The sequence below is a fragment of the Diadema antillarum genome, unplaced genomic scaffold, assembly GCF_040938485.1.
Source record: "Diadema antillarum isolate AM-2024a unplaced genomic scaffold, OU_Dant_1.0 scf00000060, whole genome shotgun sequence".
NCBI lineage: Eukaryota > Metazoa > Echinodermata > Echinoidea > Diadematoida > Diadematidae > Diadema > Diadema antillarum.
The window spans coordinates 446,785-518,873 of NW_027270949.1; the positions used below are offsets into that span (position 1 = coordinate 446,785).

Consider the following 72,089-nt stretch of genomic DNA (forward strand, 5'->3'; position numbering starts at 1 on the left):
TTCGATGACTTAAGAGAGGATACAAATTTAATAATTTCAAATACAGAAGTTGGACTAAAAAACAAGGTTGAATTATCACTACTTGGCTTTAAGTAGGCCTATTCATAAAAAGACTGTGGGACTGAAGGAATCTATCTACTTTAAATGTTAGCGGGTAATCCTATGAAATACCTGTTAAAAGCTTCTGCCTTCTGTTTACTCGACACCAGAGATGATCCTTCATGAAACATCTCAGAAGGAATTGAGCACTTCTTACCTCGTCCCAACAGTCCATTGTTGTGTGACCACGTTTTTTTAAATATTACCTTTTACGCTTTGAAATAAATCGTTATAAATATTCGTCTTTGCTAAACGAAGAGTTTTAACCAAAATGTTTCTGAACTCTACATATTTCTTTTTATTCACATTAGTTGGTGTTTTGACGTAACTGCTATAAAGCTTATATGTTTACGATTTATTGACTTCAATAGGCCACAAGTAACCCAAGGTTTCTTACATTTTTTCTTACATGTCACTTGGGTGAGAGGAAAACACTAATCATATAAATCTGTAAAAACCCGAATAAAATATTCATATGAATCATTAGCATTATCCAATAAATACAGATCCTCCCAGTTGCTATTCAATGGCTGTTGCTTAAAAGATAAAATTCTTTCATCTGTTTTTAGGCGCTTAAACATGGTTTGATTGTTGGATTTAAAATTCGTAAAAATCACCCCTATTAACACAAAAGATAGGCATAATTATGATCTGAAATGTCAGAACACAGAGTACCAGCATTAAACTCGTTATGAATACAGTTTGTAAAAATATCATCTATGAGTGTAGCTGTATTTTGAGATATACGAGTATGCTTCTTTATGAGAGAAACTAAACCACTTGAGATTATTAAATCAACGAAACCTTTAACCTTATCCTCACAATTATAATTCATCAGATTGAGGTTAAAATCTCCCATAATATAAACATCTTTATTTTCCCTGTTCAATATTTCCAACTGGAATTCAGTGTTTTCTATAAAAGATGTAATATCACTATTAGGTGCCCTGTACATACAACCAACTATTACTTTCTTATTATTGTTACTACCTATTTCAACAAAAATCGATTCATAGCCCGGCTTTGCACCAGACAAATCATCCCGGATTTTACTTGCTAATTCTTCTAAACATACAAAGGAACTCCACCACCAGTCTTATCAGATCGACATACATGAGCAAAAGAGTAACCTGAGGGGTGTTTCATAAAGCTGTTCGTAAAGTTACGAACAACTTACGAGCGACTGGTGATCAGTTCTTGTGCTGAATTATGGAAATGCTGGTAAGTATAGCACATCAGAACTGATTACCAGTCGCTCGTAAGTTGTTCATAACTTTACGAACAGCTTTATGAAACAGGACCCTGGTATCTGGAATAAAGAAACATCAGAAGTGGGCTTTAACCAGGTTTCAGAAACACCAATTATTGAGAAGTTATGTTTGAGCTATAGGACAATAAGGAAACTATAGCTCATCATAATTTTTATTTAAACTTCTGGCATTTACATGCAAAATATCAAAATTATTACCTAACTCCCCTTGCAAAACTTCACAGTCAACATAATTGCAATCGTTTACTAAAATATTTATTTCTTCTTGCAAATCATTATCCATTAAACCAGTATAGTAGTAAATGCCACTACACAGCAGTAGTACAAATACTTCATATTATTTAGAGCCAACCGAAACAAACCGGACACATGCGGAGCATATAGGCAAACACACCAACTAGCACACAAGCACACACCAGCAGTAACATGTTTAAATAAACTATGCAAAACAGAGCACAGCAGCCAATTAACAAAAAGGACTGCAAAAAATGTGCCTATCAAAGAGAGAGAAAAAAAATCAAAAAGTGTATATAGATGTGTATATATTATGTAAAGAAAGTGTATACATGTAAAGAAAAAGATAAAAAATGCTCTATAAAAGAATACAAGAATGAACAAAATACAAGTTTATGAAACTTGCATGTACGAAAAAAATCACACTAAAAATATGAACGGGAATATCAAGGTTAAAGTGTTCAAAAAGTTTGGGTCACTTCAGAAATGGTCATGTAAAATGAACCAACCAATATTTATAGCTTTCTAAAATCCTCCATGCATGTAATCAGATGTTTGTTACTACCCTTGTCAGTGACAAGGATGCGTCCATCCCGCGACCAAGCTGCTTTGACTTTCTCTGAAACTCCTGCACTTTTCAGTAACTCATGGTTAGCCTTGGTAAGGTCTTCTTGGATCGCCTTTCCCTTGGCCTTTCAGCACCCTGCGCTTGGAGATAACTTCCTGGCGATCTCTACAGTGCGTATCAAAAAAAAGGTAATCCAACTTTGGAGGGCTACTATTTTATAATTATCAGCTACGGAGAGCACACTGTTAGTTGTGAGGAAAGAGGAATTCTTCCTCTTTCCATTGATACCTATTTATGTTGATAAATGACTGAGCACATGAACTTTAAAGACACCAATGACAAATTGCACTTTTTCCAAGTTTACGTGTTATTGTGAAGGAACAATGCAAGTCTCACTGCATGGATGAGATCTGTCAATGAAAGTGGCCAAAGAGGCCAGCCTGTATGAATGCAGATTTGTGTTTGGGGTTTGTGTTTAGGGTTTTTTTCCTAACCTTTTATGGCTCATAACCTTTAAGATGGTCACCTGTTGGTATAACTAAAGTCACTCCCACAGAGGTCAACCCACACAATCCATTTCTCTGTTCATATTCAACACATAGCTCGCAGCGACAAACCATGTCTTAAATGTGAAGAGAAAAAAATGGATAATGGTTTAGCATTTATTGGAAGGACCAAGTTTACAACAACGTGGCCATGTTGAAGGCTATGAACCATAAATGGTTAGAAGAAACCCTTAACACGAACCTGCAGTCATGCAGGCTGGCCTGATGATTCGACCACCTCCATTGACAGATCTCTTCCATGCCGTGAGATATGCATTGTTCCTTCACAGTAACATGCAAACTTGGAAAACGTGCAATTTGTCATTGTTGTCTTTAAAGTTCATGTGCTCAGTCATGCATGACATTTGTCAACATAAGTAGGTATCAATGGAAAGAGGAAGAGTTCCCCTTTCCTCTCAACTAACATTGCACTCTCCATAGCTGATAATTATAAGATGGTAGCCCTCCAAAGTTGGATTACCTTTTTTTTGATACGCACTGTATAAGACTTGAATTTTGCCATAATCGGCCTGGGGATTTTCTTTTGGCGGTGCTTTTCTTTTGAACCGTTGCGATGAGTGCGCTCCAGATCAGCCTTTGTCAGTGGTACTCCAAGGGTCTCATTTGAAGACCTGAATATAAGAACGACCCAAGTCCAATTTTTGGCCAAATTCAGTTTGACATGGGAAATTGTAGCTTATGCATGGACTCATATTGTGTATAAATGATAAATCCTAATTACCCCCGAAAGTGCCTGAAATGAATGAGTTAAATCTTATATCAATGTTAGAATGAAGGACTTGGGTCATTCTTACATTCATATTATAGCGCCCTGTATCATCCTTCTCTTATCTCTATAGCAGAACTGAATCAAAGAACGACCCAAGTCCATATGATTCAAAGAACGACCCAAGTCCATCACACAAAATGGCCTCTCCACAATTAATGTAAATGTTAATTGTAATAATAATGTATATTCTAATTTGTATACAATGTTGCCTTCCCATCACAGTTAAAAAGAACATTTTTGGAAAAATAAAAAAGATATGAAGTTTTTTTAAGTTTACTTGAAATGGTTTTCCATGGACTTGGGTCGTTCTTATATTCAGATACTCATTTGATAGACGCATGTCAGATGATCTCGTCGGTAGCTGTAAAACTAAATGACATGCTCTTGTCAATCATGCTGTTATTTTCAATGCATTAAAAAAAAACATGGAGCAAAATAATAATATGTAGTGGTATCAAATCATGGAGGTCTGCGCTTGTACATCAACAGAAATATTTTATAAGTAACTGTGTAAGTCTGATGCATAATTAGCTTGATCGTGGCAAAGGAATGCGGTTGCACCCGGTGTTTCTTTTATCCGATACTCCGAGAGCATGCAGTATGTCTATGCACCATAGTCTTTTTTTAATCATTTTTTTTTCAAGATACTTCGATCTAAACACAAAAAGAAACACACACAGAATGTTTTGATATCCGAAGCATCTGACATGCTACTACTCTCTCTTAAAAACAAAACAAAAAAACAAACAAACAAAACAGTGGCAACGTTCACTCACCTGCTCACGAAGGAGTGAATTTCAGAAAGAGTGAATTTTAGAGTGAAAATATGTTTGTTTGTTTTTCAACTTTCATTTGGGGTGACTATTAGCTCCTTGCGCCTGCCGTTTGTGGCTTGTTTCTGCTCCACGTACGTGACCACCCTCTTTGCTGCGAGCACATACATTTATTTTGGTAAACCATTATTTTAATGGCAGACCTCCAATCACATCGAACGGGAATTTAGGAAGGCGCACAAAATTGAAGACAGTTCCAGAAGACTAATTGAACTAGATCGCTACTGAATCCAGGAAGGTGTGAGAAAGAATATATCCCCTTAAAGACCTTTGTCATGCATGTGATGAAGTTAAAGATATTATCATCCATCGGATCATCCAGCCCAGAGCGGGTTGATGATATATCATGGACCTAAGGTCCATGGATATATCAACCCGCTCTGATCAAGCCTAGACAGCGCCCTCTTAAGTTGCGATGAAGAATGAACCATAATCATGATAATTACACAATATATGTACAGTACCATTTATAAAATGTACATGTATATCAGTTAACATGATAGTAAGTCGTTTATCTCCGGACTGACAAATTCTGGGATTTGAGTATCTTGGGAAAAGTTTGTTTGTTTGTTTGTTTGTTTGTTTGTTTGTTTTGTTTGTTTGTTTGTTTGTTGTTGTTGTTTTTTGTTTAGAATCATCCTCTTAAAGTGATGAGGGACATCTGGCACTAACGAATTTCGTATTTTAATCTTCCAGCATTCCCGGATGAGCCCTAAACTGTCTATGTATGATATAGACCTACATGATTGTTTTCTTCTATAGTGTGTGTATTATACCAATTCTTTACTTCATACATTGTTATAGATTTTATTCATACCTTATATCTGCATGAGTTCACATAATTCATGAGAACATCCACTTGATCGGCCGATTTCAAAACAACCCATCTCACTGCCAACAGTGCCAATATAATGTGCTGGTACTATAGTGATTTAAATCAGCAAATTGAACCAAATTTATGCATTTTTTATTTCACCATTAGTGCTAATTTTGTATAAATTCTAACTTTTAATACCTCGGTTCCATTATCTTTCAATCAAAACGCTGCTTAAATCGACGGCCTTCCCTTAATACGCATATATTCGTTCATTTATTTATCGTTGTACACATTACCCATTCTTATTACATAGGATGGAATTATACTGTATTATGTTTTACACAAAATTCTATCAAATTAGTGTGAAATGAAGTTTCCTGAGCATTCCTGAATATTTTATGATAACTATAACATCAAAGCATTGTTGGGAAAAGTGGAGAAAATCAGACCACCTTATTTTGTCTCATATTATGTCATTTGGGGGAAAACTGCTACTTTTTTTTTTTTCAAACAGGGTAATGCAGTCTAAGAATGCTTCGAAGACTTTAAGGAAAAATTACACTTGACGAAATCCGGTCCGAGAAATGTTGAAAGGATGTAACTGAAGTTTTTTTTTTCTTTCTTTTTACTATTACTGGTATAAAAAGAAAGGAAAGAAAGAAAGAAAAAGAGGCTATACTGTATTTTTTTCACTCATTCTCTTCGGACGCCTGAGAAATTTAGAAAGCGGGTTACAAAATAATCATACTGACATATTTTGAAAATTGTCATCAAAATTAATGTGAGGACTGGGTTTTAAATTTTGGTTTTGTTTCGGAGATCATATTTTGAATACCCACACACAAAATGTCTCCTATGGTAATATTTTGGCATTTTGCCTGTGGTGAGGTGGGATACCTGTCTAGAGATAGGGGCGTATTGAGCAATGTTCCGGTGAGGGGGAAGGGGGTTCTCCAAGGCAGGAAAAGCCTGTGAAAGCCCGTGAAAGAGGGTTCAGAAATTTTGGCAGCCCGGAGACCGGGGGGCTTTCTAAGAGGGGAGCGAGCCGTTGTTGTTGTTGTGGTGGTGGTGGTGGTGGTGGCGGTGGTGGAGGTTTGGTTTGGTTTCACGACGCTTTTTCAGTCAAACTTAGCACCGGACTTAGCAATAGTATAGTACAGCAGTGCTCAGTGACTGTAAAATTGGAGTCTGCTCAACATTAATACGCCATATTTGCTGGTTTAGTCAAGAAGTCAGTGTTCGGCGCGGTTCAAACAAGTTTGTCAGCTCTTGCCCCGACGTAGAGGGCTCAATAACATACAGGGACACTGGAACCATCTGGAGCCCTTTTATATAATTATAGGCTCTATCACTAGCTGGTGAAATATTAAACCTTCCCAATGCATTCTGTTATAGAAGGTAGTTATTTCTCTTCCTCTCTCCCTCCCCCCCCCCCCCCCCCTCTCTCTCTCTCTCTCTCCCTCTTTCTCTCACGGTGCCTTTATCAGTCAAAATGTTTGTCATTCCTTTTTTTTTTTTTTTTTTTTGCTTTGGTATTGTTCAAACGTGCTGATATGAAGGGCTACATAAAAAAAAACAGGAATTAAGTAAACATGAAAGTAAGGTTCTCTGTTGAACCAGAGAGGTTTAAGAGCGGGAGTTCCAACTGGCTTTAATCTTTTAAACAGCTGTCAGTTTTCTATTACTGTACAAAAATAATTCCACAGGTGCATTTGTGCCTTTGACGATCGGTGTCGAGGCCGCCGTCTTGCTGAGCAATCTGAAGATTCATCTGTTCATTTTGAACGTCAACATAATGTTGGCTTTATTTTGGTTGATCGTTTCATAAATGAAATGAAATCTCACTTACTCATGAAGCATATTATGAAACAAAAATCAATCACGTCAAGAAGTACATCTCGAGCTGTATCATGTGAAAGTGTTGAAAACTGTAGGGCCTATACCCTCCTGCATAGAAAGCCGGTTTTATCACTTTCCACATGATTCCAACACGTGATTATCACTGATACAGCAGAATTATAATTCTTTATCAGATATACCCGGGAGTGACCAGTCGAGTAATTTTCATTTTTATGTCATCGCTTCTTTTCTTCCTTTTTTTTTTTGGCAATAGGCCTATACACTCGCGCATGCCCGTGTTTTAAGCACAGAGCTACCAAGTCTCACGCACTCTGCGTGAGACCTACGCATTTAGGGTCCGTCTCATGATCTCACGCATGGCACCTACTTAGTATAATTATTTTCTCACGCATTGGGAGCATAGCTCAAAGGATTAACGTAATAGTTGCAATTTGAAGGTCATACCGGTATCCCTGTGGTCTTTCAAAATAAGTAAAAGATAGTCACTAACTTATAAGTATGCACCAGATCGCGCCATTAAGAGCTACTTGAAAAAGCTCCGTGCCGTGCTCCTCCAAACCCCCAACTCCAAACTTCAATAACTGCATTCTCAAGAGCAATTTCGTATATTTCCTTTGCTAATTATTCTACCTGATTTATCAAATTTATCAAAGTACGCAATGCTTATGATTGTAATTATCATCTCCCAATAACTTGTAACATGTTTGATTTTTCCTTTTCTTTTTTGTCTGTACTTACACAATGTATAGGCCTGCTCTGTGACTTTTTTTCCCATCTTCTCTGGCGTTCCTTTGTAATGATTACTTTGTGTTTTTTATGTGCATTCTCCTCATTGTATATGATTTCTATGTTTTGTTATTATTTCACGGCCTTGCTGAAAAACAGCTTATACCTGATAGCAGGCTTTTTACCGTGGTTAAATAAATAAATTCAATTCAATTCAATTCAATAAAAAACTGAATCATTTGTCTTCTGATTATCTGCGCGGCAGATCCAGTTTGGCACATGATTCAAATTAATATTTTATCGAGTTGCAGCATCGAACATGGGTTCAGAGGAAAAGTTAGGACAGTTGTGATGATGACTCCATTCTTCTGAACCTCCTTGGTTAATTGCTGAACCATCTTGCTGCGAATGAACACATCACGTTTACCACCTGCTAATACGGTGCATGGGCTAATAACTGACATTCTGCCTTCCATCTTTTTTATTGTTCAACAACTAACACAATCGTTGCTTCTAAAAAAAAGAAATAATGATAATGATAATACAGAGAAAGAAAGAAATAAAAAAAAATCATTTCCAATTTTAAGTTACACGAACTCATCTTCTACAGATTACAAATGACACTCAGAACTTTTAGAAAAAGGGGGGGGGGGGGGAAGAGAGAAGAAGACTGGGCTCCCATTCTCTCCGTGCCGACGCTTCTCAGCTCATGCATGCATGATCAAGCCGTTTTTGTGTTACCACTCTGCATTACCCGGCATTGTGCAATCCGTCGGGCTGCTATTCTGAGCAATTACCTCTTCCAAATCACCCCTATTTCACAATCAAGTAAATGTAAGTACAGAATATCGTGAATACTACATATACTGTACACCCCTGTCGATACGTTTAAGAGAGAAAGAGATGCCAAACTAGGAGTTTGCTAGGGTGTTTGTGTGATTAAATATCTTTCGCGACCTCGCAGCCAGGCATACACGTCGACAGTCGTAGGCCCTACTGTACCTGAACGGTAGGTTGAACTACGAGTCCCGACTGTTTTTGTATGTTGTAGCCAATATGTAGGGCCTACTTGTAGTTTACTTGTGGGTACGTCTGGATACCTTGATACCTTGGTGTAGTAATCCCTTGAAGCAGCTTGTACATGAAGCTATACTGGGATGAACTCTAACTGTGTGTCATGAGGGGGTGTCATTCAGTGTATGTACAGATGTGACAACTGTAAAGTTTTACAGTGTATATCACTGATATACAATTGTACTGCCATACTGTATGTACCGTAGGTCCTATTGTACATGTGTAAGATTTACACTGCAGTGGACGTGTTGACATGTTGAGCACAGTAAACTACATTTAACTATTTTAACGTTAGAGTTTCAAGCTAGGCCCTATGCCTACTCAACTCTGGTCTCTGTTAAGTGACTGTGTTTATAAAATACACTGTGGTTATAGTGACCGTGTTAACTTCGTGTTCGGGTCTCTTCTACCTGCGACCAGCTCCCACAGTATAATTTGTGTAGGGTTGGGGGTAACTGCGACAGCCGCCACACGCAGTGTGGCGGCTGCGCCGTGCTCCCATAAAAGATCTTCATGTTGAACAAACGGGTGCCTTTGCGGCGCTATATTTCCTTAATTTTTCAACAGAAACTACTAGGAATACTTACATGGGTCGATGAAACCTAAATGACTATCATCGGCGACTGTTTGATGCATTTCATTGCTTGTGACGCACAAAATGATGTCTTATAAGCAGCTCACCGATGTTCACAGAATTCACAATCACTTGCACAAGCGCACAGAATACTTATCGAACTAACATAAGCGAAACTGCGGGGAAGCCGCCAGGACCGCGCCTGGCGGCGCGGTCTCCGGGGCTAGGTTGGGGGTACCACGTATCGTCACCCTAAGGATCTGTAGCTGTTTATTCTAAAAATATAACACAAATCCGCCTAATTCTTCCCTCAAATATGCCATAAATACTGCAGTTCTGAATGTCGTGACCGTCTCGTTGATTATGAATCTCCGTTTTAAAATAGCGCAATTTTAGTGCGTGCGTTCCGTTTTCTTCGTGCAGCTAAAAAGGGAACCTTGCGATCGGCACCCCCTCCCCTCCATAGTAATACACGTGAATTTCACAGCATAGGTAATACACGTGAATTTCACAGGCCATAGGTAATACACGTGAATTTCACAGCCACGCGTCGTTACTGAGCGGATGTGTAATTTTTAGCTTGGTTTGTTTGAGTTTGATTTTCGTTTCTTGGTTTTTATTGTCTTTATAGCTAATGACACTTGATCCCGCGCATACCTTTTCGTTCTATACGCAAACAGCCATGATACGCAGGGTGCCGATGGGAAGGTGCCCTGCCGATAGGTGGTGCCCCGACCATACAACTTCAAGGAGCGCCCCGGCCCGGGCCGGCGTTAGCAATAGCATATGGTTACTTCTCTTCCAAAGCTTTTTTTTTCACGCAAAGTGGGTAGGTTATCATGGATACTTATGCCAACTTATGGGCGTTCCTGGCCCTGGAGTCGAAAGTGTGTGAGAGACTGCATGAGTGAAACTTCTCAGGCTCGGGTTCAGTTGGAACTAACCTGTTCATGTTACTGTTGAGTGTTAGTGTTAGAGACCGTGTAGAGCAGAGTAGGCCTACGTGTATAATAATACTCTTGATTGATAGCAATGTGCAGCTGTAAAGGCAAGCAACAAGACTAAGACCAGAGTACAAAATATAAATTTACATACAAGTAGCCCAACCAAGACGCCGTGTGGAGATGTCACTATTTATACAGCGACTGGGCTGTGTATAGTTAAATTTAACGTACAAAAAGCCAACAAATATCATGACATGAGAGTGGCATGAACAGACTGATTAAGTTGCGAGGGACTTCATAACATTTGGAGAGCCCACTGTATCATATTTCTCTTGGTTTAGTTGGTATCTCATTTCAGTCAGGCAATATATTCAGGCAATATTTGAATAGTCACATGATGTCATTTGCATAATTTTTAATGTCTTTCTGTGTGTGTTTCGTCCCAAGAATCCTCGCCAGGCACGACTCTACCTCATCACGCAAGTCGCCTACAATTCATATAACCGGAACACCAGCACTATTCCGGACAGTTCATTGAAGACACACACAGGGTCTGGAGAAAACCATATAGTCTCCAACATAGATTTATTTATTGACAATTATTCCAAGCTGCCGTGAATATCATAAGAGGAAGGACAATCATGAGTACTGGTGGAAAAGTAGCGTGGCCAGCGGCCAACCCGTGGGGGAAGGGCATTTCAGCCAACGTCTCGTCTCTGTCTAGCGTCATGGACGAGGAATACGCCAAACAGCTCCAAACGGAAGAGGAAGCAGTAATCACAGCAGATGCCACAGCAGACAGTGCCAGGTAACATCCAATACTTGTCTCTCGCACTCTCTCTTTCTCAGGTTCATATGTAGGAGGATTTAATTTGTTTTTTTGTTTTTCATTCTCAAACTCAAAGGAGGCTGCACAATTATCATTCATGTCAAAAATGTTTCAGAACAAAAATATACAAGCCTACAGTGCAGCCATCTCAGCTTTGTCTGATTCTGTGTAGGTTCATGGGACTGTGATGAGTTGACTGCCTTAGAACAGGTCCTAATGGCTATTTGGAGCCAACAAAGGCAAACATAAGAGGAAACAATGTACTGTGAAAAAAATATCATGGTAAGAAAGCAAATATGGCTTTTGCCTAGACAGTGAAATCTTTAAATGGGATATTAAGGACTTTTGTACCCAGGGCTGTATAAAATTTCTCTTCAAAAGCTCAATGAAATGCCCTGATCTGTCATGTTTGTGATTATTCTCCTCTGCTTCAGGATAGGAAGAGTATAGAACATACATTATTTAAGGTGCAGTGTGTCGACTTATTTTGGAAGGTTGGTTGCCAGTAATAAAGAGACTAATACTGAATAAAAACAGGGTTTGGGCGGGACATTGCACTATGCACCTGTTTGCTACGCCTTACCTGGTACCTTATGGCAGTACACAGCATCAAAGTGATAACATGGCTCTCCTGCACTTTTACGATGTGCGGGCAAATATGTTTGTCTGTATGTCTGTCTGTATTCTGTGCTTGTGTGAGTGATTAAATCTTGAAGTATATAATAATCTGTAACCCTTTGAAGACTAATCATGAGCTATATACATGTACAAGGGCTTCACACTAACCCAATTTTTCTACTAGTTGGACCCATCTGTCGGACCATTACATGTAGGTATCCATTTTTTCCATGTAGTTTTAATGGTCAATTTCTGGAAAAGTTACTGGTCCGGCAGTGATTTTTACTGGTCAGGGACCGTTGGACCAGGGCGAGTGTCGAGTATACTCAGGCAGGTGTCTATGGGAAATGTTGTTTATAGCAAAATGAGCTACTCTTCAACGGGGTACATCATATTGGGTATGAAAGAGAAGTTTTCTGTAGGTATACTGTTGACAGTGTATTGGAAGAAATAAACATCATCATTTTGTGCTCATGTTGTGGCAGTGCATATAAGTGTTTGCTTCCTGGTTTGATTTGCAGCCCCCTGCTAGAAATTCCAGCAGACCTTGCAGACGAAATGGGCCCCGAAACCAGCAGTGATCTCCTCCTGGCTCAGATGCTCCAGCTGCAGTTCGACAGGGAGTATGACGCTGAACTTGCCAGGGAGGAGCAGAAATACAATGGAAGCAGCAAAGGTGAGCAATGCAACTCATTTCACAGAGATGAGTGTCAGTTTAAAAGAAATATATGTTTGCCAGAAAGAGTATACATTGTAGTCCTCAAGTGTGGTTGAAAACTGATTGCTCCTCCCTCAACTATTGACATCAATTTTATCTGGTGTGCAAATAAGAAGAACAAGTACATTGTAGTTGCCCTCTTTGTAACCATTACTTTTCTATGCAACTTGATATTGTCGTCATGTTCACATGAAATGTCCAGAGGACCATGATAGCTGATTGCATTACATTAAGATTTCATTTTATAAATGATATTAGGATAGTAATTCTGGCTCTAATCTCAACTTCTTGTGGCAGCAGCCAGTCGGGAAGTGGGAATCTTGTCATGACCATGACACTTGCCATCGCAGCAAGATTTGCTATTGTAGCAACTTACATTGTACCATGAAGTGAGGCTCAGAAGCTTCACATTTTTTTTTTTTTTAATGGTTTGTGGTATTGATGTTTTGCAGGGTAAACAAAGTGCATAAGCCACATGAGAGCTTGCAATGTCGAAGTCTTTTGTGGTTTTTTCTTTTCTTTTTTGTGTGTTTGTGTAGCTTTGTATCTTCACCTTCCTTTTTGTAAACTCAACTTATTCTGGTTGAAAATATTGCTAAATACATTGTATAGTTGATGTTACTCATGGAAAATATTAAACATCAGTCTGCTCACCACTTTCCTTCCATTTTGTTTTGTTTTGTTTGTATTTTCCCCTCGGGAATGATATAACTCTCCATGCCATTTACAGTGGGAATATCATTCTCCAACTACCGCTCCGTCCACCCCGCCTACTATGACGACGTCGACGATGATGAAGAAGACTTCCAAGAAGACTGGATCCAGGGAGATGGAGGTAAAAACCAATTTTTGTCACAAAATGCAAAATGCTTTTTGTTAAGTCCAGTGGTTTAAAAAAATCAAATTTCAAGTTTATTTTCCACATTCCCTTTAAGAAAGCAGCAACCTAGAAATCCATGTAAAATTTCATAGTGAATTTCAGGAATCATGGTTGAATTTAACAGCAAGTATTATATAGTTTATAATACAGTTTATGAATGTTCCTCATATTGAGCCAACTTCAGCAAATGTATATCATGTTGCATGTTTTATCCATATTTCTTTCTTCAAATGTAGTTCAATTCTGAGTTGCCAGCATTTAGCTCTTTCTCTCTCCCCATTTATAAAATGTCAGATTGTTTTCTTAAGATTTTGATATTACACCACACAGAGAGTGCAGACTTCAGTGTTGGGAAGACATCTGATCAGGGCAAAAAGAAGAACATCGTCACAAAGCATGATGCCCAGGTCTGTGGCCGCAAGAATGCCAGCCGAGTCATGGACCAGGTAATATTCCCCTCAGATCCAATCTCTCAAAAACCACAAGGATGAGCTGCTGTGAGAGACTGATAAAAGTTTTTCGCTGAATTTTCAATATCCAGTTCATAATTAGCTGACCTGCCCATTGGTACAAGGGACCTTTTCTTTTTTTCTTGGTTGGTTAGGCACTTCACTTGTTTAAGAAGTGACAGTGCATAAGCTTGCCCGACGTAACAAGTTGTGGAGTTCATTTTCAAACAAAGAATGAACTTGTGTAGACTAGGTGACCACAATGGTCCGACAACTTAGGGTTGCATCCATTTCTTTGCTTTGCATTGCATGCATTAACAAACATTTTCCGTTAATCTTGCCAAAATACATTGTACCAGGCCTGCTGGTACATGTAGGTGGATGTACTGGCAAGCACCATTTACAAGGATATCATGAATTAACATTGCATTACAGAAGCTTATCTCTGTTGATTTAAAAAAACCACCATGCCTGTTGGTACAAAAGACCTTCTGCTGCTCATGTGCAAATTGGAAAGTCACTATGAACTCGCTTTAATATTCTCTTGACTTGCACAGTTTAGAGATGCAAATGGCCATTTGCAGGCATGAGGGCAAGAGGTTGTTCATACAGTATTTCTGTGGCCATTTGAGAGTTGATGCCTCACCGGAGTTATGATACGTCATTCAGAGCTGGCTTTATATACTGTAGCTGCATTCCCCCTCCCCCTCGTACACATAAGCATTAACTCTTTGTTCTCATAGTGTACAAGGGATATGTCGGTGAGATTGAGCCCTCGCTCGGTAATCAAAATTATTGCGCGACATCATTTTCTATAATGCTGTGCATGATTAGCAAGAGAATGGCTGCCTGAGATCATACAATGATATTTGATGTACATTGTAATTCAGTGTTCTTCATGTTGCATGTATCTCACATTCAACTTTAAGGACACTGCATTCCAAAGTATATTGTAGGCCAAGAAACTTTCAGTCAAAATGCATGAATCATGTATAAGTGCTTAACTGCATCACAAGAAAACAAAATGTTGTTATTATTTAAAGATTTTTAGCTCACCTGAGCCAAAGGCTCAAGTGAGCTATTGCGATCGCCCTTCGTCCGGCGTCCGTCGTGCGTCGTGCGTCGTGCGTCGTGCGTCGTGCGTCGTCCGTCGTCCGTCGTCCGTCGTGCGTCGTCCGTCGTGCGTCGTGCGTAAACTTTTTACATTTTCATCTTCTTCTTGAAAACCCCAAGACCGATTTTCATCAAACTTGGCAGGTAGCATCCCTAGGGGGTTAGGAACTCAATTTGTTAAAATGGGCACCATGCCCCACCCAGGGGGCCCCCAGGGGGGCCCAAACCCCCCAAAATTAAGGAATCTGTAAAAATCTTCTTCTCTAGAACCAGAAGTGATAGAGCTAAGTTAATAATATGAGTTAGTACATTGATGACTGTAGTTTCAAGTTTGTTCATGGCAGAATCAGGGGTGCCCCCCTTGGGACCCAGGGGAGGGGGGTGGGGAAGGGTTCTAATGGGGCCTAAATTGTACATTTTCATCTTCTTCTTGAGAACTCCATGACCCATTTTCACCAAACTTGGCAGGTAGCATCCCTAGGGGGTTAGGAACTCCATTTGTTAAAACGGGCACCATGACCCACCCAGGGGGCCCCCAGGGGGCCCAAACCCCCCAAAATTAAGGAATCCGCAAAAATCTTCTTCTCTAGAACCAGAAGTGATAGAGCTAGGTTAATACTATGAGTTAGCACATTGATGACTGTAGTTTCAAGTTTGTTCATGGCAGAATCAGGGGTGCCCCCCTTTGGACCCAGGGGGGGGGGGGGGGGGGGGGGGGTGGGGGTGAGGAGGGGTCCTAATGGGGCCTAAATTGTACATTTTTATCTTCTTCTTGAGAACCCCATGACCCATTTTCACCAAACTTGGCAGGTAGCATCCCTAGGGTGTTAGGATCTCAATTTGTTAAAGTGGGCACCATGCCCCACCCAGGGGGCCCCCAGGGGGCCCAAACCCCCCAAATGAAGGAATCTTTAAAAATCTTCTCTAGAATCAGAAGTTATAGAGCTGAGATAATACTATGAGTGAGTACAGTAATGACTGTAGTTTCAAGTTTGTTCATAGGAGATCCAGGGGTGCCCCTTCTTGGGGGTGGGGGGGGGGGTGGTTGGAAGGGTCCAAATGGAGGCCTGAATTGTACATTTTCATCTTCTTCCTGAAAACCTCATGATGGATTTTTGTCAAACTTGGCAGGTAGCATCCCTAGGTGGTCAGGATCTCAATTTATCAAACTGGGCACCATGCCCCACCCAGAGGGCCCCAGGGGGCCCCAATTCCCCCCAAATTAAGGAATCTTGAAAAAATTGGGCCCTTATTGTACATTTTCATCTTCCACTTGAGAATGCCTCGTCAAATTTTGGTAGAGCTGTGAATAATTTAGATTAGTGACTGCGTGAAAGGTGAACTTGCGATACTCAGGTGAGCGCTAGACCCGCGGGTCTCTTGTTATGCAATAGCACTGATTCTCTGACAACTGGCAAGTGTCATATATGCCCATCACTTAATGCTTCCCTGAAGAAAGTTGCATACTTTGAATTTCAAAGCACTTTCCTTGCATCATTTCAATGACTACATACTGTATACGCCGAATATTTCGCGAGGTTTTTATTTTCGTGAATTTCGCGAGTCAGGTCCTATCCGCGAAATTAAAGACACGCGAAAATATTGACTCTGATCCCGATGTGAATGTGACGTACGCATGTACCCTTCTCCATTCAGTACAGGACTCCATGATCGCGAGTTTAACCACTCGTGAAATTGTCGGGAATTCCCGATTCGCGAAAATTTAGACTCGCGAAATATATGGCGTATACAGTACATGTAGCTCAGTGGCTTCAGGATAAAAGGTGTGTAGGGTTTATGTAATAATTAATTGTGCTTCCTGTCTATCTCTTGTAGTACTCATGTAATGCCAGACAGTATATGGGAATAAAAATGTATCATTTCTTCTTTGTAAATCGCAAACTCCATCTCTGGATTCCTCTGTCTTCAGTTCCCCCCGGCTTTCCCAAGTGGCAACAGCATCGGCATGGACATGAAGCTTTCAAACAGCGTCTACAACGTACTCAAAATCCACTCGCAGAAGGAGGAGAGTAAAGCACAGAGGTTGCATGAGAAGAAGGAACACTCCACGGCTGTAAGCATGCACTTTGTCTTGTCCGTTTGTCTGTTTGTGCATCTGTCTGTTTGTGCATCTGTCTTTCTTTGTTCTGTCACAGCCTACTGTGGAATGGCTGTTCAGTTTGGAAGATGTGGGGATATTTTTGATGTGGCAGTTCCCCTGATAAACTGGTCATTCTGTTCTGTCACAGCCCAACATGAAATGGTGGTCCGTTTGGAAGTTGTGGGGGTATTTTTGACGTGACAGTTCCCCTAATGAACTTGTCATTCTTTTTCAGAGTCTCATTCAAATGATAGGCTAAGTAGGAATATACACCATGACTGACACCTAAGAGAAGACATGAGGCTTTGTTGAGAGAGGCAAATCACTTTATTTTCAATTGCGTTTCATAATTTTACTTCCTCAAATACAGTAACGGATATGAGAAAAGAAGACATTGTAATTGATTTTGATTTGATTTTAAGGTAGTAATGATTTTTTTATAAAGAAAATAAATAAAAGCATTTGAAAACTGATAGAGATGTTTGTATGATATTTATGATACCAGATTAAAAAATTAAAGAAAAAAGGTAGCATGTTGGTCAAGTCTAGGTATCGTTACATTTGAAGTCCAATCTATATGCTATACGAATTTATAAGTTTGAGGGAAACTTCTGTTGGTAATGCTTTCTGTGAGAAGATTCTTCTGACACTGTGTAACTCTATGACCCCTGACCTTGTATATCTGTTCCTTTCTTGGCTGATTGTAGGAAATGGCAGTGGACTCTAGGACTAGAATCATGCTATACAAGCTGGTCAACAATGGCCTTCTGGATTCAATCACGGGGAGCATCAGCACGGGCAAGGAGGCAGTCGTCATTCACGCCTACGGAGGACAGTGAGTGTAGTGTAGTGTAGTGTAGTGTAGTGTAGTGTAGCATAGTGTAGTGTAATGAGTGTAGTGTGTGTACTGTAAAAATGGAAATTTTCGCATATTTCACGTGAACAGAACCTAGCGTAAAAATTTAAGTAAAATTTTTGCTTGTTATTTGAACCCCCTCCCCCAGAATCAAAAAAAAAAAATGCAAGATTCATCTACATGTAACTTGGCAGAACGCAAAAACTTACTTGCTTACGAATATCCAGTTTTACAGTTGTGTATTTGCATGTAGTGTAGTGTTATTAGTAAAATGTAGCGAGTGTAGTATGTCTGTTGAATAGATCAACTAGCTTTTGGTTTTTTTTTACCTTCGATCCCCAGCAACGACATTGTTGTTTCATGCTGTCCTTTTTTTTAAAGAATTTCTATGACTCGTTTCTAAGCTTGTAGTCTTGCCAATCTGAGAATTACCTGGCAATGATTCATTTGTCCTTGTTTGCTCTATAAATGGAAATTGAAGCCACAAAGTGATGCCAAACACAATGCACTACTTTCTGTTTTCTGTGAAGTCTGTCACAACATTGAGTTCGGGGTCAAATCAAAACAGCTCATTATTCTATTCTTCTAATTTGAGAAAAGGTTAATGATGTAACTATTGCACCATCAAAGGATAACCATGGCAAGGCAGTTCTCTTAAAGTCGCCACACACTACAGTCGTATAGTCGTGAGTCATATAGTGTGCTGCGGGCTTAATTTAAAGGTGCATTTTGACTTCAAAGACTAGGAGTTAAGTATGAGGCATGATAATTTATGTATTCATTTATCAGACTGCATCCAAACCTGGCAAGAGTGAAGTTCCCTCTATGTCCTATAGATTTGTGGGGTGGATGATTCAAAGTTTGCATATTGTACACATTATACTACTCTGTGAAATGGAAGTTTGGGAAAATAGAATGTATTCAATTGATCAAAGACTAATAGTTTTAGGATCGGGTGATCTGGGGAGGCATTTCATGAAGCGATATTTTGTCTGACAAATTGTAAAAAGCTACTGAGATCCTTGCATCTGATTGACTGACAGCAAATTTGTCCAGCAAGTTTGTCAGACATAATGCTTCATGAAATGTCCCCCCCCCCCCCTTGATTGTAACCACCAACTTGTAAAGAATCTTGCTACACTTTCGAGTATGTTCACCACCTTTGCATGCGAGTGTAGTAAGAAAAGACAATCCCGACTCTCCCTCCAGGATGGACGACCAGATTATTCCAGCGGAGTGCGCCCTCAAAGTTTTCAAGACAACCCTGAACGAGTTCAAGACTCGCGACCAGTACATCAGGAACGACTACCGCTTTCGGGCCCGCTTCAAGAAGAAGAACCCGCGGCGCTTCATCCACATGTGGGCCGAGAAGGAGATGCACAATCTCACCAGGTGAGGGCGCTCTCTGATCATGAATGTGGATTCAAAGATTTATTTTCTACACAAACCGTCAGGGCATCCCAGAGATTTGAATCAATGATATCAGATTCGATGTACATTGTAAGATATGAATCAGAAGGAACTGTAAAAAGTAAGGAAAACTGTAAGTTTGGCTTTCCGAGTTTTGACTTAAGATACGTTTCCAGTGCTGTGTGTATGCATTATAAATGTTATGTAGGTGTGTTGCAGAGAAGTTGTCTTTTGTGTTTATGCAAGCACAAAAAAGGAGATAGCTTTTGTGATGCCGACATATTGCGAGGAGTTCCCCCCCCCCTCTTCTGTTCAGGTCATAACGGTGTTCAGAAAAGAGCACATAGATGGTAATTTGTGTATCTGAAGTAGCTTTTGTAGTCGCTGTCTTTACCCAAAATGTTTATGCTGATTAAAAGACAGTTACATCCTAATGTAAGGTTGTCCATATTACTTACTTGCACAATAATCCCATCAAGGTTAGAAGTTTGCTTTGTTTGTATGTAGTTGTATTGTATGCACATGTCTTGATCTTGTTCCATTTCCTTCCTAATCCCGTCAGAATACGCGGGTCCGGTATTCGTTGCCCCGAAGTCGTCCTTCTCAGGAAACACATTCTCGTCATGTCCTTCATCGGCAAGGAGCAGAAGGCTGCCCCCAAACTCAAACACGTCCGATTCTCCACCAGCGAGGCTCAGTGCGTCTACAAAGAATGCTTGAGGGTTAGTGTCGGTTACCATGGTACCTTGTGCCATGCTTTGTATACCAATTGACCCAGCAGCTTGCATGTTCTACTTGCCAAGCAAGTGGAGCAGATTAGAAATGGCAGGCCTGTCGGTGTACTGTGCACTCCCATTACAATGAACACTTCCCACAACTATCATCTCAGTATATATCTTTCTGTTTGATTATACCAAAGTTTCAATAAAACGAAAGAAAACCACATGTCCCCAGGACTTCATTATTACGGGATTACGCTGTATAGCTGTATCTTCACCCACACTCGATCATTTCAAACAAAACTTGAAGACTTATTTATTTTGATGTCCCTCTATGTGCACTGGACTTATACTGTCACTGCCTGGTATTTTGTATATATTTTATCTCCTATGGCGACGAGGGATGACATGTCATAGCGCTTTGCATCCAGTGGAAAAGGCACTCTATAAATGTCTACTATTATTATTATTATTATAGAGATACACTATCCTTCTGTCAAATGCAATTGTTTCACACAACATTAGTTTGAATTTGATGTCCAGTTTCTTGTATGTGGATAAGTCTACTTCAGGGGCAGTTAATCAAAAGTCTATCTAATCTCAGCATCTTATAGGCTTGAAGACTAGGTGGCAACTTGGTGGCAACTCAAGTCTTGCTGGTCGAGGAGTGGTCACGGAGATGTCTCCGCGACATTGTGACATCTGGAGACCATGCCTAGTTTGTGGGGAGTCGTGAGAGAACTGAACATATTCAATTTTTCAGAGACTTTTTCAAGTCTCCAGCTGGTCTCGGAGATGGTTCTAGGGCAATTACCCCCTGGTAAATTACCCCAGATCTTTTCCATGACCTTAACCCTAATCCTAATCCTGAACGTAATCCTAACCCTATCCCAAACTCCAACCCTAAACCTAAACCTAACCCTGATCTTTACTCTAACCTTTCACTAACCAGTGTTTAGCCAGGGGGTAATTGCTAATTGCCCCGATACGTTCGGAAATGTCTCCACGATGTCTCCATAGTCAAAGGGACTAATTATGTCTTTAGATGACTCTGTGACTGAGACACATAATGGACAAAACTGCATGAATGCAAAATATGAAATTTTTTTAGTGGGAATTATACTGAATTTCATGTTCCATGGAGTAAAAAATTAATATTCTCATCTGCATGATCATCAACCCGTCAAGTTCCCTGGCATTTGCAAAGCACAAACAATATAAAGTTGGTTGTCTGTACGATGTCAGTTTTTATAGCTGTGCATTTCTTCTTCTTTTTTTTTTTTTGTCAGATGGTGGAGAAACTTTACCAGGAGTGCAACCTGATTCATGCTGATCTCAGCGAGTACAACATGTTGTGGCATGAGGGTCACATCTGGCTCATTGACGTCAGCCAGTCGGTGGAACCCACCCACCCCCACGGCCTCGAGTTTCTTCTCAGAGACTGCACCAATGTCAGCAATGTGAGTTTTTCAGTTCTCTCCTGAGATCACTGCTTAGTAAAAAAAATAAATAAAATAATGATACTAAATTAGAAGAAAAATACTTTGTAACTGCCCAAATTGCAAGGGGCCACACTTGACTAGCATTCATGCTATTTTCTGGTTCCTATCATCCATGCTTTTTTTTTTTCCATCCAAGTGACTGCATATTTGTGAACATGTACATTTTTTTTTTCTTTTTTTTGCTTTGGATAATAAATTCAATTTCATTCATTCATTCATTCATTCATTCATTCATCCATCCATCCATCCATTCTATTGGGGGGGGGGGGGGGGGGGGGAGGATTTTGTTTTTCTTTCGTATTTTTTTTTTCATTTTTTTTATATTATTAATTTTTTTTTTCAGTAGAATGTTGTTCTCAGTTTGGGAGAGGGAGATGTGCGATGTACATAAAACTTTTTCTGCTATATACATAGATCTGGCAAAATGTGAAATATTAACAATAAAAAAAATGCATTTTTCGTAAGAATGAAGGTAAATGAAAGATTGCAATGACTGCTATGTCCCGATATCATCAGAGCTGCCAACTCCTAGATAGTATGTTATTTTTATCTATTTTAGTACATTTATGTACATAGGATAAGAAAATATGTTTTGGAAATGAGATTTTTTTTTCTGAAAGTCGATTTAGCATGCACAGAAGGTGCAGCTTTTCCAACTCTCTGACCTACATTTCACTGTGTATTCATATGGTTTGTGATCTGCAGAGGGTGACAGCCCTACAATACTTTAAATACATCGAGAGTTAAAGAGGGCAATACACAGTTATATATCAGAAACATTTTCTTTAGCTCAAAGGTTTACCTTTGAAGGCTTGCCTAAAGTGTTGTAGCATGTAAGATTTAAATGTGAACTTCTTCTGCTTGTCAGGATTTTTGCTTTGGCACTGGGCTGTTGCATTTGATTTTTGGAATTTTCACATTTTCTGCCAACAGTTCTTCACGAAGATGGGAGTCCATGGTGTTCTCAAACCCCACGTAATGTTCAAAAGAGTAACGGGACTGGATCTTGAATGTGGCAATGAGCAGCAGTTCCTTGCCCAGGTATTTTAACAGCGTGGCTACTTCGACAAAGAGTGTGGTGGTAGACATCACAGCTTCAATGAAAACCCTTCCAGTTACATCATCATTGGTCATCAAACGTGTTCAATGTGTATGTGACGGCCTGGCTCAAAACACACAAACAAAGTAGGCCAGAATGAATTTTTGCATGGTCATCAGAATAAATGTGTATTCATGAAATGACCAAGCAAAGCGTTACCTCTTTATGTCTGTTGAATCCCTGCTCAATTGTTCCCACTTTCGGAAACACCTTGTTGTGAACTTAGGGATCTTTACCTTAATAATCTACAGTCTTTGTAAATGTTTTGCTTTGAATGATTGTTTCATGAATTGATTGATTTATTGATAAATATATTTCAAGGTGATGCATAACTATTTTTTTTCTACCACTTGCCCAAACATAAATATTTCTTGCCCGAAAAAAAAGTCCGAAAACATAAGAAAATGTTATAGAAATTCACTTGTAAGTCAAGTGTTTCAGTAAATTCAATCATATGAATAAACAGCACATGTTGTTTCGTGTGCTTAAAAACACATTTCAGTGACAAACTTAGTTCGATCCAGTGTTGGTGGTGCATTGCATTGGCACCTCTTCACATAAGTGTTTGAAACTTGCTGAAATAAAATTAAAGTTGTGAAAAAACAAGTGGTAAAGTGCTTTGCATCACAAAACAGTCATAATCTTTAGGCTTCTGTATGGTTGACTTTGTGAGTTTGAAGGGGGTGGTGAAGTGAAAAGAAGGTAGCCTCAAAACTTTTCTTGTCCAATTTTGACAAGCATTTTGTCTCATCATTCCAAAACACTTTCAGAACTTCGATTTTCACTGGCCTGGGTTATCAGGCAAGTGCTTATCTATCACCTTGCATTGTAGGTCAAGCTATGTCACATATCTTGTGAAATGATTGCTTGATGACATTCGTTCCTCCTAGATTGACGCCCTTCAGCAGAGTGAGAAATTCAAGCCCTCGAGCCCCAAGGAGACAAACTTTGCCTTCGACTATTTCTTCGAGAAGGTGAAAAGCGGTGACCAGGATGAAGACGAAGAAGAAGATGATGATGCAGAGGAAGAGGAGGAGGAGGAGGAGGAAGCTGTCCAGAAGAAAAGGGAGAGTTCAGGAAGATCCAAGGGCAAGAAAAGGGGTAGTGTTAGTCCTCGAAAACAGTGAAGTAAGCAAGGCTTTAATGTACCAGCTTTCATCGACCTTGTGATGATAAGGTGTAGCATTGCCAAAGGGCTTCCTGGCATGGAACAGGGCAATTGGCTGAACCATTGTCAGAATTCCCTACCACCAGGATTTATATGAATGGTATTTGGGTCAAGAATATCTGACCCAAAATGAGGGAAATATCTGTTGCTGCATTGAGGTGATAGACGCGTGAAACTCAACATACTGGATGAGGTGTCGTACATTTGAAAAGTGATCAATTTGTACTCTGTCTCTCCCCTCCTTACCCCACTGAAAGGAAAATGTGGTAAGCCAATTAAACTGACGAATGAAATAACCCCTTTTCAAGACGGAAAGAATTTATAAATAAGAGTGGATCAATCCAAAATGTGACCACACTTCAGTTTTATACACATTTTTTTTCCCCTCACATGTGAGTAGTAGTGTTATAAACAGATTTCAGAACAGTCAGAAGTTCAAATGACGTATATAGTTATTGATATATTGAAACAGACTGTCATACATGATTTTCCTCCCTTTTTTCAGACAAGATGTAATTTTCTTCTATTTAGATATACAGTGTTTACATGTTTCCCTTCTCCAAACCTCGGGTATGTGGTTGAGCACGCCACAAGAAATCTGACCCTAGGCAAATTGTGCTCCTGTCATTAGGCAAAAAAAAAAAAAAAAAAAAATTGTTTGTTTGCCCTTAATTGTCAAAACCCAAGAGGGTCGGTAGGTCAGTTTTTTTTTTTTTAATACCCTTTTTACCCATGTAATTTTGTAACTTTGGCAGGGCATATTGTAATACACTCACCCTTCTGGCAATACTTTGAGTTCTAGTTCAACATTGTACAGGATGTGGCGCAAGTTTAATGCACTCAAAACTCCAAGGGATTCATTCAAATTTACGTCTTGCCAGGGCCTAGTAGGCGAGGCAGAAACACTCACTGACAAGCACTTATAACGTTCATCTTTGTTAAATTTTGCAAACAGCTCCAAAAAAGTACCTTCCAGTGAGATGCTGGCAACTGAACTCCAAACAGTTTTGGTGCCATGACAGCTGGTAACGGATGCTGCAAAAGTAGCCATCTTGGCAGTCGCGCTGCGCTGCGCCGCGGCCAGTACGGTAGCTAGCTAGCTAGCGCACTACCTATGCACGTGAGCCAAAAAGGTAGCAGCTAGCATGCATTGCATGCTATAAAACGTAGCCTGCAGCCCCGCGCAGCCAGCATGCAATGCATGCTATAAAACGTAGCCTGCGGACCCGCGCAGCCCGAACACGATTACGATGGTTCGATGAGATAAAAAAACATTTTTAGACTTTTTTTTCATTCTTTCTTTAGCTTAAAATGGATAATTTTGGGTTTAAAACCGTTCACAAATTTGCAGAAGATGAAATTTGTGGAAAAAAATAAACTTGAAAGAGCAAAAAAAGTAAATGAATAAAAAACCCGACCCAAAATTTCTGTGATTTTTGGTCGGTCGCGAAGGGCAAACAAACCATTTTTTTTTTTTGGCCTTAAGTCTTTACAGCCATACTACTATGGGGCATGTCTCAGATGGTATCTCCCGATCAATAAAGTCCAGTTTATTCCCCTCCCCCACCCAATGGAACCGGTTACCCATCAGTGACTTGATTAAGGCTCTGTAAACCTCAGTGGCTGAGCATCTCTTTTGGGCCACTAAACCTATATGTTTGTCTCGCGAATGAACAGTAATGGCAGTCAAATTTGTTTTCTGAGCTGAAGCATTGGAATCAAGTATTGTGTAATCTTCACCACTTGTGTGCATTTTGTAAGGTGAAAGAAGAGTGTATCATAGCAGTGATGTGGCAGATTACTTATTTTTACCTCTCTCTTTTTTTTCTTTTCTTTTTTTTTTGGGGGGGGGGGGGTAACGGAAGTATTTTTCACATGTTCATCGTTCCCCCTTTGATCCCAAGCGCCTTGATTGTAGGTGACTTGACATACTGCAATCACTGGCTGATTAGGAGGGAACTGTTTTGTTACTGAACATTGTAAAATCATTCTAGGATGAGGGACCTGATATCATTGTGGTACATGATGTGTGTGGTTCCTTTCCATTTTGTTTTTCGACTCAGTGAGACTGAAATCAGAGAACACAGTCCTCTTCAATGACTGATAGAGAAACACAGTGACTGTCATATGGTTGGTCTTCAGACTTTTATTTTGTATTTTTTAATAAAATAAAAATTCAATTTAATCTAATGTAATGAAGTCGAAAATATTAGAACCCTCTTGTAACAAGACGATTTTGCTGGTTCCCCCTCTTCATATTTCTGATAAAACAGGATAATTGTCATGGTTTTTAGGCCCTTGTTATGAGGAGGTTCCCCTGCCCACCCCACCCCCCGCAAATTAGTGTAGAAAATGTTTGAGGGTGTGTCAAGTAAAAACTGCCTCTTGTGTGATGGTACAGTGTGTTTAACACAATTCACAATGTTGTAGGCTTTTTAGTGTGATTATAACTCATCTCGGCAGTCAGTCCTGTGATTTTTGCTACCTGGTCCAGTCATTTCAACTGTACTGTAGTAAAGTAATATCTTGCAGTATGTATACCTTCAAGTAATATAAACGTGAAGAAAGAGTACGATGTTGGTCATGCAGGCCAAGATATGTGTCAGGGCCATTAATAGTGACCTTCAATTGTCGAGGAGTCCGGATTTGCCCAGTCAATCTGGAGATGACTTTTACAAGAACATAATTCTCTCCATCCGCTCAACGGATTGGGAAGCACTCACATGTGCCAACAGCAGTTTGATATCGTGCTGCTTGTGTTAGATGTACCTATAAGTAGCTGCTGTAATTAGATTTTGAGTTTCAGAATTTACAAAACCAAATGGTGAAATAATGCTCTTTGACAAGAGAGGTTTTGATATGTTTTAAGCTGGTGTTTAGTCTCATCACCATTGACTTGTTGGAATGTTACTCACATTTCATTGAAATGACTGAGGCATTTAAACAGTTAATTTTATTTATATATTACAGAATTACATGTATTCTTAAATTGTGAAGTTACTTTTGCAACTATGTACTCCAAGCCATTGAAGATAAAACAAGTCCATAAATATAGCAAAATATCTTAAATGTGCTTTGTCTCATTCACTCCTTTTTAATGACCGTCTTATAGCAAGACTCGGCTCAGTATGTGTGTGCATGCACCTGTGTGTAGTGTGTGTATTTGCAAGTGTGTCCAATGTTGTAAAGGATACCCATGCATGTATGTGCAGTATGTGGATGTGGTGTACTTGTGTGACAAAGGTCAGTCTGTCTTGTACATGCCTGTATGCACATACAAGTGTACATGATTGTACATACACAAATTATAGTAATTATAGTATAAATATACAACATGTACAGGTGTATATTTAAACTATAATTCATCACAGTGCAGCATTCATTTGAGTTCATCTTCCTACTCTAATGCTTCGTTGAAACACTCACACAGAGTGATACATTGTACAATGTGTAACAAAATAAAGATGACAACACTGCATTGTGGTTTGACACACATCAGCCCATGCACAGAACACACAAAACACACACATAACGGTACACACTACCAGACATAACACACTGTAATGCATTCAATCACTAACTACTAGCCTTGAATGAAGTCGCTCATGTCCTACTGCTCCAGATCTGTTCCTAGAACATAATTAAATTATATTGGATGGCAATGAATGGGTTACCAGGGAATATTGCACAAGCTAGGGTCAATATTCCTGGTATTCCACAAATTCAAGCCATCCAATATTATCGCAATCTGTAATCATTATCTAGAGAAGGCGTAAATTGTAATACATTGTGCAGTACCATACTTCTTCTAGACTTTGAAGTTGACTCTGCACTGAAAAAGGAGTGACCTGCTCTTTTGTAGCAAGATGTCTGCGCTCTTGAGAACTGCAAAACAAGAGCTCACCCTTTTAGAACAGTAGGAAGCATTCAAGCACTTGCGACTAGTAGTGTGTACAGCATCCAGCATTAATGCACTCAGCAAGTGCTCATGTAACATACAAGACAAAATATGGTTAGTATTGCACGACCACTAACAACGGGAATCAATGCATAGGCCTCTGTGTTCAATGAATATGCTCTCATACATGTATTGCACAGTGAAAATCAAGAGGACAAGACTACAATGTACTTGTTTTTAATGCGCCACTAACACGGCCTACAATGTATATAGATAATACTCTTTATTTCCAAACATAAAATAGCAATCGTTCTATGTACAGACACATAAACATGGTTCTTAACATTCTCCCTTGCATATAAAATGGCCCACACTTATGAGGTTACAGGGTGGGTCTGTTATTAGTTGTCAAAGTGTCAATGTGACCTATGTGGAGGTAAAATTTATGATACCAAAGATAACATGACTTGCCCAATCATGCCTGATGTAACATTTCACTTAAGTACAAAATTGTACATGTACTCGTTTTGATATACAATGTACTCTGTTGAATTCAATGGAAAAAGTTATTTGGGGAGTTTCCTGATAAACATGTTTAGTGTACAGCAGGGAATAAATTTCCTTCTCAAAATTGAATTGCAATTTCAGTCGATGGACATTTACTATGTTTGAACAAAATGGTTTATAAATTTAATTCATGAAGTTACAGTACTATACAAATGATATTTTGTATAGCCGCCACATACAAAAACTGGACATGTTGTCAACCTTTCTATGTCTTTCCAAGTAACATGCAGGAGAAATAAGTTACGCACGGACATAGCTATAAACAAAAACAAAAACAAAACCTGAAAACCTAAAATGAGAAACCAGAAGGGAAGAAAAATATTGAAGTCAGTGGGTGAAACAACATCATCCAAACAAAGATAAATAATTTTATACACTAGGCAGATGTATTATAAAGGGCAGGTGTCACAAATATAGAAATAATATTATCTCACTCAACCTGCATACCGAGCACTCGGACTGAACTCAATGGACAGTTCATACCTGGCAGTGGACATAAAACAAGTTTGAATGATAAAGTGCCAGAAAGCAGAGGTTAAACTTGATTAGACTCGATTTCACTAGAAATTGATTTCATTTTTACGTGACCTCTAGGGAGGGAGCGTAATCTGAGCCTAATCAGAGATAAGAATCTTTGTGACTTGTAATGATACAAGGCATGCGGCAAGGAATCTTGTTGGTACAAATATCTAGTATCAATTGTCATCAGGGGTCATATGACTGGGGTCACATAACTATAGTCACATGACTAGGGTCTCATAACTACAGTCACATGACTTGGGTCACTGCTACACATCTGTCCTTCAACCTTCATAAAGTGCACTCCCGCTATAACAAACACGGTTATAACGAAATTCTTGTTACAACAAACTAAAATTTCAGGTCCCCCAAATTATCATCTGCATATCTATATCAGCTTCACTGTTTGGTTATAACATAATTTCAATATAACGAAAGACAATCGCCAGCAATTCATTATAACAGGAGTGCACTGTAATTGACATTCATATTCCATTATAATTGAAAACCTATGGATCTGTACTCTGTCTTCAAATGAAAACACTGGATCTTCATCCACTCACAAAGTGTACATTCTGATGAAGGCAAACTTTACCACATTGTGACACTTGAAAGAGGATGACCAACTTTGCAGAAATAATGGGCAGGCCAAGTTAATTTCTGGATAGACTACATTTTGTATGTTTAATGAAGTCACAAATCTCTAAATGAGTATTTAACTTCTTTGTGCTGTGCTTCATTCTGATTCCTTTCTGTCTTTTGTTTTGTTTTGGGTTGCTTGTGTTTTTTGAGGGGGTATGAACAGAAATCAAGAAGTGCCTACTGTGAGCACATACCTTTGGTGCAAGATTCAGGTCAATACAAGACTGCATGTGATACAGTGGTACTTTGTTATAACAGGGTTGGATATACAAGTGTAGTGAGAAATCATTCATAGCAAGGTAATTTTGCATGTCCTGTTACTTTACATCATATTCTTTAATTTGTTTTTATCGGCTCCCCTAGGATATACTACAGAAATTATAATGGTACAGACCTAGCATGTAGCTCATCACAATGTTCTCTTGTACACTGGAAGTCATGCTTCATAGCAGTCACCCCTGTTTTAGAGCCAGTTTCACAGCAAATTGATGCCAATATAAGATCTGTTTAGAGCACACTGCTGAAACTTGTGGTAGATCATCAGCTGCATTCAGATTTTGGGTCCCATTTCATAAAAGATGTCAGGATAGCAACTCTTGCTGGCATGACAACTTCTCATAGCAACAGCCAATCAGGAAGCTGGATTCTTGTCGTTACCATGACAATTGCCATTCCAGCAGGAATTGCTATCATATCAACTTTTTATAAAATGGGACCCTGGTCTAGATTAGACTGGTAGTCAGATGAAGCCAGTGGCAACACAACTTCTAGACTCATCAGCATAATGGACAGAGGTTGTAGGACCAGTACAGAAGAAAGCTCAGAAGCTTTCAGTACCATCTGGAAAATCGGGTTAGTATACTTTGCGTGCAATTCAAATATATAGGGCCTTGATTGGACATAAAGAATGTACCAGTATGTCCAACAGGCTTCGAGTGTTTGTGAATGATACCAGTTTCATTCAAACTTTTCAACACATTTTTGTCATCTGACAATCCAACAATCAATAAATACTAAGAGTAACAGTGGAACCTCATTATAACAAGGTCGGGCCGCAAGATATCTGATATAATGAGGTAATTTTGCAAATCTCATTCCTTCTGTATTCTTTTGTTTTTATCCCTGATACAGTATAACAAGATATCTGATGAAACAAGAATATTACAGCGGTCTGAAGCAGCTTGTCATAAAGAGGTTCCCATGTATTGCCAATACAGGCAGCTTCAAGCTGCGCTAGCTCCGTGCCCCTAGAGTGACACCTTGTCAACATCAGGAATATTGAGCTCCTCCTCTGCTGATGCTGCCTTGGGGAGGGGCGTGTCCCCCTCTGGCACCCCACCCCTGTAAGGAAGCCATTTGATTCGTCCAACCTGGAGGAACTTGGCAGTGTCCAAACTGTCAAGGTACTGAATCTAAGGGTGTGAGAAATATAAAATACAATCAATTGATTTAACAGAGAACAATCTTTTATATGAGGACAGGGTGCCATTAGTTTATGCAAACACATTTGGTAACTCACATGTGTTGGAGTCTGGCCACAATTTGACCAGAATAACACCCGAGGTCACACCAAGATTTTTCATTATTACAGTTGTCACATTGAACATGCATTTCCAGGTTGTTTCATGTACATCACCTATCGGTCACTCAACTAGACAAACATGTTTACGGGTAGGGATAACGAGACAAAGAGTGCGAGTGAGGGAGCGAGACAGAAAGCGAGAGCGAGAGAGAGAAAGTGATAAGACAGGTGTAAATGTTTTACAAGTCGCGCCATCGATGACCGAGAGGAGTTCATTTATTTTTGCATGTCAATTAATGTAGAAAGAAAAGACAGGAAATAGCTCCAGTTCCGGGAGAGTGTTGTAGAGGTGTTTTCGTTCAAGCCCTTTTTGTTGTATCAAATATTCCAAATGCCTCGAAAAGGAGTGTCGTAGTCGAGTAGCAATTTAACAGTAGAGTTGGATCTTTTCGTGGCAGACACCATTTTGATTTCACCGAGAGAACACTGAGTTAGCTCCGTGATGGCAGAAAACCAACCTGCCACACCCAGGCGCCAGTTGGCAAGATAATTTTGTGTCTAAGCCCAATTTCGTTTGCGGCCAGGAGCCGTCCGTCCACCTTACCGTCAGCCTGTATACTGGCTGATTTGAGTTCAAATTTTGTTTGCTGCCAGAAGGCGTATTCCAACAGCCTTTGCAGCCTTCCAGTAGCCAAGAAGAAGAGGCATTTTGGTTATATTACACCGGTCATTGGTAAGTTAAATTGCGATTTGATTTCTGCTTTGTCGTGTAAAAGGATGTGAATGTGTTTCAGGGCACCACATATAGCCCCGGAGAACCCCGTGAATAAGTGATAAAGTATGTTATAATGGTGTACAGTTTTTGAAAACGATGCGGTGATGTTTGATAAGCTATGCACTGTTATATTTCCAATGTTTGAAACATTTCATTATGTGAATTTTGTATGTTAATTGGATAATAATGCAGTTCTCAAATTTTCACTGTGATGTCAGGATTTTAAGCTGATAATCTTTTTGTGTGTGTGGTTAGAACACACCCCATTGGTATGTGTTGCATTTAAATACTTTTGTAGATGGCGCCGAGGCCGAGGACGAGCCTACTCCCAGGCCGACGCACTCGCAGCAGTGCGACTGTGTCCGCCCCTCGCTAGGGAGGACTTTGGACGCCAAAGAATACGGAACGCGGGTCCCTCGCGAGACTTTGGAGCTGGAACAGCAACCTCGCATACAAGGACGCTCCACCCACGAATCAGTTATGTTCTGGAAGCGAATAGTTTGACAATTAAGGTGACTCTGTGGACAACGCAGGTGAGCGATGAACCTGGCGGGCGCATGACACCCTGTTGATATGATTGGTTATGACGAGGAAGTGTCGCCGAAGTAGAGAGGTGAAGGTCATGTTAAATTGGTAAAAGGATGAATATGATGTGCACATAATTCGAATGTTGGTATTTATACACTCCATGAGAGTTGCGGGTTAACACAGAACCCGGATGTAAACGGAAGCAGTGTAATTGAAGGCGAGTGTTATAACCGCGGTAAACCGTCGTGCGTGCAGGCTGGTCATCTCAGGATCAGCACTACGGTGGTGTGAACCATATAGTGTTGCGCTTGATAGCAGATAGTGTATTGTCAGGGATAACGAATTAATAGTGAAGCTGTTATAATTATTCTGAAGAAGTGTCAAGCCAAAAGTACAGGTGGAACCGGACCAAGACAGGGTCCCGTTCACATGGTTGTCGAATATAAGAGTATTGTAATTTAATTTATCTCACTCAGAATTTTGATTTTGCATTTTATGTTGGTCACAACTCCTTGATTTCAGTCTTGTAAATATTCTACAAATGGTTTATTAAATTGTACATTAAAGTGAATGGCACGAGTGTGATTGAGTATTATTTAAGTCCGCCCATGTGACATTTTCTGGGGGCTTGTCCGGGAGTATAACTCGTGCCATTCGAAGTCACATGGGTATATAAACGGAGAAAACAGAGTAAAGAAAAAGGTTGAGGAAAACTTGTGATTTTTTTTGTTTCCTCTACATTTGTATGTATGTACTATCTATGTATGTATCTATGTATGTACTATCTATAGGTGCACCGTTGTATATTCATTGTGTACATGATCTGAACTGATCTGAATACATTTTTGTATTATAAGTGCTCAGGTAATTCAGAATGGAGCTAGCTAAGTTAACTGAAATTGGAGAAAAGTTCGGATTCAGTGGAGAGGAGCTTAGGCAGTTTGTTACAGACGAGCAAAAGAGACTCAGAGAGGAAAGAGCGGACATGTTAGAGTTAAGGCGACAGGAAAGAGAAACAGCCGAGCTACAATTGGCGATAGCGCGAGAAAAGCAAACCAAAAGCGAATCAAGTTCTAATGGGTGCAAAGCTCGATCTCCAAAATTGCCTCTATTTCACGAAGACAAAGATAACATAGATGCCTATCTACAGCGGTTCGAACGATATGCCAAAAATCAAAACTGGCCAACTACAGACTGGGCACTCAACTTAAGCACACTGCTTACAGGTAAGGCTCTTGATGTTCACTCTAGATTGTCAAGTGCGGAATCCAATGATTATGACACTTTGAAACATGCACTCTTGAAATCCTTTCAGCTCACTGCAGAAGGATTTCGCTCCAAGTTTTTTTCAGGCAAACCGACAACAGGAGAAACGGCATCCCAGTATGCAAACCGACTAGAGAACTACTTGAACAGGTGGGTAAGCCTCTCTGGTATAGAGCACACCTTCGAGGAGCTGGCAGATCTACTCCTCCGGGAGCAGCTCATCAGTGGGTGTCATCGAGAGCTGGCCATCTTCCTGAAGGAACGGCAGCCCGAGACTTCGAAGGACGTGGTGAAACTAGCTGAGCAGTACTTAGACGCCAGAGGAGGCACCTTCAAACCACCCCCACCAGCACAAAGGAACATCCAGACACACGTGGGACAGATGCCACGGAGCAACACCAGACCTGAAGGTAAAATCCCTCCAAATAACATTTCAGGAAATAGGCCCCCATCTCAACCCAAATGTTACAACTGCCACCAACACGGTCACCTTGCCCGTGATTGTACAAAACAGGGAAACAGAGGCAGAACGTGTTTCATATGCCACAAACCAGGTCACATTGCTAACTATTGTCCTTTCTCCCCCATGAAATCGGCAGGTCTAGTCCTCGCCCAGGATCCAGAGCAAGGAAACCCCCCTATCTCGGAACACAACCTGGCTTCATTGGAACCCGATCAGGTAGAACCAAATCCACATACTCCCTGTCAATGTCCAGCTTGCACTAACACAAAGGTCAAAATTGAGGCTTCTTGTATGATGGTTCGGATGCCACTCAATGCCCCCAAGCTAGAATCCACCACAGACCATATCCAATTCAAATGTGGACACTCCTTGCCGTTGATGAGTGCAGCATGCACCAAAGAACATGTGGTCAGACAAATGCCAGTTACTAACGGACTAGTCAATAACAATCAAATTTCTGTTCTCAGAGACAGCGGCTGCAGCGGAGCTGTCATTAAACAAGATCTTGTCCAGCCAACCCAAATGACAGGTGAAGAAAGTACTTGCGTGCTGATTGACGGCACAGTGAAAACTCTCCCCGTCGCTAGAATAGATGTAGACACTCCCTTCTACGTAGGAAAAGTTAACGCATTGTGCATGAAAACTCCACTCTATGACCTGATTTTAGGTAACCTACCCGGAGTAAGAGAACCAGACAACCCAGATCCTGACTGGACGGCTACACCAATGCCTGTCGGCGCAGTACAGACGAGAGCCCAGGCTCAACGAGACGGTAAGCCATTTCGTCCTCTCAGAACCCCACACCCAATGGAAGATATCGTGACTCCAACAGCTCTCAAAGAGGCACAACAGAAGGATGAAACATTACACCGCCTGCGAGAACTCGCCGATACTCGTTCAGAGAAGGTAAGTCGCAATAACGGTCTCTCTTCCTTCTTTTACAAAGACGGAATGCTGTATCGCTCATTCCACTCTCCCCAAATGGACCCCGACACAACAATCACACAAGTGGTAGTACCAAAACAATACCGCAAACAGGTTATGCAAACAGCCCATGAAAATATACTCGGAGGGCATCAAGGTACCAAAAAGACAACAGAAAAGATACTTACCAATTTCTTTTGGCCCGGTATGAACTCTGACATTACCAGGTACTGTAGATCGTGTGACGTCTGCCAACGTACACTATCAAAAGGTCGTGTAACCAAGGTCCCACTCGGAAAAATGCCGCTCATCGAAGTCCCCTTCGAACGCATTGCTGTAGACATAGTTGGACCAATACACCCAATGACTGACCAGAAAAATAGGTACATACTTACCGTTATTGATGTTGCTACTAGGTACCCCGAGGCAATCCCACTCCCAAGCATCGAGACAGAAAGAGTTGCAGAAGCCCTAGTGAGCATCTTCACCAGAGTCGGAATCCCCAAGGAAATGCTGACCGATCAAGGGACTCAGTTCACATCTGATCTCATGAAAGAGGTAAGCAAATTACTCTCCATCAAACACTTCACTACATCCCCATATCACCCTGCCGCGAATGGACTAGTTGAGCGCTTCAATGGCACTCTAAAACAAATGTTGAAACGTATGTGCGCTGAAAACCCAAAAGACTGGGACAGGTACATTACTCCCCTTCTATTTGCAGTGAGAGAAGCACCACAAGAGAGCATGGGGTTCTCCCCGTTCGAGCTTCTTTACGGCCGGAAGGTACGCGGACCCCTCGACATCCTGAGAGAACTCTGGACAGGAGAAGCCGAAACAGGTGAGACCAAGTCTACTTACCACTATGTACTTGATCTCCGAAACAGGATCGACGAGACATGCCGCAACGCCCACACTCAACTTCAGAAATCAGCAAACAGGTATGCAAAATACTACAATCAGAAGGCAAAACACAGGGAGCTACAAGTCGGAGACAAGGTACTCCTACTCCTACCAACTGACAGGAATAAGCTCCTTCTACAATGGAAGGGCCCCTTTGACGTGATCTCCAAAATCAGCTCCATGGACTACAGGATCGACCTCAACGGGAAACCAAAGGTGTTCCACATCAATCTTCTGAAAAAGTATCACGCTAGAAATGATGTCCCCTCTATTTCAGATGCCGAAGCTGCTTGTACCGCCGTGATCGAATGCGAAGAGCAAAATGATGACGAGGAAGAAACGCAGCAACCACTAACTAACACATCTCTCCTACAGCCTTTCCCATTTCAGGCGAAAGAGTCACTCGACGATGTCTCAATTAACTCAGCCCTTTCCTCCCCGCAGAAAGAACAGGTCAACGAACTCCTCAACGAGTACAAAGACGTCCTGTCTGATCTTCCCGGTCGAACCACGTTAGGCGAACACCACATCAAACTCAAAGGAAATGAACACCTGAAGAGTAAACCATATCCCATCCCCCACTCTCTTAAAGACACAGTCAGAGAAGAGGTAAAAACCATGCTATCGCTCGGAGTAATTGAGCCATCAGAAAGCCCCATTGCCTCCCCCATAGTACTGGTTAAAAAGCCCGATGGCAGCAACCGGTTTTGTGTAGACTTCAGAAAACTCAATAAAGTGACTGTATTTGATGCTGAACCCATACCAGATCAAGATGAACTCTTCACAAAAGTCGCCCATGCAAAGTTCTTCACCAAAATAGATCTCAGCAAAGGATACTGGCAGGTACCCATGGCTGCCGAATCCAAACCACTAACCGCTTTTCTTACCCCCGATGGTCTCTTTCAGTTCACAATGATGCCCTTCGGCTTAGTGAACGCTCCCGCCTCCTTCAGTCGACTGATGAGGAGACTGCTAGACCGACTCGGAGGAACGGTGAACTACATCGACGACATCCTCATCTATTCGACCACGTGGGAAGAACACCTACGTACACTCACAGAACTCTTCAGACGACTACGAGCCGCAAAGCTCACTGCTAGACCAAGTAAGTGCTTCATCGGACAGACAAGCGTCGAATTCCTAGGACATGTGATCGAACACGGACAGGTAAGACCCCGCCCTGAAAAACTCAAAGCCATCCAAGAGGTAAGTCAGCCTCAGACCAAACGAGAGCTCAGATCCTTTCTAGGTATGGCGAACTACTACCGGAAGTTCATTCCGAACTACGCCGCCGTCGCCGCACCACTCACAGACAGGACCAGAAATGCTGAACCAAACAAGGTAAAATGGGAAACGAGCCAAGAGCAGGCCTTCACAACACTGAAGGAAAAACTTTCTAACCCCCCTATCCTTCATTTGCCAGATTTGTCACAGGACTTCATCCCCAGGACAGACGCCTCCAACGTTGGACTAGGAGCAGTCCTCCTCCAAACACACCAAGACGAACGATTTCCAGTCTCCTACGCGAGCCGAAAACTGCTTCGACGAGAACAAGCATACTCAACCATAGAACGTGAGTGCTTAGCTGTAGTTTGGGCAGTAAAGAAGTTCGAACCATACTTGTACGGCAGACAATTTGTGCTAGAAACAGACCACCACCCACTAGTGTACATGAACACGGCTAGCCCTGCAAATGGGAGGCTAATGCGTTGGATTCTGGCTTTGCAACCCTACAGATTCCGTGTGGAAGCTATCCGCGGCAGCGAGAATGTTGGCGCAGACCTACTAAGCCGGCTGTAGAGAGAAAGATAGTGTTATAAGTAATTTCTTTTAATTATGAAATGCATTTTTCGAAAGGGGGAGTGAAATGCCACATTGAAAATGCATTTCCAGGTTGTTTCATGTACATCACCTATCGGTCACTCAACTAGACAAACATGTTTACGGGTAGGGATAACAAGACAAAGAGTGCGAGTGAGGGAGCGAGAGAGAAAGCGAGAGCGAGAGAGAGAAAGTGATAAGACAGGTGTAAATGTTTTACAAGTCGCGCCATTGATGACCGAGAGGAGTTCATTTATTTTTGCATGTCAATTAATGTAGAAAGAAAAGACAGGAAATAGCTCCAGTTCCGGGAGAGTGTTGTAGAGGTGTTTTCGTTCAAGCCCTTTTTGTTGTATCAAATATTCCAAATGCCTCGAAAAGGAGTGTCGTAGTCGAGTAGCAATTTAACAGTAGAGTTGGATCTTTTCGTGGCAGACACCATTTTGATTTCACCGAGAGAACACTGAGTTAGCTCCGTGATGGCAGAAAACCAACCTGCCACACCCAGGCGCCAGTTGGCAAGATAATTTTGTGTCTAAGCCCAATTTCGTTTGCGGCCAGGAGCCGTCCGTCCACCTTACCGTCAGCCTGTATACTGGCTGATTTGAGTTCAAATTTTGTTTGCTGCCAGAAGGCGTATTCCAACAGCCTTTGCAGCCTTCCAGTAGCCAAGAAGAAGAGGCATTTTGGTTATATTACACCGGTCATTGGTAAGTTAAATTGCGATTTGATTTCTGCTTTGTCGTGTAAAAGGATGTGAATGTGTTTCAGGGCACCACATATAGCCCCGGAGAACCCCGTGAATAAGTGATAAAGTATATTATAATGGTGTACAGTTTTTGAAAACGATGCGGTGATGTTTGATAAGCTATGCACTGTTATATTTCCAATGTTTGAAACATTTCATTATGTGAATTTTGTATGTTAATTGGATAATAATGCAGTTCTCAAATTTTCACTGTGATGTCAGGATTTTAAGCTGATAATCTTTTTGTGTGTGTGGTTAGAACACACCCCATTGGTATGTGTTGCATTTAAATACTTTTGTAGATGGCGCCGAGGCCGAGGACGAGCCTACTCCCAGGCCGACGCACTCGCAGCAGTGCGACTGTGTCCGCCCCTCGCTAGGGAGGACTTTGGACGCCAAAGAATACGGAACGCGGGTCCCTCGCGAGACTTTGGAGCTGGAACAGCAACCTCGCATACAAGGACGCTCCACCCACGAATCAGTTATGTTCTGGAAGCGAATAGTTTGACAATTAAGGTGACTCTGTGGACAACGCAGGTGAGTGATGAACCTGGCGGGCGCATGACACCCTGTTGATATGATTGGTTATGACGAGGAAGTGTCGCCGAAGTAGAGAGGTGAAGGTCATGTTAAATTGGTAAAAGGATGAATATGATGTGCACATAATTCGAATGTTGGTATTTATACACTCCATGAGAGTTGCGGGTTAACACAGAACCCGGATGTAAACGGAAGCAGTGTAATTGAAGGCGAGTGTTATAACCGCGGTAAACCGTCGTGCGTGCAGGCTAGTCATCTCAGGATCAGCACTACGGTGGTGTGAACCATATAGTGTTGCGCTTGATAGCAGATAGTGTATTGTCAGGGATAACGAATTAATAGTGAAGCTGTTATAATTATTCTGAAGAAGTGTCAAGCCAAAAGTACAGGTGGAACCGGACCAAGACAGGGTCCCGTTCACATGGTTGTCGAATATAAGAGTATTGTAATTTAATTTATCTCACTCAGAATTTTGATTTTGCATTTTATGTTGGTCACAACTCCTTGATTTCAGTCTTGTAAATATTCTACAAATGGTTTATTAAATTGTACATTAAAGTGAATGGCACGAGTGTGATTGAGTATTATTTAAGTCCGCCCATGTGACAACAGTGCAATCCCGTTATATCGAACACAGTCATAACGAAATTCTGGTTACAACGAAAAGAAAATCCAGGTTGCAAAATTATCCGCTTTTTGTTTATTTTAATTATTTATTTGTTCGGTTATAACAAAATTTCGATATAACGAGGACTTCGTTATAACGGGAGTCCACTGCAGTTGGTTGCTATACTTTCATCACTTTGCTGAAGTTACGTTATGCATCTACTGATGTATTTTAATCAATGACTGTTTCCACCCTGTAGACTTTTTGAACACACACATTGTGTTTTTGAAGATGGAAACATTTTATTCCCCAAAACTTGTATTCTCTAATATTATATGAATTATGCTAATCTATGCTCTAAATGAAGCTTCATATGGGCTATTTATTTTTTAGTGTAAATATTCTTTGTAGTATTATAATCGAGTTTACATGAAGAAGTTGCGGTATCAAAATGAATTTCTCATGTATTTTATTGTTTTTATGTATTTCTCTGTTTTCATTCTTGTTTTTTATTGTTTCATTTCATCCAGAATAGTTAATGATAACCAAATTGGATGTAATCTGAGAAAAAGAAGGGAAAAAATTCATCAGACAATAATTCTTGCAAAACCTATACATTGTACACACAAACGTCACTGGAAACTGACATTTCAGTGACATCAGTCAAGAAATTGTGCAACACCTCCTCAAGCGTTCCCCTGATTTTCGCAAATTGGGTCTCAAAATTGCGCAATATGTAAAAGAAAGAATTCATAAAATTTTGGCAAAGAGAAAAAAAAATGCATTTTGAAATTACTGTGAGAAATGTTGGGGAGGGGAGGCCTTATGTCGCCCTCCCCCTCCCCCCCCCCCCCCCCCCTTCCCAAGCTACATAGGGTTAACTCCTATTCAGCAACTTACGGAATGTAGGTGTGCCAAATTCTTACACTGCCTTGCACATACCTGCTGCCTGACGTACTCCACCATGTTGGCCAGCCTCTCGGGGTCGTCACAATTCCTCAAGAAAAGGTTGCGCCACAGCGCCGCTGCCAGTACTTTGTCACTGGACAGAAGACCCTGATATGGAAGGATCGAAACAAGAAATCCTCCACTGATTCATCTCAATTTTGCTCGGTTTAAAAGCACAGGCTAGAAATAATGATGTTAATTGTATCAACACATCAAGAACAATCCAATGACTAATAAGTTTCTACCCTCTCATTCTGGCATTTCAAAAGATATTTCTAGTAATCCGTAAGTGTAAGTCTTTGATAGTGGAAAAAAGAGCACATCTTCTTTGAAACAAACAAGCAAATGCACAGACTCCAAACACTGAACGTTCTGACCACACACTATCACTGAAACCATTCTCTCATGCATCAAAGTGCAGAGAAAGGTTTGCCATTAACCATACTGCAAATTACAAGTTCTGATGACCATACACAGGGCTGCATGCTGACCCATTTTTTCTACTGGTCCGACTTCAGTAGTTCCTAGTTTTTCCAATTTTTTATTGGTCCATTCCTGAAAAAGTTACTGGTCCGACAGTGATTTTTACTGGTCCCAGACCGTCGGACCAGTGCAAGTGTGCAGCATTGCCACACATGGCAAGAATCACATAAATTCTACCATATCAAAAGCAACTGTTTTACACACATTCTAGTAGCTAACAGACCCATACACGAGTCATGATATCCACCTTTTTTTCACTCGACATGGACACTCCCTTTGAGTATACAGGTACAAGTGTATGCATTAAGGCATCAATTAAATTTGGTCATGTCAAACTCACCTCGTCATAGGCAAACAAAGCCCCATTGAACTGCTCTACCATCTTGGATAAACCCTCCTTCATCTTCACTGAAGAAATCTGCATCAATTAAAAGACACATAATTCAAGTAATAGTCCAGAGAGAAAGGAACAGAAAATGTGGTTTGTGTAATGAGCATTTAGTTATTGACTATTATTTAATCTCACAAAGATATCACTACACCTGTATTGGTCATACCAATGTGCAAAAACTCTCTGCACTCGGAATAATGCCTGAATGCTGATTGAATGAAGGAATTACTACCCATGAAATAAAGAAGCATGATCACTCACTCAATCAATTACTTGAATAATAGCACCCAGGTTAGAAGGGCCACTGCAGCTTTAAATAAAGAACAAATTGCAATGACATGTTTGAAAGTTTGGCACAACTACAAATGTGTGGAGCATCTATACATTCCTCAAAGTAGGGTTCATTTGAATGGCTAATTGTTTCAGAGAGCAAGAATTTTGGAATTTGAGCATATTCAATTGACCTTTAATTGACCCTTGCACTTTGACCCCATGGCCCACAACTTTCTTTAACTTTTTGTGTGCCAATAAGTCAAATGTACACAAAGTTCACACAAATATCTATGGACAAGATACTAATATAGCAGGCAGTGGGTTAAATAATCAAGAACTGGTAACATCCAATTTTCATTACACTACTTTAAGCTACTTTCAAAATATGGCAAAAATAGTTGACATTTCAAAAATAAAGTTGGGTAATAAGAAACCTCACCCCCATGAGCTTGCCCCTGGCTTGGATGTCGTGCCACATTGCTATCATGAGATAGTGACTCAGGTACTTCCCCTCTCGTCCCTCCTGCTTCAGTCGTACCATGCACATCCTGTGAGGAAAGAAAGCAGATTGAGACAAAAACAAAAATAAAGTCGAAGAATTACTGTGATGTCAGTGCAGTGTCTAGCCTGCATAGAAAGGCCAACAAAGGGTTTGAGTGTGAGAGAGAGCGAGGGAGAAGAAGCACACACAAAAAAATGATAATGAAAATGTTTTGTTTTTCTCGTTTTCATCTTTGAATACTTGTAAAATTAATGGTGACACAACATTTGCTCCTGTGACAATTGCTCTGGTCTTATTTTCTCTAAGGACTTAGGGCTAGGGTTGTGATGGGGTTTTAGGTTTAATTTGAGGTGAGGATGCGGATTAGGGATAGGGGTATATTTGTGAGTAGAATTTATGTTTGTCTTGCATGCAGATATTTCATGGGAGCAATTGTCGCAGGAGCAAATGTCATGGAACAAAAATTAACCATGTACACGAGTAGATGGTGACGCACAAATGTATTGCAGATTGCTCCTTTGTGTTGGTTGGTGGTTGTTTTTTTGGGGGGGAGAGGGTGGGAGACCTACTTCACTTGTGCTGTTATGGTGTTTTTTTAAAGGACAAGTTCACCTTCATAAACATAAGGATTGAGAGAATGCAACAATATTAGTAGAACACATCAGTGAAAGTTTGAGGAAAATTGGACAATCGATGCAAAAGTTATGAATTTTTAAAATTTTTGTGTTGGAACCGCTGGATGAGGAGACTACTACAGCTTGTGAGTCATATGCGTACAACAGTATAAAGAAAATGTAAAAGAAAATTCAACATATTTTCACTTTTTCACATAATAAAAGAGCACTTGACTTGCCTGTTTCTAAAGGCAGGGGGAATAATATTACCCATAACATTTGTCGGTAACGAGTCAGGGGAATGTGTACTTTTTTCAAAAGATGGAATTTTGTGAAATTCTCTTTATATTTTCCTTATATTGTTGTACGCATGTGACATCTAAGTTTTTCACACACTGCAGTAGTCTTCTCATCCAGCGGTTACTGCACAAAAACTTCAAAAATGCATAACTTTTGAACGGATTATCTGATTTTCCTCAAACTTTCAATGATGTGTTCTACTAATATTGCTACATTCTCTCAATCCTTATGTTTATGAAGGTGAACTTGTCCTTTAAGGAAAGGGGCCTGACATGGTAGTGAACCTTTTGCACACAATAATTTTTTCATTCTCAATACCCCTCTGTTCGATATCTCAAGACAATGATTCCAATGATCCAATGTGCATACTTTGTCAAAGGCACTACAGCTAGGAGAACAACTTGATTATTTCAACCTATTGTTTCTTACATTTTGTTATTCCCATAGAGCTATGTGACACAATCCGATCCAATAGACAAAGGAAAGATATTCATGTTGGAATCTACACTCTTGAGAAACAGAGACAAGCTCAGAAAACAAAGAAAATCACTTTGGTGAATATTCACACAATATCAATGATTTAATGAGGACATCATGATCATTCAAAGTGCAGTTGAGCTTCTTTTATCATAAATTTGTAGTCACTCTGAAGAAACAGGTATCTTGGTCATTTGACCATGATAGAATTTGGCTTGTACTCATCATTTTGTAAAGAGAAGAGAATTTCCACAATTGTAGTTTGAAGAAAGTTATTTTGTATATGAAACTTTGAAAAATGTGGCAAAAGCATGATGTTTCTCACACATTATCAGTATAGACAAAGTCATGAAGCACTAGCAGGGGCAAGGAAATCATGATTTGGTTAGTCTCACATAAGTGAAGGTCACCACCACATTGTCTTTGTTTTTGTTTTTTATTTTTTCTCTCATAGCTCACACCCAGTATTAAGACATGGTGCAAGTGAATTTTGTTGGTCTGTGAAGGGGTGTTGTTTCCACAATTTCCACAATTGTAGTTTGAAGAAAGTTATTTTGTATATGAAACTTTGAAAAATGTGGCAAAAGCATGATGTTTCTCACACATTATCAGTATAGACAAAGTCATGAAGCACTAGCAGGGGCAAGGAAATCATGATTTGGTTAGTCTCACATAAGTGAAGGTCACCACCACATTGTCTTTGTTTTTGTTTTTTATTTTTTCTCTCATAGCTCACACCCAGTATTAAGACATGGTGCAAGTGAATTTTGTTGGTCTGTGAAGGGGTGTTGTTGGGGGGGGGGGGGGGGGGGGGGGGGGGGTGGATGTCAAAAATTAAAAATTTTATATTTACCAAACATGAAGTTCCATGATGAGAAACCACGAAAACAGAGTATCAGGCATGTTGCAAGCTGTTGGGAAAATAAGGGATACAAGAAAATAACATATTTCACTGCCTGAGCTGAGGACTGTTGCCACAACTTTCAAACAATGTGAATATCTCACCTGACTTTCAGGAGAGATGCAGTGATGGCTTGGAACACATCAGACTTCTCCGTTGTTTTAATGTAAAAAATTATAACAACTGAAGATTGTAAGTGCAACGGCTTATCAATTCAGTAGATGATTTTCTTTCCCTAGTTTTGGCATTGCATAGGTATGGGAGGAATAGTGAAATTTTAACAATTTAACCTTCACCTGTGACCTTGAGCATGGGCACCCGAAGGTTGATGAGTACCCAAAAGTTGATAGGCACAACTTCGTCCACTCATACATATGCCAAGTTTCATTTGGATACTTTGAACGGTTCTGAAGTTACAATGTCCACAAAATTGATTACGGACAGAAAAATGGACAGACGGACCTGAAAACGTTATGCCTCCAGTGACACTTTGTGGCAAAGGCATAAAAACATTCGGGTATTGTCTATTCACTGTCCTCAATTCTAAAAGTAAATCTCCTCCCTACTCACCTCTGAAGAAAGTCTCAAAGTTGTAACCATCAGCACATGCTTTGTACATGTTGAGTCCAGCTACCCTCATTTTCTGTCGAACAAGATTAAACACGGATGAGTTATTATACATCATACATCAGAATGAGCATTTCTTGCTAGCCTTTGTAACTAGTTTACTGTATAGATGTGGTTGCAATGTGAGATAATGTTGCCAGTCCAACTGTAACATTTTATCACTTACCTAACAGACATTTTCTAGCAAATTACAATAATCATGTCAAAACACTAACTATAAAATAATGAAAAGGCAACTGGGATACCTTGCATGAAAGATAAACCCTGCTCTATACTTGGGGATGCAATAATGCATGACAGTGGACTCCTGTTACAATGAAGTCCTCGGGACCAGCAGTTTTCTTTGTTGTATCAAAATTTCGCTATAACCGATCAAATAACTAATAAAAAACATAGAGTGGATAATGTTGGGGCCTTAATTTTACTTCTTTGTAACCAGAATTTTGCTCTAACCATCTTTGTTACAATGAGGGTGCACTGTGTTTCTTTCTAAATTATTCTATTCTATGTCCTGCTCTCACCCTTCACTGGACCGTATAACAAATTTGTGAGCTTACGAATCGGTTGTAGCGTAGTTTCCCTGTGATTCCTACAGAGTCTAGGACTCGAGTCACGATGCCTGGCTTGTCATCTGGGAGAATTGCTGTGCTCTTGGTAAGGGCCTGCAGGATTACAGAAAGAATCAGTGGAACACATATCTTAATAAGTTTGCAATTTCTCATCAAATACATGTAATCATGTACTCTCTAGAATCCAACCTGCTGATAGTACACCTAAACGTTACAAGCTCACCGCACTATATTACAGACTTCTTTCCAACCAGGGTCCTGTTTTATGAAGAGTTAGAATTGATTATATAGTTGTTTTCAACTGTCAGACTATGGCTGCTGTGTGGAGAAAATCTTAAATCGATTTCATCTTTTGATAAAACGGGGCCCTGGATTAGTAAGAAACCAATATGTTCCCTGCATCAACATGATTTGTTTGTTGTTACTGCTTTCTAAAATGTACAGCTGTAGGGTCATGTTCCATCAATCACAATTTGAGGGTTTTATTCATATTTCTCTCACAATCCCATTTGCTTTATGTATGATCATTACTACACTTGAGTTTTGATTCTGTTGTCATTGTTAAAACACATAACCTTGTTCTTCTCTCTTTTTCTAATTCTTTTTTTTTTTTGGGGGGGGGGGGGGGGGGGGGGAGGGGGGAATTAGGGCAAGGGAAGAAACAACCAAAGTGTAATTGCTGGCACAAAGCAGTTAGCTATGTGTTAGTGCATGGGAAGATAGAGGGGTCAATCCACGTCAAATCATCCAGTGCTTGTCACCCGACCCCCTCCGATTTTCTTTAAAATCGCACCAAATGTTCCCCAAAGTGTCTGACGGAAAATCCCAAAATATTTTGCCCCAAGGTCAATTGGTTGCTAAGATACAGCCTCACATAGCAACCAATGCGCATTCCAAAATATTAGTTAAAAGAAAATTATGCATTTTTGATTGATTGTGGTGGCATGGATATTTATGCAAAAGTGTTCATTATCTGGAAATTGAGAGAACTTTATAGTCTTTGCAAGAAAAAGTGACTGTGACGCGAAATTGACTTTTCGTTAACGTGCACGAGGTCACCGAAAATGGTGTTAAATGTTAATTTTGAAAATTTCAAAGCATATTTAGATGCTAATATCTTCCACATTTCATCACTTCAGGTTCTAAGATATTATGCTGTTGAAGGCTTTGACTTGCTCAGTAATTTTGAAAAAAATCAGCGGATTCGTGCTCACCGTTTTTACGGAGAGCGCCCTCAAAGTTGACAAAAATGAAAAATGTGTCAAATTCAAGGTCACGGATCACCCTTCGTCCCACCTAGGAATGGCATCAATTTTTGTGTATTGATAGACATTTACCTATATTATCTTGGGTTACCAAAGAAATTTTGCTACCGAAATGTTAAATGGTAAATTTACCCAATTAAAAATGGTCGTAAACGGCCAAATTTCCATGTAATATCACATATTGAGTTTAGAGGACATTTCAAATGTCCATGCTTTCAAGATGAAAAGCCGTAGCCCTGTGATATTTGCTGTAGGGGTAGTCTGTAATACATATTTTAGTAATATATACCACAAAACACTTTCATTACATAATAATGACCTTGAAATTTAATCCAAAATTTGATAAAAACAATAAGTCGCTCTATTTTCCTCATTGCACTGCATGTAATATGTGTTTTGAATGACTTTTCACAGAGCAATATTTCAAGAACTATGAAAGCTGACAGCCTACCATATTAAGGTTCTTAACTATTTGTGCTCTTCTTTCAGATTTAGTGTCAATTTGATCATGAATGTTATACCCATGACCTTGAAGTGCTTCTAAAAATAGCTGTAAATTTGTTAACTACAAATTACACACACAACAGGTGTTTTATGGCATAACATACTAGTGATTCTTTCACAAACACAAAAGTTTTTATGGTGTGAATGTTATAAACTGGAATTAATCTATATGTGCTTGCAAGATATGTTACAATTAATTACTTTGTTCTGACAATGACCCTCAATTTCAATCACAAAAGGGTACAGTAATATTTTGTGATTTCGTGTGCATTTCCTATGGAAAACAGTGCTTTTTGGTAAAAGTCATAGAAAATTGACCATTTTTGCTATCTATCACTTTGATTGATTAATTCTATTCAAATTATGGTAGAAAAAGTGGACTGTGACAATTTCCAAAAAAAAAAAAATGCTGTAGAAAATAAAAAACAAAGAAATACATAACAAATTTACCAAAAACAAGAAAATATATAGGAATGGAAATGATTTTTGAATTGTCATAAGTTACAGAACAAATCCCTCCAAAAAAGAAGACTCTCAGTGCTTTTAATGTGCTTTTCACAGGCTAGAATAAGAATCTTGTGTTGGGCACAATGTCCATATATATTATGTACTTACAGTCTAAATACAGGTCTTTATGGGCAGGAATAGACATTTCTCCTGATTTTGAAGGTCATAAATTCAGGGTCATTGTCAGAACAAAGTAATTAATCGGACATATCTTGCAAGAACCTATAGTTATTCCAGTATATAACATTTACACCATAAAAACTTTTGTGTTTGCGAAAGAATCACTAGTATGTTATGCCATAAAACACCTGTTGTGTGTGTAATTTGTAGTTAACAAATTTACAGCTATTTTTAGAAGCACTTCAAGGTCAAGGGTATAACATTCATGATCAAATTGACACTAAATCAGAAAGAAGAGCACAAATATTTTAGAACCATAATATGGCAGGCTGTCAGCTTTCATAATTCTTGAAATATTGCTCTGTGAAAAGTCATTCAAAACACATATTACATGCAGTGCAATGAGGAAAATAGAGCGACTTATTGTTTTTATCAAATTTTGGATTAAATTTCAAGGTCATTATTATGTAATGAAAGTGTTTTGTGGTATATATTACTAAAATATGTATTACAGACTACCCCTACAGCAAATATCACAGGGCTACGGCTTTTCATCTTGAAAGCATGGACATTTGAAATGTCCTCTAAACCCAATATGTGATATTACATGGAAATTTGGCCATTTACGACCATTTTCAGTGGGGTAAATTTACCATTTAACATTTCGGTAGCAAAATTTCTTTGGTAACCCAAGATAATATAGGTAAATGTCTATCAATACACAAAAATTGATGCCATTCCTAGGTGGGACGAAAGGTGATCCGTGACCTTGAATTTGACACATTTTTCATTTTTGTCAACTTTGAGGGCGCTCTCCGTAAAAACGGTGAGCACGAATCCGCTGATTTTTTTCAAAATTACTGAGCAAGTCAAAGCCTTCAACAGCATAATATCTTAGAACCTGAGGTGATGAAATATGGAAGATATTAGCCTCTAAATATGCATTGAAATTTTCAAAATTAACATTTAACACCATTTTCGGTGACCTCGTGCACGTTAACGAAAAATCAATTTCGCGTCACAGTCACTTTTTCTTGCAAAGACTATAAAGTTCTCTCAATTTCCAGATAATGAACACTTTTGCATAAATATCCATGCTACCACAATCGATCAAAAATGTATAATTTTCTTTTAACTAATATCTTGGAATGCGCATTGGTTGCTATGTGAGGCTGTATCTTAGCAACCAATTGACCTTGGGGCAAAATATTTTGGGATTTTCCGTCAGACACTTTGGGGAACATTTGGTGCGATTTTAAAGAAAATCGGAGGGGGTCGGGTGACAACTTTTCTGAAAATTGGATGATTTGACGTGGATTGACCCAGAGGTCTGAATATGACAAAAATCAAACTCACTTGGAAGGAGCCAGAGGTTGCGAACAGTCTACAGCATGAGTGCGAGAGGCATTTCTCCATTGGTAGGCACGGTACTCGACAGCTGGGCACAGATAAAGGGGTTTGGCCCACAGCAGTCCATACTGAGTAGCTGGAGTGAAGCGCAGTCGACGTATCCTGGTACTGGTGCTGGAGTGAAAAAGATGAAAAGAGCGAGTGACTAATTTACTGTATACATCTAGTTGGACCTACTACTCAGTACTCATCAACCACTTTTTGATTAAATCCCTTTAGACTTGATCTTTTTACAAAATATCCCTCAGTTTCACCATAATTTCAGTCCACTCGAGGCAGAAAACACCGCAGATTCCTATCCCGCGCTCAGACTGTTGACTCGTACCATACGCGCAGGATTCTCAGCGACAAACGCAAGTGACAATTTTTTCTGTTCACGGGCGCAAGCTCATCATTTCAATCAACTGCCCATTCAATTTTCCCATGCATTAATGAGAAGCATGTAAATCGAGTGGAATGGGCAAATTTATGTTAACAATAATTATGTGTACTAATGAGGAATTTCTTCAATTATTTTTCCTCCTGTTTCGTGAGGTTATTTACCTGTATCCCCCTAATTTCTCTTAATCTGTATTCATGTTTGAATGTTCCAGCGTATTGCACCCCGTCCCACACATAAATTTACTTTTGATTTTATATGCGAGGAAACCATTGCGCAAGGGTGGTCAATCTAAAAATAGGCAGTCGATGACTTACTATACTTTATGTGTGACTATATAAACACTGACATGTTTCACGGGAGGGAACACTTTTGTGGGTTACAAAACTTGTATAGGCCTAGATCTAGGATATATAAAATTATAACATACTCCGGCCATCAACACTTGTCAACAGTCAAAGAAATTGACTTGATTTTCTGATGGAAGACCCAATTCACTGAATTCAAGATCTTCCGCCTTCACTCCTAAAGGTTCTTACAGATGTTATTTGCTCTAGAAACCAAGTTCTCTGTCTCCCAAATTATCATTAGGTAGGTATAAAGCGACTTACTAGTTTTTGTTCACTTTGAAAAAGTTGCCTCTTCTGCCTGACCGGCATTCCGCCACTGGAGGTTGAGTAGCAAGCAGTGACCACACAAGCAGCGGCGGCAGCTCCCTCGTTCACAGTGGCATGATGTAACCTGCTCAGGCCGGCTGATGCTGCTCGGGACCGGGCCAAGATATTCATCATTTTCTAGATTTCCTCGACCAGACGTCTCAAGTTGCAATTAAGCCCAATTGGGTCCGTCAAGAAGAAAACTAGGAATTGCCCGTACTACTATGTCGAAGACTTACAGATCTATGCGATTATTCGTCTGATCCGCCAGGCACCGCCAAGAACACTCTTGACTAGCTTGTACAACAGGCCAGGTTTTTACGTAATAACGCTGGATGGGTGTCTGTCTACCGTCTGTCTGTGTGCATGCTCAGCAGCGCTGCGTACTGGTACCGTGTGTGTATCTATCCTACTGTGAGCCCTACATACATAACAGCACGTGAAAAGTAATAGAGCATGCATGCAGTCGATTCTCCGCTCGCTCCCGATCCGGTGCGCACTCCGATCCTATCCTCTTTTCGTTTGTTACGCAAGAACCCTGTATTAGTCTTTTCTACCAGGATTTCAGAGAAATATCACAGTCTTGTGAGTGTGGGGTGGGGTACTCTGTACGTTCACGAGTGCTCTGTTATGGAGGGCGGGGGGTGGGGGGGGGGTGACTTTTTCCTTAGATCTATCAAGATTGAAGTCACGTGCACTAGACTTTTTTTATTCAGTCTTTATTGCTAAAATGAACCGGTGACAAGAATCAAGAAAACATTTATATACAAAACATCAAACATAGAATTAAAATGTAATAAAAAATAATCATAAAAAAGTTTAAAAAGATAAAGAGCGGCATGATACTTTCATGATTACAGAAGATAACCATAACCCTTCACGAGAAAATTACAACTCAAATCCCCATTTGCGGAAATGACTAGGTAGTTTACTTTGCTTTTGTTTTTGTTGCATTGTTGTCGACAATCGTATACTCTGTTTCTTTATTTACCTTCAGGCTTGGTAGGTGGGAGAGTTATTTTGACATTTACAAATACAACTAAAATATTTCAGCAAAAGAAAATAAGTATAATATCCCCTTCCCACGCCCTTTCACAGCACATTTTCCTTAACATGAATGTTTCTTTCTTTTTTGACAGAAGCAAAACTGGAATATTTCGCAAAAATGTGAACACCTAGATCCCTGAAGTACAGGTCTGAAATTCCAAAATCTCCCTCACGTTGGAAGTAGTAACCCCCTCCCTAGGGGAGTTAATCGGGGGGGGGGGGGCAGAGGGTAGTTGCCCCCCCCCCCCTCCTAGTTTGCAGGCACAAACCCTTGTTGGTCGTATAGGAGTCTGCATGCGCCAAGACTAATACACGCACCACTACACTGCAGCCTCTCCCAACAAGGTTGGGAGAAGCTTCAACACAGGGCCTATGGGACAGTGCCAAAGTGGTGCATGTAGTAGTCTTGGCGCAGACTCCTTTACGACCAACAAGGGTTTGTGCCTGCAAACTACCCCCCTCCAGGCGCGTAGCTCCTATGAAAATAACGGAGGGGCAAACATATCATGGAAATTCCCCCCTCCCCCCCCATAATTTTCGAGATGGCATATTTTCTTGCTTTTTTATAGAAAATTGTCCAAATATTTTGACCCGAAGTGTGCAGCAAATTGTTGCATTTCATTTCTGAAAATGCAAACTCTCGCGTGGGGGGGGGGGGGGGGTACCCGTTCCCATCTCCACCGTTCAGTCCTTTTCCTATAGACTTAATACACTCTTAGAGTGACAGATTTCCAAATGTCTCATCTAAAGTAGTTTTCATCTGAATTCTAAGAATGCAAAAGCTCCCTCCATATGCAGGGGTGTCCATTCTGGATGACGGGGAGGGGGGGGGAGGGCAAACATGTCATTTTGTCTCCCAGTAAATCCCGAAATGAGAAAAAAAAATTGTTATTGTTTTTTTCGAATTTTTTTGAAATATTCATCCATAGTGTGCACCAGATTGCTGAATTTCAATTCTGAAAATGCAAAATCTCTCTCGTTTGGGAGGGGATACCCCCCTCCCACACAAACAAACAAACAAACAAACAAAAAAGTTCCGTCGGGTACGAGGAGATATCTTCTTTCAATTTCCCGCTTGGTTTCCCCTTGAAAACTTTAGTACACCTTGGGGATTGACAGCTTTCCGAACTCCATCAAAAATGTGCTTACGAGATATTTTTATTTTAATTGTAATAATGCAAAAGCTCCCTCGTATGCAGGGGCGTCTATCTATGCTCAGGGTCAAAGTATAATTCGTCTCAGACATCCATTCATCGCATCCGCATTAACTACCTCACGCATTTAATAATAACTATTCAAAATATAGTCGCACCGTTCTTCTCACTTGAATATCTCTCTACCCCTTTCAAGTCATCTGTTTTTCTTTTTTACCCTCCCCCTCTTTTATTTCAATGACAAAATCACACACACACATAGGTCACTCACACACACACGCGCGCGCGCGCGCATTGGTATAATTTATGTATAATCTGTAGATCCAGCAATAAGGTTTTTATTCACATAAAAACCTTCTTGTTGGATCTACAGATGGCGTATTTGAGACTCATTTTTCTTATAACTAATACCATATGTGTGTATGTAATATATATATATATATATGTATATGTAATTCATATAAATTATATATATGTATATGATAAATTATGTATAAATATATCAAGGACATGCCTGCGCGCGAAACACACTGGTACACATCATCACTCGAGCAACCAATCTTACATCTAGATTGCACGAACCAAACAACATCAACAAATTCACAATTTCGTTTGTAAACACTATCCAATAAATCAACAAATTACAACGATCGAGTTTGAAATTTCCACGTAATCATCCATATTAATACGGTGTAAAAGAATACTTTTAATTACAAAATTCACTGAGCAGCATCTTGTTGTATCAACGTATTACATCCGTATTAGATTAGTTCTTAGCTAGCTCGCTAGCAAGCTAGTTCTGTAGTTGTTTTCTGTTCGCTTGCTATTTTTTTTTTTGGGGGGGTGTACTCGTATCTGAAAAGAGCTCGGATGAATGGTTACAAGCTTGAAAACCTTTTTTTTTTTTAGTTTTTTTTTTCTGTTCGGGGTTTGTGGCTAAGTGGAAGTGAAAAAACTCTACCATTTCAACTACCTATCAGTTCTCTGTCTTCCTCAAAAAGCTCCTCCCAACGATAGATTTAATTATGGTGTAGTTGTCCTATTAGACCAGGCTCACTGATTGACCTGATGGCTTCATCGAAGCAGTCATCGACCATTTCATCCCAACTCCTCCACAAACACTCTACATGGTCCATCTGTCCTGGCCGGTAGTGTTGACAACTGTAGCAGCGAGAACGTACCACTTCGTTTATCTTTCTCGCTATCACTACCACCGTTCCAGCGACAGCCATCACTGACGCTGAAAGACTCTCCGTCTCCTCCTCCTCCTTCTCCTCCTCCTTCTCCTCCTCCCTCTTTCCTCCTCTCCCTCTTGGTCCAGACATCTGTTGTCCTCCTCCTCCTTCTCCTCCTCCTTCTCCTCCTCCCTCTTTCCTCCTCTCCCTCTTGGTCCAGACATCTGTTGTCCTCCTCCTCCTTCTTCTTATTCCCCTCCTCCTCTTCCGCATTTATCTGCCACATCTTCCTCATCCTTCTCCTCCTCCTCCTCCTCCTCCTCCTCCTCCTCCTCCTCCTCATGCCTAGGCACCGCACCAAACTGGATAGTCGTCCTCATCTCGTCAAGCAAGGCTTTGGGTATCTCGGCCAGCTGCGCCCGCCGTTCCGGAGCCAAGCAAAACCGAGGAAGGCGACACCACCACGCATGGAGGTGTGTCGCCCCGCTGGCAATCTCCCGAGGCCCAGATTCTGCGCTAGCATGCTGTTGTAGAGCAGTTGGGATAATGCATAGAGAAGAAAGCAACCGTAAATATTCGAGTCCGACACGACCTTCAACTATTGGGTTTTTTTTTAAGAAAGAAAAAAAATCCCTATCCCCTATCCCCATCCCCAATCTGTCAACTGTCTTTTGTTTTGTTTTTTCGTTATTTTGTATCCTAGTTGAAAATCAGTGTTCTAGCTCCTTGTATCAATTTGATTTTCCCATGAATAAAAAAGGTAAACGCATTTCAAAACGCCATATGGAAAGGTTTTTGGCCAAAAGTCTACTAAAATCATTCTACAGCTGAGAGTGCACGCTGCCCGCACACACAGAACGCCAAGGTGCTCGCTTTGAATTATTCATGATCCTACACGGTCTGCCACACACGTCGTGCACACAGCAGTGATACGGACTGGTCCATTGTCGAATATGGGTAAAATGCTGCGGAAACAACATAGGGGCAGTCATGAATATAGCATTATATGGGTTAAATCTACATTGACAACATGAAATACATGCTTTTCATGAAATTGTTTACATTATCTGCTTTTTAACTGACCACACACTCACACACACACACATATATACGCACACACTCACTGAGGTATCAATCTTATATTGCTGACAGTCGCTTTCTAGTCATGTGCAGCAACTTCAGTAAATTAATAGCAAAACCCAAGTACACTCTAAAAGATGCACAAATAGAAACTGAAAGCTAATGTAGTGTAGATTCACAATCATGTTGGAATGTTGACCACTGCAAGTTCCACCGGCACTGCACTGCACTGTGCTTCATGCTCCACTCGCGGTTACCTGGGCACGTTCACCCCCATTACACAATGGTGCACTCTGCGTATATGTGCTTGCCGAGAAAGATATGATCATCGAACATCATCGAAGAAGAAAATTCCCGTTTTCTATATCTTCTCAGCAACATATAAAGTCATAACTGGTACAGTAGGTGGTCAGTTAATACAAGGGCTCACCGCTGACTTCAGGAAACTTAGAAATGAGAAATACATATCCAATTTACGTTATAACTCACGGTATATGAAATCATAACTCGTCCAAATGCAGCCACGAATAAACAGTGACGTCAGGTTTCATATGATAATGAGCTTCTCTGTGTCGCTGATTGTGATTGGATTGAGGACGGGACCTTCTCAGTTTTTTGCCAATTCCGACAAGACCTATAATCCAATCACAATGAGTTTGACATATAGGATAGAGAATTTTTTGGCGCGTAATATGGTAGAAGCCACAGCTTCATGTGCCATTCGGTTGCGGAGATAGAGCCTCTCAAATAGGGAGGTATCACTGCATCACACGGCGAATACTTCAGGAAGTGTGTACAATCCTATGGGGCAGTTATTTTGAAGTGAACTCACAAAGCTGTTTTTGAGCAGCCAGTCCGACGTTATTAGAAGTCCATTTATCTTCTAATTTTAGTATTCTACAGAAAAATGTCCTAAGACTAGTAAACCGCTAGCCACAAGTCCACGGACATTACTTACTTTATGATATTTTTCCATTAATGACAGTAAGTCGGGTTTTGCTTGTGCGTCTCCATAGGTTATAACACAGGGTGCGCGCGCGCGTGTTCTGTGTGTATTAAAAGAGACAACCTTTCCATATGACTGGCTCAAAAAAAAAAAAAAATAAAGTTCACTTCCTTGACTTCGATTTTCTCTGTTTAGACAAAAACATGTCAGCTTCGGTGACATGAGCATTCTCCGACCTTATTTCACTTTCATCAAATCTTCAAGTTTTCTGGACGTATGGTTAATGCCATTTTTTCCAACAAACATTTTTGACCCAGCGTCCTTTTTCAGATAATATTCCATGATATTCACGAAGGGTCTCCCACAAAACGTTTCGACTCCTACTTAACCCTATAAAGCCCAAGCTATTTTGACCCCTTCCAGGGCCAAGGGGGGGGGGGGGGGCGCACATTGTGCCCCCCCCCCCATAGAACTTCTTTATTATATGATGTATGACCGTCATATTTGGCACATGGGTAGAGCAACTCGTACTCTACATGACCCAACATTTGAAATTTCTTAAGGTCATCCACAGAGGGCGCTATTTACCAAAATATAAAGAAATACATAGGAAATACGCTAAAATCATGTTTTTTCTGTTTATTTCTTTAACCCCAGTATATATCTTTTTATTTTATATCAATGATTTTCATATTTGCCACAAAGGAAAAGCAAGTCAACCTTCACTATTTGTTATGGTTCAAATTTGTCAAGGTCAACACATGGGGGCGCTTTTCATCGCAATATAAAGAAATATATAAAACCTATGATGTATTGCTTGAATAGATACATAGTGGTATTGTATTTCATATTTCCAAAATATTGTAATTTTGAGTTTGTAGATTGATAATATGATAAACAAATGATATTACAGGCAAAGCTTGTGTGAAGATAACACAAAATAAAAGGGTAGTCTTTGGAAAATGCTGTATTTCGATTATTTCTATTATATCGATTGTTTGATGCCTATGTCATATAGAAAATAAAGGAAATAATAAGAAAACCATTTCAGGGTAATTCACAACCATAATTCCTTCACCCTTTGGTCTTTCAGCAAATTACAAGCCAAGAAAACCCCCATTTCATCCATTATTATACTGTTAACTGAAATTGGAACAGAAAATCATGCAAAATCTGACGAACATGGTTGGCAGTTTATGGTTGCCATGGCAACCAGCAATATTGGACATAGCTAAATTATACATCAAAATGTGCGCAATAAGATTTCAGGAAAAGTCACCAAATTTGGTTGAAATCGGGCAAAGGATGTAGGAGCAGCAAACAAAAAATGGTAGGGGGCAAAATGTGCCCCCCCCCCTTGGGCTTCATAGGGTTAATGAGATTGCCCGATTTCAAACGCGGCTTTTACATCACCCTCCTCGAATTTGTACGGCTTTTCTAAATGTTGATTCTCACTAGATGCCGGCTGCATCTCGCTTACATTATCACACGATGAATCCTATAAAGCAAAATTACAAAAAATCAACAAATATTAGGTGTTAACCTACTACCTTATCACGTGTCAGTACCATTATCCTCATCATTGATCCCCATACACTCAAAGTCGACGCCATAATTCAACTTTCAATAGCAATTTAAACAAAACGGGCATCATTGAAAATATTGCACGCCAACATGCGATCATAACATGATATCCTCAATTTAAACAGCACGATACCAAAATTGCGTCTTGCTTCTTACCTGAAAAGCATTGTTGATCAGGTTTTCTGCCAACTGATGTGGAGGTAGTGCACGATTGTTTTTTGCGACGCTGCTACAGCTGCGTCTGATGTAGCTGAAGAAGAATCCATGTTTGATTCGCCGGTGACGAAGAAGGAATGTCTTGCATCTCACTTAAAAAGCAATGTTCATCAAGTTTTCTACCAACTAATGTGGAGAGAGTACACTACTTGTTTCGCTGCTACAGCTGCGTACATCAGTTGAAGAAGAAGTCCTTATGTTTGATTCGCCGGTGACGAAGATGGAATGCAAACTGTCAAACGGCGTGCTGGCGATGCTCAGGTTGCCATGGTTACCGCTCGTCGCGAGATTGTCACGTGCTTGGTCATAATAACTCTTCACATGCAGCCAGTCAGAATGTGATGCTGTACAATCTCTTTAGGTTTACTCGAAACATATAGCTGTGAAGCAGGTTGAATTCGGTAGCATTGTTCAATGGTTTGGCATGTATACCATCGAATCAAATGAGTTTTTTTCACAGTGGATAGCTGAGTGAGTCCCCGGCAAATAGGCCTATAGGAATGCCAGCTTTTGAAACTGTCTAAACTGTTTTAATGACGAATTTCGAAAAGTACGAGGTTCGAGCTTTGTGATCCTATCACGCTGGTGTTCGAGGAGTATACTGACCACCTTGACTTTCTGGCTAGCTTTTAAAGCCAAAGTTATTGCAAAAGCGAACAAAGTTCCCACGCCAAGGCTACCAGCAGAAGTTGGATTCAAACAATGGGGGCCTATGCGATTTAAAACGGGCCTTTGTTGCGTGTTTGGGAGTTTAAGTTTATAACTATTAAATGAAAGACCCAAGCGGCGGTTTGAAAGAAAAGCTGTACATCGGGCCAAAGTGTATACCCCCGGCGCATCAACGGGCTTTTCAAAGGTCCGCTCAATGTGCCGATGAACTGCGGCGCCGCCGCGTTTTCGGCGCACAATGTAATTTGACAAGGCGCCAAACATAATGGCCCAAGCGTCAAACTCTGATACATGATAGAGGCCGGAGAGACATACAAATTAACAATGGGGGCACTGAAAGGGGGCAGTGTTGTAAGCTGCATATTAAGCATCGAGTTGCAGATGTAATGTAACATACATGTAAGCCTATATGTAACAGTGTACCCGCCTATGTGCAAAATTGTCGCCAGGAGTTATGTCACAGTACACAAGTTACAATAGCAAACAGACTACAACAGTATACACGAGACATAGTGATAAAAGGAAGTGAGAACGCTACGTCTCTTCTATGTATACTGCTGCAGTGACAAACATGCTTAGATTCTATGCAGTATGTCTTATACTGGGTCATAGCCAGGTGAAGTAACGTCAAACTTAAACTTGATAGATTTGTCGATCCCTTAACTTATCTAAACCAATTCCGAAGTGATGTATAGACACTGCGTTTTCTAATACGCAATAATTCCTAATAATTGGGATTTATGAATTAAAATCACATGAAAATGGAATCTAATTCCCAATAATTGTCAAGAAAATTTTGAAACAATTTAGTCATGTGAATCACCGATCGAGTCATAGAGTACTGTGTTTGTATAAATAGTTATTATAATAGTACAAAAGGATATTGGGGCCTATACTTATATTGACTTTTATCTTATTCTGTTTTTATATATTCAGAGGATGAGAAGGTCACATTGACAAATTCACACTGAATGATGATTAATATAAGACAAGCATTGGCATTGTATCAACTAATCTGCAAAGTGCACATACAACCCATGTAGACTAACATCTTTTAATAAAAGGTTTTATTGTCATGTCATGGCAAATTACGAGATGATATATGTTATCCTGTCCCGTTTTATCACGAGCATCCGTCAACCCCCTCTCGTGTATAAGAGTGGGCGTAGACAAGTTGATAGCCAATAACTGCCGGGCTACTTTGGCAAAAGGAAGCAAGTGATAAAAGTGACATTTCTCGTAAAAGAGCATAATGTGTCTGTCATTTACATTGACGTCAATGGACTATCATGATGTCTTATCTAAGATATCTCTTAGTAGGATGAGTGTTTCTGGATGAAATTTGGCCTGGAAGAAAAGCTCATTATGTGAGTTATGAAAACATTTATAACTCAAATTCGGAGTGGTATGTCACTTGCTTCCTTTTGCCAAAGTAGGGCAGTATAGCCCTCTGGCGTGCTATTAAAGAAGCCTGCTCAAGGTACCGAAAACACAACACTGTCGTCTGGGCTACTCGAAGCGAGGCTAGTGAAAGGACCATAGACTTTTATATTATTATTCACTCATTAAGATAGGAAGAAGTTTGTATTTGTAAACAAAGATTTGGGGTAAATATTCTTATTTTGGAATGATGAACGCCATATAAACAAACAAGACACAACAACGACGACCCAAATAAATCTCTAAAATACCAGTCTGATTATGATAGGTAGCAATCCAAACATGCAGTGGATCTTCGGTACAACTTACAACAATGTGCAAGCAATTTTCCCCCTACTAATAAATTATTAGTATGCGGCAAAATACTGTAGCGCCATCTTTAGGCAAAGAATGTAAACACTGTACCTGAAAGCAAATGATTAGTCACAATTATTTTTCCCTTTCTCCCACGCGTATATCTTATTCTTTTAAACATGATATATGCAAGAATTAATTTCTGCAGCATAATTATTTTATAAACCAACAAAACCCTCATCAAGCAAAACTCAGCCAAAAATTCTACTCTGCCGTATGAATATTATTAAATGGCCACCGTAAGTTAACTTTTACACGAATATATTCCGAAGAAAGGTTAGATTCTCAGTGTAGCCCTGGCAGTCTTCCCGATAGCTGGATGGACACAAGTAGTGATTAGTGCGTCACTAAGTGCGTTACGTAGTTTAGGTCAATGTGTGTGGCGCTGACGTAATACGCGGCATGCATAAAATGTGACCCTGCATCACAAAACCAACAGTCACCAAACATAGATTTTTAGTTGAGAGCACATTCTGAAAGAGCAGACTTCAAGCTTTAAGATGATTTATAACTCAAATTAAATGGACACTCCTAAACCTATCTAAATATTGGAAAGAAAGCAAACACCCAGAAAAAGTGTGAATTGGGTGAAGAGGCTCTGGATGAAGCACAGAGTCTATTCAAGAGCTTAAACTTTACCAAGCCGTGCTAGCCGTGCTATATGAATGGGACAAAAAAACAGGATGTAAACGACCGGAGTAACAACAATGAAGGGACTATCAGATTAAGCTGAAATTGAGCATCCTTTATGAACACGTCCAAGATCAATACCAACTTTCAAAGGAGTATATTAGCGTCATATCCTTTCTAAAGTTATAAGAGTTGAAAGTGAAGAGTGTGTATATAGGATTTTTAAGAAATGAAAAGGGAGCTCTAAAGACACACCTGATCACACTATTCTAAAAACAGTGAGTTCGAGATAAACTGCTAAAAAAAAACAACACTTTCCTGTTCGTTTTATGATCCCAAATATTAGCAAAATGTATAGAAGACTTGCTCTTTCAGAAAATGTGAAAAGTCAAGATTGGCTATGTTGACCCATTTCATCCATTTTCAGTCCTCACACAAAATCAGTGAGTGCGACTTTTTGTTCGCGATCGTTTTGTGATGCATGGTGACAAAATAATCATAGTGATAACACGAATCGATCGTGTATAACACTGTACATCTAACATGTTAAAACGCAAACCGAAGCACTCTCGTGTCTGAGCACTTTACAGTTTCTTCAAAATTATAACATTTACTCAATTGCTAAGACTTTCTGCGGGAAACTATGAAAATGAATGGGGTTCGTTTCAAAATTCCTACCCGTCTAACCAATTAATATGCTAACCTGATCATTTCATGCAAATAAGTATGATAACACTCACTGGAACCGATTTGGGCTTTGGTTTGTTCTTGTTTGCTTATTTTGTTTGATTGTTTGTTCGTTCGGGTTTTTTTTTTTAGTCTGTACGATAATTAAGCGGAGTTTTCGATTAGGCAGTCGATAAGCAATAATTTTAGGAGAAAAGAAAATATCACTACAAGCTTTAGTTTTATGATGGTGTTTTTCAAGTAAAATACATTTCCATTCATGTCTAATTTACACAGTTTCCATCGCTTTTCAATTTGCCGAATCGAGTGCGAGGTTGATTATTGTTTGTGTTTACCCATAATTACCTTGTCCTTTGCGACCGCTTTGATTAAGATGAGCCTAAGTATTTCGCTCCGCGTAATAGGAAGAGCAATCAATAAGTACACCTGACCGGTAGACATCCTCCATTCTCTTCCATTGGTGTGGAATTGATCTTGAATAATTTATGTGTTTATTGCAAATTGTGATATACCCCGCTCGTTAATTAGGCAGGTTAGGGATGATGTTGCAGATGCCTTATCAAAATTGTAAACCGGACCTTTTTATCCCGTGCTGCTGATCAGTCTTTGTAAAGATCAATAAAGTATTGATGTATATGATCAGTAAATATTGATAAATATATAGAAAGTAATTATTAGTATATGCTTTTATGAAGCATCTCTTTCTCCAATATCTGTGATCAAAATATTTTCCTATTAGTGATGGCAAGGTTTAGGGACCGGTGGAACTGTAAACTCCGCTGCCTAAAAGGGATCAACCAGCGTTTTCAAAGCATTTTTGAAATGTTCAAGTCTGACCGGTCAAGTCTAACCGTTTTGTCATAGTAGTTTAAAGAAGCATACTCCACTATCAGAAATTTTGACTGGAAGATCTTCCTGCATCGGCATGGAGCGCCGTCGTATGGTTGACAAAGGTCTGGATTTTACAAGAGAAAATCGCGGGGGTTCAAACCCCATACCCGGTGCCTTGATCCTGATTTGCTTCTGTTGGTATAGCGCGTCTGCTTTCCAATTCATATGAACCGGGTTCGATTGACGAGTCTATAGCTGAGCAATCTTGGATGTGAAGTAGGCCTACCTCTAGAGCAACCATGATAAATACCTCCCTCTAGTAAGAGGCGAAACACTCTCTCCTCCAGCTGTTCAGATAGGACATACATGTAAATGGAGATCCCGTGTACAACGCTTTATATGAGAGAGTCACAACTCATGCATGTAAAAGTTCCCGCTTCATTTATTCATCAGGAGGAATTTCTTCATTTTTGCTAAACTAAGAGGGTGAAATACTCACAAACAAAATCTAATTTCATCCTTTTCATATTGAATTCTGAAATGCCTATAGACTTTATGCGCAGGCCACCCTGCAGGTTCCCGTACGGAACGGATTAAAAGCTTGTGACATTTCTCTGCAAATTCCCAAATGCCATTTTTTGCCTCTTCGACATAATTGTGGCTGGGGCGACAAGACCTTGTATCTGAAATTTTGGTGAAAATGACTTTAAAAAAAAAAAAGCAATTGTCAGATAATCAGTTAAGTGATGTCCTGTCCAAATCCTAGCTGTCTTACCCCCAAAACTAAAAACCACCACGGCATTTCAAAGTAAAGGCTCTCCCATGATGCAGTGCTTTGGCTGCCATGTTTGTTTTTTTTCTCTCTCTCTCTCCTGAATATCTGACATCTTGTAGGCCTATTGACCAAGTCATACTTTCCACTGGTGTTAATTGTCTCATTGGTGCAACCATTTTTTTTTTCTTATCATATTTTTTTCGGTGGCCAAAATCTTCCGAGAGTTAAAGGGGAAGGCTAGTAACCGATCAGTGGGAATCAGTGGGAATGCTGAGGGATGATTGTTCCAACCCTTGTGGGATTCATTTAAGAGTACATTATATATCCATTGTTAATTGTGTGAAAATTATTTGCTTCAGAACGGTCTCATATTCAAGTAATGTGCAGATTAATGCCCCGTCACTGACCAGGGACGCTTACCTGGAAACATTAAACTGCACATTACTTGAATATGAGACCATTCTGAAGCAAATAATTTTCACACAAGAATAGATATATAATGTACTCTTAAATGAATCCCACAAGGATTGGAACAATCACCCCTCAGCATTCCCACTGATTCCCACTGATCAGTTACTAGCCTTCCCCTTGAAGTATGGTTTTGAAAGCTGTTGAAGCACTTCTTTTGTAAGTCCAACTATCTGCCAGGTCTATTGATCACTTGATTCCTGATGATTCTTGATTTTTTTCTTTTCTTTTTTATCTCAGTGCATGTTTCTCGTGATTCTCTTTTATGAAATCAATTTCAGTTGATTCACGTTCATAATTAGAACGAAGATCAGGCGATTATGATAATTCACGAAGAAGAAATACTTGGTGGTATTGTCACGATACAGTAAATAATGAAGTGAAAGTAACTCATCATGGAGAGCCTACCGAGTTAATGAGATAACAACTCGGCACTCTCTCTCTCCCCCATGTACCCTACCGTGAGTAGCTGCAAGTATCGGAGTTTGTTGTTGTCTTTTTTTAAAAAAAACCCATCATTTCGTGGTCACAATAATATAAGTTCTTCATTGATTTTTTCCATGAGAGCTGCGCATTGGATGCAAGATGATGAAGAAAGGAATGAAGAAATATGATGATATGGCAGTTATCAGTATAGATCCCTAGAACACGTTAGATAAAATAGTAACGCCCGAAAGTTGTACTGTTGTATACATAAGTGTTATATCCCTGCTGGAAAGAACACGATGTCCCACAGTGTAAACACAATGTGGAACACGAGTGAACACATTGTAAACACAGTGTGGAATCTCTTCACATTGAGAATCATCAATTCATTAAGTGTGAAACGGAACATTGACTTGTGAATACCTGTGAAAAACCACACTATAGTGTGAAGCAATCTTTATACTGTTAAATTCGAGCGTTTTCACGTAGTCCACTATGTGAACACATTGCAGTGTAAAGTTTAGTTTATATAAACACACTGTGGGACACTGTGGGACACTGTGTTCTTTCCAGCGTCGATGCGTGTGTGTGTGTGTGTGTGTGTGTGTGTGTGTGTGTGTGTGTGTGTGTGTGATCATGTGGACAAATTTGAAACATTAAAAATGGTTTATTTGAACCCGCAATCCCTTATCAAGGAATCAAGAACATCACTCATCCCATAAAGTACTCCCTCATCACCAGTATTTTTTTTTGATTGCACACTTGCTGTTTTGGCGCCAAACGTGCATGAGAAACTCACGTAGAGTATGCTGAGAAATACAGAAAGAGAGAGAGAGAAGAATATTTTCATTAAATACGTTGAGCTACCATACATGCATATTTCACACTACAGTATAGTACACACCTTACAGACACACACGCACACGCGCGACATATAAAAGCATACTCAAACACGCATGCATACACACATACAAATGCTCCATACACAAAAGATATTATTTGTGTTAAAGAAATTTTGATATCTAGCTCTTACACAACACACACACACACACACACACACACTCACACAAACCACATCATAAACAACATATATATGGAGTGAATGGTTCATAATTTTCCTGCATTGTTTTCCCCTCCGTAAAATTAAGGACGGGGCAAAAAAGCCTAAAAATAAATGATTATGATGTATCCAAAGCGTCTACACTGTCATTGCCAGTCGGTAGTACGAAGTTTGTAGAGCCGTCACAATGGTTACAGACATGAATATGTATTAGGATGATGGTCACGAACCAATCAACGCATCTCATCACTTAATTAATGCAAGTCATTGTTATCACGTCATGTTTAAAACATGACGAGTCCCTGGTTTCATGGATATATCTCTAAATAGCTCGACTCACAGTTCCACGTTTATCGTCTTCCCCTCGTGTTTCACGACATAATTTTTGTAGTTTGATTCTCCGTCCATCGCTGACATTAGAGAAATGGAGTTCCCTAATACTGGACTGATTTGCTGACAATCAAACGTCGAACCTTTAAGGGCTTGGCTGACTACAAAAAGCTGTTTTCTGTTTCATCGCCCGGCAGATATTTTCACGTGCAAGGACAAACGAAGCTGATCATGCGTGCGGCGACGAATATCTTGCCAAATGTAAGTTCTTCATGACGCATTTTGCTTTCAGGTGCAGAACGGAGCTGTTAATTTTTCAAAATCTTCAGAACGTCAATGTTTCATGTGTTTAATTCTGTTAAGACTAAACCATGTAAACTCTCTTCTTGGTAAATGTCAGACAGTAAGCTAAAGGTATATTGTGTACAAAAGTCATACTGTTTTATGAAGAGTGTATGCTGATGAAGTATCGATAAAAGCTTTACTAACAAGCATCTTTCTTACTTGACTCATACTGTTTCAAGCTGCTAATATTGAATACTATCAAATAATAGTAATATTCTCGTGGATTTAATGATTGCTGGAAGTCTATTGGAGAAGACGTGAAGATGTGGCATATAATATTTAAAAAAAATCAATGTTGACTTACAAAGCATAAAATAATTTGTGTGTGTATATATATATACATATATATATATATATATATATATATATACATAAATACTCAAAATATCCATGTGATTAGGATTCTGAAAAAACAAAAACAACAAAAACAACAAAAACGTTTCCAAAACACCTACATTAATTTGAGTCTGTCATGGAAAATACCCAGAGATGAAAACAGACTTAAGATAAACCAAAAAGAAAAGGTTAGTGGATAATACCTCTATGAAACAGTGACATCTGATTTTTGAACAGCAATGTGCATATGCAATGAAAAAGAGACAATAATATTTATGTAATCTACATACTCTAGTAATTAGTCGTCACCAATGAGCCTGTACGTGAATCTCCAGTAAACACTAAATTGCCATAGTTTTCAAGAGTCTTGTAACATTCTGAATTGTATCTATCTTACCTATGATTTCAGAATTGCATCATTGTACTGTTTCAACAAAGACGTCTATTAAGGGAAGAAATGATCCCATCTCTTTAATCATGTGAAAAAGACATTGTTATGATGTCAAGTGCAACCAAGTGAAATATGCTCGACTATGCATGAACTCCAAGAAATCATCGCTCTATACAATCTTTGCTTGTGGCTATGAGGTTTGAAGTATGCAAACAGTCGTTTAATTCCATGGTCATCGTCTGTTGACAAGATACATTCTTCAAGGGCAATGTGCCATTAACTCATAACTCTCAAACAGTGTGAAAAGATTCGCTCAGTATTGGTATTAGTATTTCCAGAGTGTGCGAAATTGCAAACATAGAGGAAAGCTAAAGATTATGAAATAAAATGAAATGGTGTTAAAAATGTTTTAAACAAAAACATGGATTAAAATGCATTGTTTAAAATGCATGGTGTAGGAAAAGTCATGTTAAGACAGATTGGCAGATCATTCTATTTATCTCATTTCTATGAAAGAGTCAGAAAAATTGTCCCGCTCAAACGCATCCAAAAGAATATTGTGCCAGTTCTGCTCTACATTCATTTATTTCAACACCTGTCACGTTCATTTTCCTTTGTTGTTTAGGCTAGAAAATTCTGAATGATAAAAAGATACACACGTCATCTTCGCTGGTCATTTGTGCGCTTAAAAGGATGTTAGAGAATGTGATAAATTATTCAAAGCCACTGGCTTGTCCAAGGATTTATCATTTTGATTACTAGATGGATGTGCGAGGTCAGTATTCAGCTTAAAGTGGATTGAATTCCCTCTTCATTGTCCTGGTATTTGGTGATAAGAGGCGAACAACGTGACGTGAACATAGCACAGTTGACTCTCTCAGTGGTATATCTCCCTCACAGAAGATGACTCCTACAATGCTGTAAAGGCACACGCTTATACTCTCAGTATGCGCCACTTTGCCGTTTCATAATGCAGTATAATCGCAGCATTAAAGGGACGATAAAGTATAGGTTTAGATGAGGGTTCAGCTTTAAATTTTTGTGACATACTTAGAAATCACTTTATTAAATGCTAAAAAGCAAACAATTCTAAGAGGAATTCTATCTTATTAAAGTCGAATCTAAAATGGCTGAGATATTAAAAAAAAACAAGGTAGAACAAAGCGATTCTAATAATAGGTGGGCTTTGTTTGTTTGTTTGTTTTTATTTCCGTCTTCATATCAAAATGCACAAATTACAAGTTGCATATACATTGCATATACGTACAGAAGAAACGGGGGATTGCCTGTTCAGTCATATTATCAAAATATGTCTGTTCTTCCACAGGGTCCCTAATTTACGATACAATACAAAAATAATACACTATATATACAAAACATGAGAAAAGGTAATGAAAATCATATACCCACCCTTTATTAGGATCGCTTTGTTTTGGATATCTCAGCCATTTCAAAACCAATTTTCATCGAATAGAATTTTACTTCTTCTTATATTATATGCTCTTTCATAAAAAAGAGTTCTCTCATTATTTAAAAAAAAAATTATAAAAAAAACATTTAAAACCCGAAAGCCCATCTCAAATGAAACTGTACCATCTTTAATCGTCACTGTAAGAAGTGCTTATACCTGTGATGAGATGATGGACTCTATACACAATATTGTTCTCTTCCCAGTTTCATCGGAGGAAGCCGATGAATTTTGATTAGACTACTCAGAACATCCAAATAATGACGATCCTGTCGTTGTTATGCCAACGTTACGCTGTTCTGCTGTTAAAAAAAGAGGTCATTTATTCAAACCAATATGTGTAAGGCATATTACAGATTTGTGTTCTTTTATTCAAAATCGTTTTGATCAATTTTGGAAGCATCAATCATATTTCTTGGAGTTACTATACGCTGTTTCAATGTTGTTGTTTTTGTTGTTGTTCTCCTGAAGAGCATCTCAGTCGCAGCTTATACAATGCGCAGAATGATTTTAGATTGAACACCGAATTCATTAATATGCTAATGTTTCATACGGAAGGTCAGTCAGGTGTGGTCTGACTCAAAGGTCCTTCTAATATTGATGGTTAGGGGAAAATACTCAATCAATTGAAATCAAATAATGTCCGGGTTTTCCCACACACACACACACACACACACACAAATAAATGAATAAATAAATATGTATATGATATATATATATATATATATATATATATATATATATATTACATGTAAAAATTCGTATTATTTTTCTTTCTATATCAACCCTTTTCAGGTTCCTCTTCATATTATAATCAGTTTGATATTCCATCTCATCCGCTTATTTTATGTTTGCGTTTAAGATAACTTTGGTTATAGTGACTGGAACCTACAATAATAGCAATTAATAATGTTAACACGCATTTAGCATTTGCATTATCAAAAACAATGTCATGTAGGGCCTATTTCGATATTTTGGTTGTGCTTGTGTACATAATTTTTTTCGCAAATTAAAATAATGTTGATAATAATAAAAACAAAATCACAAAAGTATCTAACCTGGAAAGTATAGCAGCCACTCATATATTGAAAGAGGGAGTTGATATTCGAAAGTCATTATCCCGTTTGAGAAGTTGAGCTAATTGACACAATTATGTATGTATTTATGATATACTGTTATCTTGATTTATTCATTTAGCAATGATATAATTACACACAAATAGACGCAGACAAACATATATACGTTTCTAGAAATCAAACCCGGAATTCATAAAGTTTAATATGTTATCTACAATGCATTGAAAACTTTAGTATAAATCAGACAGCGATATTTCAATCCTTATCTTTCAGATTAACTGCATAACGTTGATGGCAAGCTACATGGGAACGCAATTTGTTCTAGTCTGCATGACGATGTCAGGTAGGTATTAAATGAGTCTACCGGAACAATTTCAATTTCAATTTATTTCATATTTCTCGATGAAAAATTACATCAAATATAACAAAATTAAATGAAATACATGACATACATAGAATATTACAAATATGTAAAACATAATAGTGGTCGATCTGTTAACTTTGGAATCTGTGAATGAATGCTAAAGAAATATGAAGGAACCTACTTAAAAGCGAGCTTGTTGAGCGTAGGTCCCGGTTAAAAACGAGTTTAAGATTGAGAAGGGGAGCACGGGTACAACAATGACCGGAACATAAGAGAAAAACAAAATAAAAAAGTACAAATATACAGTTATATAGCAAATTCTTCTCTAGTGCAGGTTAGGGGTCGGAAAAGCCACATGCTGTATATAGGCGGATGAACCATTGTCGTTCTGGCAATACAATATGACTTAATATAGTTATAATAACAATGATACCGTTCAGACAGTATTAGAAATGTGTACATTGCGTGTATTAAGAAGGGAACACATGCACCTGCAAATCCATTAAAAAAAGACATTCAACAACCAGTTGCAGTGCAGTGAGAATGTGAAATACCAGCTGTTTCCTCGTCCCAGTTATCTGTAAAGAAGGAAAAATATACATAAACACAGTGATAGAATTTAAGGGCGCAAACAGCTGGGCTCTTAAAGTCTGGTTTAACATGACAACAACCCTGGAGTACAGTATAACGGGATAGTCCTGAACAGCACAAAACATAATTTCAATGGCATCCAAGCTTAAAGAGAAATTCCGGACAAGTTGAGAGATAGTCTGAAAAGAAAGAGTAACATTTTCTAAGCACAAAGATAAAGATTTGAGCAAAAATCGGCTGAAAATTTAAGGAATTGTAAAATTGTAACATAATTTTCACAAAACAGAAACAGTGCAACATTAGCAAATGTTGTATATTCTTTGCAATCTAAAATGAACCAAAATCTGCAAAAGTTGATATCGCATATGATATCAAATACAATCAGCTTCCTAATGAGATAGCTGCATAATGAATCGGTTATGAAATAAAGTTATGTCTCATTATTTTTTCTTTGGCAGCATCAGCGAAATTTTGTGGTGGTTGTTGTTGTATATGTTGACTGATACATCATGCCGATGAGCTGAATCATTTACAGCGAGTGGGGAATATAAAAGGGGGATCATTCTTGACAGCTAATCAATTTTAGGGAAAAGCCTACTTAGGAAAAAAAAAACATATCTGGGTTAACATGAAAGCACGCTATAACATACCGCGCAGATAAAAAAGCAATAGAAATATTAAAAGGTCTCAAAATGCCATTTCTTTTCCATTATTTTGAAGAAAGTTTGCTAGAACCTTTTGTCGCCGTTACTGTATTTGAAGTGATAGATTGGAAGGAAATATTCTCTATTACAAAGTAAGATTCAAAGCATAAAGCCTCACAACCGCTTAGAATCAAGAAAACTTGATAGAAAATAGCCCCTGAAATAAAGTTAAATGGAAAAGTTAAGAAAGGGAAAGGCATAGGGAAACATTGTGTGTGTGTGTGTGTGTGTGTGTGTGTGTGTGTGTGTGTGTCTGTTTCTGCATCTTTGTTATCTTTCAGTGATAGGCCGATGTATTGGCAGAATCTGGACCAACGCACTTTATAATGTAACCATTTTGTGAATACAAATAAAACTGGCCAATAATTAGGCAACATATGTATGACCAAATAATATCATTGTCTGCGAACCGGCAATTGTACACCGCATATAAAGAGCACTTACAGAACTTTTCAGTAAGTCTGTCGTTATCTTATTTGTGAGACTATTACTCTGGCCTCTATCTCGCTGCCACAGTGTGGAAAATTGATCATCCACCTGCAGTGGAAATTGTCGCTCTCTGCACCCGAAAATCCCGGGGCGTGTCTCGGTATGCCGACACCAAGTGCGAACCCTGATAACTTGGGGTCTAGTGATGGGGTGTGGCACCCTGTAACATTTGCATCTGTCATGAACCTCACCCTCAGTCTTCCAGTCGCTGTAGTGATGTTCTCTCTCTTGAGAAAGCAACGGATAATCGAAGATGCCACCAGATGGCTTTACAAAACTTTCGCATGGTTTAACCTGATTTCGAACGTCGTCTGGTGTCTGTGGCTGGTATTCTGGTACGAAGCGCGAAGTAAAAAGATGTGTGACATCACTAACATTTTTCTACCGTCCATGCATCGAATATCATTCATGGGCACAATGTTTTCTCTTCTGTTGATAAGCCTCGACAAATACATTCAAGTCTTGCGTCCGCTCAGATATCATAATCTGATTTCGGTCTCCAAGATAAAGTTGAGTTTTGGAATCATGCTGGCAGCGTGGATTCCTTTCGGTCTGGTTCAACTCCCTTGGCCTCAGTTACCCTTCTATCCATTCTTCAAGGACCGGTGCTCGGGAGTACGTTCCATCCACGACTTTCCAGTGTGGGTTCCCGTCTTTGAACGGATGTCCATCGGTGTGACTGCTATCGTCACGGGGACGACCATGCTAGGCATCAACGCGGCCCTCCTCCGTATCGCTCATCGCCACGCTCGAATCGACGTCGCGGAAACGCCAGCCTCACATCCAAGAATTGCAAGTAGCAACGTCGATGCCGATGCATCATCCGGAGGTCGTCGGAATCGATTTCGATTACTGTCTCGAAAGCTGCGTCGTCGATTTCAGACAAAAGGTGTCACCACGATGCTACTGATGACTTGCTCGTTCTGCCTGTGCTGGGCTCTCTATCGCTTCTACGATCTCTTGCCGGATTTCTTCGCGAAGGACTTTTCGATGATTCTTGGTGGCATG

The 72,089-nt window shown here is 39.6% G+C and overlaps 3 protein-coding genes across 3 annotated transcripts; 2 read left to right on the top strand and 1 right to left on the bottom strand.

Annotated features, from left to right (window-relative positions):
• The first annotated feature begins 8,503 nt into the window (after positions 1-8,503).
• LOC139716059 (serine/threonine-protein kinase RIO3-like) lies at positions 8,504-23,960 on the top strand. The gene is made up of 12 exons (XM_071627611.1): positions 8,504-8,576; positions 10,782-11,142; positions 12,303-12,457; positions 13,230-13,387; positions 13,736-13,825; positions 16,872-17,015; positions 17,750-17,877; positions 19,108-19,290; positions 19,871-20,030; positions 21,317-21,487; positions 22,463-22,570; positions 23,519-23,960. Exons 2-12 carry the CDS (start codon positions 10,976-10,978, stop codon positions 23,753-23,755), a joined length of 1,701 nt encoding a protein of 566 aa, XP_071483712.1. The 5' UTR covers positions 8,504-8,576; positions 10,782-10,975; the 3' UTR covers positions 23,756-23,960.
• A 6,183-nt stretch (positions 23,961-30,143) lies between these two features.
• On the bottom strand, positions 30,144-50,520 carry LOC139716060 (ubiquinol-cytochrome-c reductase complex assembly factor 1-like). Its single transcript, XM_071627612.1, has 9 exons — positions 50,401-50,520; positions 49,357-49,524; positions 45,593-45,697; positions 44,979-45,051; positions 44,361-44,418; positions 42,054-42,162; positions 41,291-41,368; positions 40,462-40,575; positions 30,144-30,834 (listed from the first exon to the last, which is right to left on the bottom strand). The coding sequence occupies exons 1-9, from the start codon at positions 50,446-50,448 to the stop codon at positions 30,670-30,672; spliced, it is 918 nt and encodes a 305-aa protein (XP_071483713.1). The 5' UTR covers positions 50,449-50,520; the 3' UTR covers positions 30,144-30,669.
• Positions 33,035-35,445, top strand: LOC139716091 (uncharacterized). The gene is made up of 2 exons (XM_071627648.1): positions 33,035-34,882; positions 35,317-35,445. The coding sequence occupies exons 1-2, from the start codon at positions 33,122-33,124 to the stop codon at positions 35,443-35,445; spliced, it is 1,890 nt and encodes a 629-aa protein (XP_071483749.1). The 5' UTR covers positions 33,035-33,121.
• Positions 50,521-72,089: the final 21,569 nt, after the last annotated feature.

Excerpts from the sequence above, each read along its gene's own strand:
- LOC139716059 (XM_071627611.1), top strand. The coding sequence starts at position 10,976 with ATGAGTACTGGTGGAAAAGTAGCGTGGCCAGCGGCCAACCCGTGGGGG. Across the intron at positions 13,388-13,735 it reads GCTTTTTGTTAAGTCCAGTG|ACATCTGATCAGGGCAAAAA; the intron begins GTTTAAAAAAAT and ends AGTGTTGGGAAG. Across the intron at positions 20,031-21,316 it reads TCTACAAAGAATGCTTGAGG|ATGGTGGAGAAACTTTACCA; the intron begins GTTAGTGTCGGT and ends TTTTTTTGTCAG.
- LOC139716091 (XM_071627648.1), top strand. The coding sequence starts at position 33,122 with ATGGAGCTAGCTAAGTTAACTGAAATTGGAGAAAAGTTCGGATTCAGT. Across the intron at positions 34,883-35,316 it reads CCGATACTCGTTCAGAGAAG|GTACCCCGAGGCAATCCCAC; the intron begins GTAAGTCGCAAT and ends TGTTGCTACTAG.
- LOC139716060 (XM_071627612.1), bottom strand. The coding sequence starts at position 50,448 with ATGCCGGTCAGGCAGAAGAGGCAACTTTTTCAAAGTGAACAAAAACTA. Across the intron at positions 42,163-44,360 it reads ATCATGGAACTTCATGTTTG|GATGTGCATGGTACGACTGA; the intron begins GTAAATATAAAA and ends CTTTCCTCACAG. Across the intron at positions 30,835-40,461 it reads TGGAGTACGTCAGGCAGCAG|ATTCAGTACCTTGACAGTTT; the intron begins GTATGTGCAAGG and ends TCACACCCTTAG.